Source organism: Salarias fasciatus, chromosome 15, assembly GCF_902148845.1.
Source record: "Salarias fasciatus chromosome 15, fSalaFa1.1, whole genome shotgun sequence".
Lineage (NCBI taxonomy): Eukaryota > Metazoa > Chordata > Actinopteri > Blenniiformes > Blenniidae > Salarias > Salarias fasciatus.
In genome coordinates, this window is record NC_043759.1 from 3,295,998 (window position 1) to 3,368,086 (window position 72,089).

Sequence of the window (72,089 nt, forward strand, 5' to 3'; positions counted from 1 at the left end):
TATACAAATAAAATTTGATTGATCAATTGATTGAACTGACTGGCTTACAATCTATTTGACTGGCCAACACACCAACCAGCCAAACAGACTTATGAGTTAATATGCCAGCCTCACTGTCATTTACCTTAAATGTGTCTTTGTTGTCCTTGTTTTTCCGGAGACTCTGCTTTCTGTCCAGAAGAAATAAATTTCCAGACTCTATCATTCCAAGGACAAAACAAAACTGAAGGAAATGTAATGAAATGGCCGTAAACATGGCATCACTCTGCATTCGGCCCAAAACTTTGTGTTTACCTTGGAATTCAAATTGTACTTTCAAGCCAACCTTTCCTTTTTCTTCTTCAGAGTGTTGTTCTTCACTGGCACCACCTCCAAGAGGAAATGGTCAATTCATCATTGCACCAGCATTAAAAAAAAAGGTTTTTAAGATGCTCACAGATTGCTCATGCGTGGGATCTACAGGGACGTGCAGCTGTGGCCTTTATTAGTCGGCATCTCATTTCTTTCAGGTTCCTTTCAGGCTCATTTTCTTGTTTAACGTTTTTGCTTTTTCCAGCAGTACACAGAACCAATTTAAAACAAACACTGTAATTCTGCCTGAGTGAGGGTTAAATTTCAAGGTTAGAGCAGATTAAATGGACACTATGCTGAGTAATATCCCCAATAACTTTCCAGTTACATGTTGTTGTTTTTCAGATGTGATTGAAGCCTAGAGGCAAAAAACCCCAAACAATTTAAGCTCCTTTCTTTCACACGACCAGATTACCATTGAGAAATTGAGTACAGCCCATCTTAAAACTCATTGAATTCCAATCCACAAAGGCGGTGGTTTGACCTCTGCGTTCAGGCAAAATGTCAATTTGATCAAGTGAGTGTTTGGTTTGAGATTGAGGCCGTGAAAACAAATCTCCTGCTACGCCCCGTGTTCCCTGTTTTTTCCTCACGGAGGATCTGAGCCGGGGAAATAACATTTTTGGCTGATGGAATAACTCAACACCGACACCACAGAGTGCAACGCCTCAGTTCACGCTCGGGTTGCAGAGTCATACAGTTCAGTCCCACACCAGAGAAGACAAATCGCTAAAGGCCGTGTGTTTTATCCAGATCGGCCAAAATAACACGATCACCGTTATGTTGTAGGTCAAACTGTAGTTGTTGGAACAGGCCTGATGCTGGTCTGAAGGTGTGTGGTGGTGTCTGCGGCAGATCCTTTAAATCTGAGAAGTTGTGGGACAGAACCGTTGTTGATCACAGTTGTAAGTCTAGAACATTCTACAGACGCTCCGCTGGACAGTTCATTCAGAAGTGCTCTGAGCCAAGTAGAAGCGTTTGCATGTGCTATCTGAACGCCAATTTTTCTTTTGGTTGCTTTTGCCTTTTGGGAAGCCTGAGAATGAAAGGGTCGGGAGCTTATTAGTCTCTAAGAACAAAAGGTGGCCAAAGAGCCAAGATCAAACCATCTCAGGACCAAAACAAGAACAAGATTTTAAGATCCCGAGACTGAATCAAGACCAAGACTGGAGCATCACAAGACCAAGGCATTAAGGGACAAAAACCAAGTCAAAACCAAGACCAGAGTGTCTCAAGACCATGGCAAAACCGAGGCGTTACAGGACCAAGACCGCGACAAGACGAAAACTGGAGCAAAAAAAAAGACTAAGGAAAAACCAGGACTAAAGGGACCAAGACTGTGTCTAGACCAAAGTCAGAGCATCTTAAGACCAAGACATTAAGGGACCAAGACGGACTAACGACCAAGACCAGAACATCCAAAGACCATTGCAAAGCCAGGGCTTAAGGGACCAAGACCGTGTCTAGACCAAGACCAGACTATCTCAAGATCAAAACTTTCAGAGTCAAGACTGATTAAAGATCAACACCAAGATCCTGAGACTGTCTGGAGATCCAGGCCACTCTCAAACATGGATCTCCATCTGTATTCATGGAGAATGTGTGGTTGTTTTTCTCTGCTTGGCTTTATTGATGTATTTTATTTTTCCCACATGGTGAAAATAACCATACATCAACATGAAGAAACAAACAAAAATAGTGAGAAATGACTTGAAACTGCCACAGAGAGACACGGAACAACTACAAAAGGATAAAAAGAGACATAAATCATGTAAAGAAACCACAAACTGATGAGGCTGAACTTAAGGAGACATCAAAAGGATATAAACCACCCGACGTGCGAGACGTGTTCCTCATCTCCTCTCCCTTCAGCGCTCTCCACACTCATTATTCCTCCAGTCGGTGTGTGATCACATGACAGCTGCTCTTACCGGATCATAATTACATCTCGCCACCTTCAGACGGTTCACATGTAGCGACCGACGGCGTCCCGCTGCTGCTCCACGTCCCGCCGCAGGAGAGCCGTCTGCTCCGGCGGCGGCTTTTCTTTAGCATAAAATATGCATCGCTGAAGAATCACCGTTCGGGTGTCGACCACCGGGTTTGGATTTATACGTCTAATTTCACTGGAGCGGAGGATTTTGTCTGTGGTCCTCAGAGTCACGTTTTAATTCAGGAGCTACAAACGGCCCATTTGAATTGTGACGGGGAAAGACGGGGACCACGGAACAATGTACATGCCTTGTTTTTAAAGGTTTTCTTTGTTATGCTATCAAGTGTACATGATAAAATCTTTTTTTTTTTCCCAAAAAGCAAATTATGTTATTGATAATGACAACAATCACAACAATAAAATCAGTTTTAATCAAACCTTCTGGAGCAAAACACAGTGAAAGGCTGAAAAAAAAAAAATATATATAATTTTGCATGTTGCTAACTCCCTCTGACAGCACGGCTCTGAGGCTAATGCTAGTTAGCTAGCTGTCATGGAAGAGTCACTGAGTTCTCAGCGTTGTGTCATCTGCTCCTCTAAAGACGTTTGTTACTTTTTCTTTGAAATTTTAATTGTAATAATAACAAATCTTGGTAGTTTGGTTGGACTGAAGCATCTTGCGGGCTACTTTTGGCCCACAGGCCTTATTTTTGACATCTCTGTTTTCTTTTAAGCCATTAAAAGAAACAAGTATGTATGGATAAAGTTGCGTGAACAGCAGATCTGCCATCCATGGACGAGGATCTGCTCTTCCTGGTGTCCTCAGGTGGGACAGTGAAGCATTACCCAGCAGACTGGATCCTGTCTGATCCACGGTTTCATCTTCCTCCCACGAGAGTTTTCTACGTCTCTAATCCTCCAGAGTGCTGTGATTTTGGGAAAGTGTGGGTTTTCTTTGTATTTTTTTTTTTCAGATTCAGATTTAGTTGCTGTGATATGTTTGATAACTTTCTCCACAGCTGCAGATTCTGACTCCACATCCCTGAGCAAGACACTGAAGCCCAGAGTGCTTCTACTGGATACGATTTACCGTCATCAATCAGCACAACAGCAGTTCGATGCAGGGTTTGAAAGACACATTTAGTTTGGAATGAGATGAGCTCTGGATGTTATTCTTTGGCTCAATACTTTGGGAGTGATCCAGATTAAATCATGGATTCTGGATCGATTTAAAAACTTTTTAATATTACAGTAAATGTGAAGTGAAATTTCACTCAGCTGGCTGACAGCTGTCAGATCCTCATGCAGTAGCACTGTTAGCCAGTTTTTAGAATTTGATCCAGATCCTGACAGAACTGTGGATGATATGTGCTTTTTTTTAGTTATCTCTGTCATATTTTGGTGTTTCCTGTCTGCTCTGCGGTTTGTTGTGTTGAAAAGCACTTTAAACATCTGTGAAACAGGAACTCGATCCGATCCGGGACAGTGCGAACGTGTCGACCATGTCTGTGAAAAAACCCTCAAAACAACACCAACATGGGCTCCGGAGCTAATAAGTCACAGAGCAAGGTGGACTTTCTGAGCAGCAGCAGCAGCAGCGTTCAGCTTTGTTATCGTAGCCACGCATTAATTACCGATGACTCTCAGAAGATCAGTGCTCAGGATGGAGGCCGCCGCCGCCACCGCCGCCGAGCTCGCCATTCCATTCAGACTCTGACCAGGCAGCAGATGTGGAGGAATGTTGGACGCAGTGCCAGGCCTCATTACACACACCTCTCTCTCTTCTGTCTGCTTCCTCAGCAGACCTGCTGCCTGGAGAACACACCTGGACATACCCGAGTCTCTGCAGCAGACAGCTTCCTGGTTTTTAGTGGACGGTCAGGTTCAGGTTCTTTAATGCTCTTCTCTGGATATAATGAGAGGAAAAAAACAATTATAAACATTTTAATGAAGAATTCAAGTAATGGAAGTTTGATGGTAGAAATGGTCAAAATCTGGATCAAGAACAAAAAGAAACAAATATTGTGTTTAATATATAAGTATAGATATACAGATATGATATTTATCACTTTTTTACAGAACGTCTGCTCAGAGAATTAATGGGGAAATGAGCCATTTGCTGTATTCTCCTGACGTTTTCAGAGACCTCAGACCTTCTTCTCTCTCATGCTTTGTCGTCTCTCTTTAGTGGCACATTAACACTTTTTTTTCCTTACATAAGGAATCTGCAGAGGCTTATTTTACAGAATTTAGTGAATAAAATCCCGCAGACCTCCTGCTTCAGACGAGTCTGGATGAAAGGCCACTCGTCTCTCTGCGCTCCGCACTTCAGCTTGCCGGATTTATTTATTTTATTTTTTATTTTAAGAGCAGCTCAGAGCGGGAACTCCGGACGAACCTTCAGTTTTATTTTAAATCCTCCTGAACTGAACTGACTCTTTCCGTTCCTCCATCGGCAGCGTTTTCACCACCAGATGAAGCAACAGTGACCCACTGAAAAAACCCCAAACAGCAGGAAAGGCTGATTTCTGGCAAAACTTTCACTGTTTCGAAGCTCATTTTACGCGACAGCAGTGCTCAGAGAAACTGATGCAGCAAGTTTTTGAAAGCGAGTTCTGAAGCAGAACTTTGTTGAAAATGCTACGACACCATCTCCATGGAAACGGAGGAAAACGCTACTTTTCTGAAACAATCTGACTTCGTCTCCATGGAAACGGGGAAAAATCAAACTTCCTGAAACGCCCCGATTCCATCTCGGTGGAAACAATTAAAGCACTGACTTTCGGAGCATCAGCAGCCTCTAGTGGCCGGACAGGCTAACTGCAGCGCTCTGTGTTGCTGCTGAGTTTCTGTGTAAACGGACTAAGTTTTATTTGTTTTTTTATTCTATGTCTTTATTTTGAGCATATTGCACATCCATAAAAAAACAAAAAAATATATAACTGATGCTTGAAAAGCAGAGGGTAGAAAATGAAAATGTTTTTAAAACATTGCTGTGAGAAAGTGAAACTTTTCTGAAATGAAAATTAAAAAATGAGGCATTTTGAATTGAATGTTTTTCCCAATTTTTTGATTTTACCTTGAAAAACAGATTAGAGATTAATATCTGTTTTATAGAGGTGAAGCTGAAAAAGTGGGTTTCGACAGCTCAGGCGTGTCGCACCATTGGCGCATGGCGTTCTCGCTCGCCGCACGGCCGACAGCACGGCCGACAGCACGGCCATAAAATCCACAACACTGCGTTGCTTGTTTGGCAACACCAGGAACTCACATCTGATTGGCTCTGGAACCAGGAAGTAGTGGTGGCCTAGCCCCACCCACCGGTTATTCCGTCCCAGAACTTTTATTTTGGAAGAAAAGAACTTTACTAAGACGCTGATGGAGATGACAGATTGTTTAAAGGGAATGTTTCTTCACTGACCGGTGAAAGATGGAAATGATTTTAATTATATTACTTTAAATAAATTTCTTGCTCGTTGAACCTTTAAAATACAATAATTATAAAGCAATACTAGTTTTCCTCCAGTCACTGCTGCTGCGAGTGAATTTTAACCCAGTTGGACATAATTTCCCCAGAGATCCTGTGATCCTAGTCTGAGGAGATAATTTAGCGTCGTTTAAACTTCACTTCATCCTCGTCTTGGTTCATGTTTGTGGCGAAGAGCTTGTTTTTTCCTCTCTTCCTAACCCTGACAGCAACACACACGTAGCCCTGCTGGAGGCGGCCATGTTGAAATACACAGAAAAGCAGATGGTGCCAATCCCGTCACAATAAATAATCAATAAAACCCCGTCCAGAAAAACCCTGAGTGTGGAGATATGCTAATTTTTTCTGCATTAACGTCTCGCTCCTCCAACATCTAATCAAAAAAAGCATCCTTTCCCGTGAAGAGCTCGGTGGAAGCAGCGGTCCAGGAAGGCTTGGAAAACAAATGCAGTAATGAGAAAAAGGAAAATGTCATCTATAAAAGCGGTGACAGCTGCAGAGACTCCAGCTCTGTCTCTGTAGCGCAGTGAGCTTCATCCAGCAGGTTTACGGCTGAACTGTTTATTCTGCAGACGAGGCTGGAGGCTCTGAACAGAGATACAGACAGCTGCAGGCGCTCCACCTGCAAACGCCCCTTCAAATTAAAACATCCAAACGCACAACAGACACTCGATACATGATCTTTTCATGTGTCTCAACGGAAATTTTTTAAAGAGGAAATAAAATTCAGGAAAATATGAATTGTATAGATATCTTCCAGCCGAGGCTCTTTTTCCATGAGGTTTTCAAAAAGTTGTGCTATCCTCTATAGTCATAAGGACAGAGTCGTTTTCAAAATATTGCATTCTCAGTTGCACTGAGCACCGTCGTCATGGAAACAGACCCCAAAGCAACATGAATGTTTCCGCTTTTCACCTGAAAACATTGCTGCGTAAACACTGCTGTTGGGAGCCGGACGGCTCTGTAGCTCCGACTAGTGGCAGAACGCGGCATGACAACGGCTTCTCAACCCAACTCAACTTTACTTATACACTTTAAAAACAAATACAGCTGAAACAAAGCGCTGCACAAAAATAGACTAAAAAATATAAAACGAATAGAAACATATAAAATGGGAGCAGAGCCTCAAGCTGGGTTAAAAGCCAAGGGATAACATGGAGTTTAAATATGTGATTAATCTCATAACTGCTGCAGTTAATTGTGCTGAATCACATTTTGAATTGCATGTTTAAAATTGTGTTATTTTGGATTTTTCAGGCAGTTTCTGAGCCCCAGAGAGTCTAAATTGACAACCAAATGAACACAGTTCTTTCAAAATAAAGTTCCTTGTAGACCAACTGGTCTGTTTCAGAAATCCATTAAAAAAAAAAAAAAATCCTGGCGATGAAACTAGGACTGAGAGGAGGTAAAACTTCAAGTATTAAGAGGAGTAAGTAACATAGTTCTACCGTGAGAGACTCGATATATCAGGTCAATACTGAAATCAATAATAGCAACATTAGCAAAACATTCCTGCTAATCTGACCTTCGATAACAGCATCAGGTGATCTGTAATGCTGGAGAGATTTAAAGCGCCTGTATCATGCTTTTTTAGCTAGTCTAAAACCTAGAAATGGCATTAACATGGTAATAGTTTATTTTTGGCGCTAAGGAAAAGTCATTTTGTGTGAAATTAAAGATTTTCTGGGGCTAATTCTGAAACCCGGAAGAGAAAACGCTCTGTTTCACTGAAAATCCCGCCTCTCCCCCTGTGGACTTTGACTGACAGCTACTTCAACCAATCAGCGCTTCAAAACAAATACGCTGGCTAGCTTTAGCTCTTTAGCTCTAGCTTCTCGACACGCAAAGACACGCGAAAACGTCTTTTCCTGTTAGAAACTCACCAAGCGCAGACCCTTCAGACCCTCCAGACCCTTCAGACCCTTCAGACCCTTCAGACCCTCCAGACCCTTCAGACCCTCCAGACCCTCCAGACCCTTCAGACCCTTCAGACCCTCCAGACCCTTCAGACCCTTCAGACCCTTCAGACCCTTCAGACCCTTCATTCTCTTGCTCTTGCTTGACTGTTGCTTTCAGACGATGGTTAAAGTTTATCTCCGTAATCAGAGTTAGAAAAAAGCAGCAACGCTGATTGCCGAGGGCCTGCGGGGGGGGGGGGGGGGGGGGGGGGGGGGGGGGGCTCAGGGGAGCCATCTTCACCGTGTGACGTGAACGTGGGAAAACAGAGCGTTTTCACGGTGCGGGAGGGGCTGCCTCTCTGAGCAGCTGAAACAAGAGGAAAGCTCAAACACGCAGACACGAAGGAAAACAAATGCTTTGGGGGTGTTTTTGGTGAGTACATAACTATATAACAAGGTTAAAATATACAAAAAGTGAATTTTAGATGATACAGCCCCTTTAAACTTTATGGCAAACAGAACGGTTAAGAGCAGAGACGCCACAGGAGGAGATTTATAACATTTTCAGTCTTGAAATGAAAAATTGAATCCTCATAATTCAGCTGAAAAGCACAACAACGCATTAGACATGAGATTCAGAACCGCTTGAGTTCTTTGAGCCAGTTGCTAACCCGAACCTGAACCATAATTCTAGAAAACAGTTATGTTTTAGCAGCCCTACATCAACTGATTGCTGCCAATTGTGATTAACGCTGCTCGGCACCTCCAGCTGATCAGCTGACCCGAGCCTCCGTCCGGACCCGGGTACCTCCAGGTCTCCAGTGGCGGGAGGCCAGGGCGGGTTTGGTGTCGGGCCGTCACTCGCTGTCGCTCTGACGTTTCCATGGACGCCTTGTTGACGTGAGGAGGAGATGCTCGGTCTCTCGAAGCCGCTCCTCCTCCCTCCGTCCTCCTCGCTCGCCGTCAGCTCCGGCCTCGGTGAGGAACGATGGCGGCTCCCCTGACGGACGCTAATGAAGAGGACGGGTCATGATGTTGATGTGTGACCTCTGAGGCGGGGGTCGGGAAACACGCCGCCGCCTGCACTCACATGGTAATTGCTTTTTTTTTTCGGTTTAATGAAATTCAGCCGCTCACCTTGAGAGGCGTCCTTGCATGTTTTCCAAAGTTTCCTCCTTCTGTGAAGAGAATAACTTTGCTGCTGTTTTTCCTCTCTGTCCTTCTTGGGGGGAAGTCTCTGGACTGGTCCAGCGACCGGCGGAAAGAAATCCTTTTTCACCTCAAACGCTCCGCGTGAAGATTGATCCACTAACATGATGGCGGCTCAGAGCCCGGTTTGCTGTAAGCGGATTAATACCGACTCCCATTCCGTAATACCCGCCGTCGTTCACAGAGAAAGGCGCCGAGAGCGGCGGCGTGTCGCTCGGTGCGACCGGTCACTTTGTGTTGTGTTTAAAACTCTGGAGCTCCAGTTCTCCATCAGGGCCCGACCAACCTGCACAATAATGTACGAGGGTGGACCCAAAAGTTCCCGGACTGTAGTTATAACTTTTTATTTTTTAATCTTCGCAATTATTTGAAACTGCCACCTTCAAAATACTCTCCTTTGGCTTGAATGCAATGCTGCACCCGAGATTTTCACTGTTCAGAAAAGTCGCCATGACCGCGCGTAACTGTGCCGGAAAGATAGAACTTCGATTTTCCCTCCCCCGCCTGTATGCCTGTCTTACCTTTCCGCTGCCGCTCCAGTTTCACCTTTGACAACAAAAAGCAGTCGCCTGGGGCCAGATCAGGGGAATATGGCGGTGGGGAGGCTGGCTGGTCGCGGTTTTAGTCCAAAAATATGCTTTACGCACAACATTTGGTGATATTTCTGTGCGTAACGGGGCGTCCTGTGGTCTGCTGTCTGCTATGATGCGGCCATTTCCGGGTGCCTTCGTCTCCCTGCTTCTAATAACCGCCTGAGGATGATCTGTCTGGATCTCTACAATACTCCCATCAGTTCTGCAATGCCATCAAAAGTCCTGCGTGGATCTACCAGGACGTCTTCTTCAGTTTTTGTGACGTTTTCCTCTGTTCTGGAAGTGGATTGTTGTCCTCTGCGTGCCTGGTCTTCGTGATGTAATCTGATCCTTCTTAAAGAATCCTTCTTAAAGAATGTCTGCAACATGGTGAGTGTTTCTGCCGCTGTTTTCCCAATAAAAAACAAAATGTTTTGACAGAGCGCATATCAGTGGATATCCGCCATCTTGAAAAATCGAAGAGCGGGCTGTCACTCTGTCAACACAAACAGTGACTGTCAGCTGACCGCATCACGGGGGAAGACCAAACCTGGCACAGTTATGCATGAGGCTATCCTGTAGCGACATCTAGCGGCCAAAGTCAGAAATTCATTGTATTTTTTTATTAATAGAATCAGTCCGGAAACTTTTGGGTCCCCCCTCGTATTTATTAAAACATCCTTGATTTCACGGCATGTGACCGACGGCGCTGCCGTCTCATTGGACGACCACTCCAGTGATGGTATAAACAAACGTACGTTAATTTCTCAAAACCCGTTCCTCAGTTGAGGTATTTCAGTGTATTTTGGGCAACACGACGTCAGCTGAACACGCAGCATGTGACAGTGTTGTCAGGTGCTGTGATGACAGATGTGACGTCCGACGGTCCGCAGGGCGATGTCTACTGTCATGGCTGCTTCCACTGGTCATGAAGCCTCCACGCTTCTCTGCTGCAGTGAAGAAATCAAAAGAAAATGTTTTCCGGTTCCACAGGGTGATCTTCTTACAGGAGTTATCAGGCAGCTATCAACAACTGAAAACCTAACTTTCAGGCTTCAGCTGCGGTAAGAGAACTGTGAAGCCTCCGTCCACGCATACGCCGACACGCCAAACCCGTCACTGGACAGCAGTCCGCTCCTAGAACCGTCCACACGTCTCTCAGAGGAACGTTCCACTAAACGTCGCCATATAGGTCTGATCTGGACAATCTGAAGTAAATAAAACTTTTCTCAACTTAACTTATAACAAAAACATTCTCAATACCCTCTGCAGTAAACAAACATTAATCCAAATAACAAAATAACAACATTCTGATCTTAAACCTGTAAATACAGACTCTGATTGTTAGAAACTCATCTTTAATAAGATAAATCAATAAATGTCCATTGAAAGTCTCATCTCCCATGTTTTGGCTCCTATTTATTATATGTCTTGGAGATACCAGTGCTCTTTCTCTTGCCTCCAATTAGCCTTGGAGGCATGGAGGTAAAGGGACATTGGATCTAGATGGCCGAGTTCGGGGAAAAGACTCAAAGACGTCCATGTACTGACTGGAAGGGACAACTGGTCAGGCATTAACTGAAATAAATTTAAATGAGTTAAAATACAAATCAGTTTACACACAAGCATAAGAACCACATGCAGGGAGAGAACATGGAAACTAAACAGAAAGGTTCTCGAGTCTTGAAGTAGAACGCTGACCGGTTCTCCGCTGTGCAGGAGCCGAACTGAGGACGGTACCTCGATAAATCCCCAGACCGGTGAACGCTTTGTCCTCCCTGGAAACCAGGAGTTTGTTCAGTTGCTCTTGTTAGTGGTGATATAAAGGAGAGAAAACCAAGACGCCGTTTGGAGGAGTGGAGCTAAGAAGCCCTTCATTATTCATGCTAATGTTCTGCTGCGGCGGCGGCGGATCGGCTCGGTACGGCGGCGGCCTCGCCCTGTGAAATCCACCCGGGGGGGGTCAGTGAGGAGTCGCCCCCCAGCCTCCAGTCCACTAATAAAGGAAATGTTCCACACAGGCCGACATAAATCTGCCAGAACGCTCAGTCTGACCAGCAGCGGTGACGGATGCAGACTGAGAGCCGTAAAGCGTCGCTCGCTGCTTTTTCTTTCCTCAGTCTGGACAGGACGCCGCTTCTCGCGCTTCCTTTCCTCTAGTTTCTTCAGTTCTGATCTGTATTCTGAGGAGAGGAACAACCCGCCGTCGCCTCCGGGCGTTTTATCATCTGCACTGAAGCTCAACGTGTGAGAGTTTGGGTCTTTGTTTCGTGTCTCCCAGATAACGGCCATTCGAGAGCCGTGCTGTAGAGAGAGGAGTGAAACATGAGCTCCATCATGAGAGAGTTTCCAGAGGCCGCAGAGCGCCGGGTGAACCGCTGAGAGGGAACGCTTCCGTCTGACCGCTGCAGCAGGGGAACGTCAGAGGATCATAAACAAACACACCAACACTGGAGGCAGCTTCAGGGGCAGGAAACAGACAGAAGAGCAGAAGAGGTAGTGAACGATTGACAGGTTGAAGATCTTAGTTCTGAGTTTAACAAACAACATCAACAACCATCACCTGGACAGAAGGACGTCTGTCCAGCCGGACGTCCAGATGCTTGTCCTGGTTGTTCATGTGTTCATCCATCTATACGATCATCTGATGCTCCATCTGTCGTATCATTCATCCATCTATAGGTCCATCCATCCCTCCATCACTCCGTCCATCAGAGTCACATGACAGCGGTCTTAACTTCTCCGATATCCTCTGAAGTCTTTCTCTCTGTGGTGGACTGATGACCCGCCAGGGTTGGTTTTCCTTCTTCCTCCTCTCAGCTGGCGTTGACTCGGGTTCCTCGCGACCGTGAGTTGGATGAAGACGGATCAGTGGGCGGCCGGACGCTGATCGCCTGGTGATCGAGGACGTTTGAACCCTGAGCTGCTGTGAAACGGCGACACCTGAACCGCCTCCCGCTGCCTCTTCATTTACGTCCGTGCTCTCAGATCGGCGCCGCCGGGGAAACGCAGGTGTGCGTTTGATTAATCGCTCTGCCTGCGCCTGCTCCGGAGCGCGGCACGGCAGCGTCCCGCCTCCCGTCCGCCGGGAGCGCGGCGAGGAAAGCCTAACGGGGGCTGACAGTCATTGCAACCGCCATCTAATTAGATTATTCAAAGACTATATTAATTCAGCGGCAATTCGCTGCACTTGCTGAGCGCGGGGCTGTCAGGCTCTGTTGTGGAAAGGCCGATTAGCATAATCAGGTTTTAAGTGCCCTCAGATCTCCAAATTGCATTAACCAAAGTCAAGGAAACAATGCCGGCCAAGTGTGGTGTCAGAGGGCCGAGCGGGGCCGGACCGGGAATCCCAATGAGGTGGCGGATCCTGCAGTGACAGGACGCTGCCCTGGAGCCGCCGAGCAAGGCGCTGACCACTGTAACCCATTATCCACACTGTTTCAAGTGGGAAAAAAAGCATCGCTTTGTGTTTTTTTTTTAATTGATGATGGAAGGACTGAACAGGGAAGGGTTTTTTTTCTTCGATTGAGAGTGAGAGGCGTGACGCTCCTGTCTGCCCGACACCGTCCTCAAACCTTCTTATTGTGAGTCACTGATTTATTGCAGAGTGTAATTTCTCCAAAGTGTTCTTCTTGTAAACAGGGAAATGGAAACTTTTCAGAAACGTGCTGCAGCAACTCTGATAATTATTAAACGTTACTACCTGAACTCTGAAGGGAGAATTCCGTCAGATCAGGTTGACTCTGTTGAAAGTAATCAGAATACCGTGCCAGTGTCTATGAACCAAGATTTTTCCCCATTTCGGGGATCAATCCCATAATGCTTTGCACTGTGACGTCTGCGGTTTGTAACCAGAGCGCAGAATCAAACATCGACTTAACCTTTACAATTATGGTTCTTCTTTATTCATGATTTTTTAAACTGAAACATCAAAGAAACCTTCTCCTGGTGAAAAACCCGATCAGCAGGAGACTGAAGGAAATAATCTGAGTTGTTTACCTGGACAACACCTCCTCCTACGATCCCATCAAAGTCGAATCAGGCTGAGGTTTTTATATGGTGCGACTCTGATCAAGTCAGAACTTAATCAGATTGATTTTGGTCCAAATATCCACATCTGTTGCTGTTACTGTCCGTCTAACAGCTCTGCTGTCAACGTGAGGACCAAGCCGGAGCGTTTTCAAAAAGTCCCATTTTTGGCATTTTCCCTTGAGATGTGTCGAAGTGTTTTTGTAAATTTCCAGTCTGGCAACTGTTTTGGCTTCAGAATGCTGATGTGTAAATATGAAACTTTTCTGAACCAAAATCACAAAGTGGTGGAAGCGGGACCCGGCCTCGGATCCATAGAAGTGATTCCACAGCGGTCCGATCGTAGCGTGTGGTGCAGCGAGCTCCAGGCTCGGGACAGACCTCCTCATCAGACCCTCAGACTCTCTGAGCTTTGTTTGTTTTCAGGCTTGCAGCTGAAATAGCGGAGTGTCGGCGTCACGACTCGTTAGCGGAGCCCAGAGGTCGGCGACCCGCAGCTCCAGAGCCACATGGGGCTCCAGAGGCCCTCTGGAGGGCAGCGCTGCCAAAAACAGAGAAAAGAAAAAAAAAAAAAGAAGCTTTTTCACCAGAAGAGAAAAGAATAGAAATCAAATGTTAAAATCGCTAAAGAAAAAAAACCCACAAAGCTTGATTATTGAAAGTAATTGAAAAGCAAAACAGTTTAAAAAAGTTTTTAGAAATGATTGAAATTGGTTGAAACCAATCATAAAGTGCTGAAATGTTTAATATATCTGCATTTTCTGAATAATATAGATATAAAAGCTTTGATTGATTAGAATAGCTGCAAATGGATAATTCTGTTAAAAAAGGTTTAGAAAAGTTGCTTCCATTGAAAACCATTCGCTGTTGGGCTGGTTGACCTGACAACATATCAAACTTTTTTTTGTTATTGTGTTTGAACTTGGAACCATTTTTTGAATTGGCCTGTGGAGCTCACATGGCAGCGGGATTTTTTTTTTTCATTTGAACTTTAAAATGTCATTTCCTATTGCAGCGATGAGGCTGAATTCAGTGTTTCAAAGCTACGATAACAGCAGTAACGCGACATTTAACAGCCATTTTTTAAAGACTGATTAAAGGTGAAAAGACCAAAACCTGAACATCTTTGGAGGGACAAGTTTTAGTTTTTAACATTTAGAACCCTGCAGAACCAGGGTGAGCGGAGGGATTCAAACCGTGGTTCTGGTTGGAGGTACTGGGTCTCATGTTGTTTTCAAGTGAAAACGTAAACTTATTTTTGCATTTTGGGTTCGGCTGTCACAAGATAATTTTTGTAATGACAGTTAATCGCAGGGTTTAAATAGTTAATCCTGATGAATCGTACTTTGGATTGCATGCTTAAAGTTCTCTTGTTTTAGGCAGTTTTAATCCCATAATTAAGGCTTTTTAAAGATTCATTTTCTTAATTGTGAGTGATGCATTCTTACCAGAGTCTGAATTAAGACTCAAATGAACTCAAAGAATTTCCTTTTTGACATTTTTGGACATTTCTCTACCAGAAGGCGGAACTGAAAAGAGCAGCAGCACAGCAGACGACAGCGATGGCGTAAAACAGCAGCAGCAGCGACTGATTATCAGCTGGAACCTCCCTGGAGTCTGCTTTGAAAACTGGTTTCCATTCATCAAAACAGGCATAAAATAGTCACCAGGGTTGGGAAGTAACAACGTCATGTAATTAGGATACAAAATAAAGTACCTGTACTCTGTTACAGTACATAAGAAACTGGATCTGTGAAGGTTTCCCTCTCATTTATCTGCGATTCAGTAATTATTCACGGGTTTCATGGTTCAACATCTTCAGCAGCTCCATGTTTTCGTTCAACACTTCTGTGTTTACTGGTGATTTTCTGTCTCGTTGGGTTTGTTTTCAGGTTTTCTGTGTTTCTCTTGTAAACTCTCACGTCGCTGCTGTTCTGAGTCTGTTCCGAGCGTCGACCCGTCGGCTCGACCTCTACCTCCCACCGACCGCTCGACTTCCCCGTCTCTTTGACCTTCCCTCCTCTCCGATTGGCTCGCGAGTCCGGGGAACCGGACCGGGGTTCATTACGGATGCGGCGCGGGGCGTCCGCCGCCGCCTTGATGTTTCAGCCGCTCCGCTCAAGGTTGTTGGAGGGCGAAGCGATCAGGCGGTGGAGGAACATCCCGGCGGCTCCGCGCTTTAAAGCCAGAGAGCTGCACGGTTCGGGGAATTCACCGGTTTAGCGTGGGATGTTTCCAGAGCCCCGGGTTCACCTTCTCAACGCTCGATTGAGGAAAAAGACAGAGAAAGACGCTTGGAAGAGGAACCGAGGCAGTCAGAGAACCGAACGCAGAGTTGAAGGAGAGTCCGGAAACGGAGGAGGAGCGATTAATGAGGTTTGCTGAAGAATAGAAGTGATGAGGAGTGTTTGCGTCTCCCTCCAGGAGTTCATCGCCTGGTCAGTCCTCTGCGAAACAGGATCATTATTCAAGGATCAATGAAATTCTCTCCCCTCTCGTACACTGAATGTGAAGATATGCACATTTTACACAAGAATACAAAACCAGACAATAAAGACTCGTGTCAGTCTGACAGAATCACGTTTCAGGTCTGCTTCATCACTTTTCATGGAAATAGGCGTGTTTCTGATCAGAAAGCAACAATCTCAGGTGGAAAACACAACAGAACTCAGAGAAAGGCAACTTTTTGAAAAGGGCTCCCAAGGTGGAGGTTTTTGAAAACGCTCAGTCTCCATCTCTGTGTGGACGGCGTGAAGCGCTTCGACTGCGCGTCACGGCGGCGCTTAAAGCCTCTGAAAATGCAGATGTTTGAAAAGAAAACGATTTTTTTGTGAATAGTGATGTGTTTTCACTTAAAACAGCTGGGAGCGTGTGAGCCCCCCCCCCCCCCCGCTCTCACCTGAGCGCCTGACTCGCTCACTCTGGGCTCAAGGTCGTCCTGTAAAGCTGGCACAGAGAAGCCAGCTGAGGTTTGATTTATACACTCTTCCAAAGCTGCCAGAGTCCCGGACTCGCCGGGTTCCGGCGGGTCGCGTCTCGCCGGACTCAAATCACTTCATTTTGGGGCCGTGCGGTGTGAAATGCTGAGCTTTCAGAAGCACTTCCTGTACAGCGCGCCGCTCCGACAGGACCTGTGGGGAACTCTTGATGACTGAATAATGATGCCGGGATTATCATCCCTTTCACAGCCATTCAGCGGTTTCCTCCCTCTCTGGTAAATACCGCTGCAGGAAGGAGCTCAGCTATTCGTTTGTCGACAGTTTCCGACAGCATAGCAATGAGAGTGCAGGCGGCGGCGGCGGCGGCGGCGGCGGCGGCGGCGCTGAATCACGTATTAATTTCAGGTAAATGAAAGCGAGTGAGTCCCGTCAGGTGAGTGGTTTAAGATCTGGGTGTTTGAAGAGTCACATCAGGACAGAGCTGGGCGAAGGAATGAGAGCCGCTGGATGGAGGACTGATATCTGAGGGAAAAGGCCCAGGACGGGCCGGCGGGGCGGGATCAACCCGCCGGACCCGGTCCGTCTCCAGTCAGTCTCCGGTCAGTCTCCAGTCAGTCTCCGGTCAGTCTCTGGTCTGTCTCCAGTCAGTCTCCGGTCTGTCTCCGGTCTGTCTTCGATCAGTCTCCGGTCTGTCTCTGGTCAGTCTCCAGTCAGTCTCCGGTCTGTCTTCGATCAGTCTCCGGTCTGTCTCTGGTCAGCAGTGGGACCAGGCAGCGGTGGACTGCAGCCCGCTGTGAAGAACATGCAGGCGGCGGTGAGGAGCTTCGATTCCACCTCAGCTGGGATTCAGATGGTCATCCTGTCTGAGAGTCAGTCCATCCATCTGGGAGTCTATCCATCCATCCATCCATCCATCCATCCATCCATCCATCCATCCATCCATCCATCCATCCATCCATCCATCCATCCATCCATCCATCCATCCATCCATCCATCCATCCATCGTCTCTCCATCCTTCCATCAGTAAAGCAGGTGTCCATCTCCCTCTGAAGGTCTGTTACTGATATCTGATGGTGTGATTCTCTCAGGCCTCATTCGGTGTGTTCTGTGACTCTGCTCCACCAAGCTGCCCTCTGACTTTAAGAAAAGTTTTTCAGTGAAGTGACAAAACTGGGGACTTTAAAGATGTCACTTCATATATGGTGTATATATGGTGGAGTTGCAAGGGTTTCTTTTTTTTTTTTGTATACCTGCTATTTCTATGTGTTCAAACTCTTCAGATTACAGGAAGACATGAAGGGGTTTGAACCTCTCTGGTTCTTGGTGGCATATTAAAGCCAGTGGAGAATCAAGAGATGGACGACTTCAAAGTCCAGTTTTTATCAAAGCGAGAGGCCAAGAAGTTTCCTGACGTGGAGCACGGCGCCGGATCTTTAATGTGAAGGAGAGTCTGGCGGACGCACCGCCGCTTCAGCCACGAACAGCACGGCCGTGGTGAACAGTGATCTGCACATGCTCAGAGGAAGGGCGCTGTGTTCCTCCAGGGTCAGATCCCAGTCCAGATCCTCCATCTCTGAGGTGTGTGCTCATGTTTCTAAGGTGTGTGCTCATGTTTCTAAGGTGTGTGTTGATGTTGCGTCCTCCTCAGCGTGGGGCTTTGACAGGGTCTGATGTGTGTTCACCTTGAGCCGTGGGATGAGCTCTTATTGGACGCTGTGATCAGCTGATGTACGGCACCTGGACACCCCCCCCCCCCATTACCCCCACCCCCAGTCAGCCCTGATCTATGAGGCAATTATGGTGAAAACGTCTGTCTAAGCATTCCTGGGGTTGAAAGGACTGCCCGGGATATTAAACAGATTACATTATATACAAAGTGAAATGTGATGGCAGCCGACCAAGAGCCCAGGCTTTTGTGTCGCTTTCACACACACACACACACACACACACACACACACACACACGGGGTAAGAGTTGTGGCTGGCGACTGGCCAAGCTTTGGAGTCATGTTATCACGTGAAGCGTTTGAGGTGCTCCTGACATGAGTTGGTGTGTGTGTGTGTGTGTGTGTGTGTGTGTGTGTGTGTGTGTGTGTGTGTGTGTGTGTGTGTGTGTGTGCACTCTGATAGATTGCAGATTGCCGGCAGCCCTCTCTGTCCTGACTGAACGTCCACTTGACTGACTTCCGCCCCGTCAGAGCGTCACACAGGGAGGAATTCAGAATTCAGAATGCTTCGTATTGTAGTGAATTCTGATTTTACTTATTTATCCTCTTCGTTGTTTTCTTTTTTCGTTTTTTTTACAGTGAGTGAAATAAAAGTAATTTGAGGGTTTGCATGTTCTCCTTGAGCTCTCTGAACCTTCTGAAGGAAGGAAGGAATAGAGGGAGGGAGGGAGGGAGGAATACAGGAAGGCTCCAAGGGAAAAGAATGGAAGAGAAGAGATGGAAGGGGGGAAAAAGAGTGGTAAAGGAACACAGGAGGAGGTGGAAGAAGGAAAAGTGACGAAAGCAGGAAGGAAAGAAAATGGAAGGATGGAAGGAAAAGATAAAAAGAGAAAACAGGATTAATGTATGGAACAAAGGAAGGAGGGAAGAAAAGGAGAGAGAATGAAGGGAAGAGAAGGACAATGGAGAAAGGAAGAAACAAGTGAGTGAAGCACCGAGAGAAGAAAAGAACAAAGGAAGGAAGAAAAGTAGGACAAGTGACAGAAACATTAAAGGATGCAAGGAAGGATACGGAGGAACGAAAGAAAGAAAAGAACGAGTGGAAAAAGATAAGGAAGAAAAGAAGAAAAAGAGGAATGATGGAAGATGAAACTGCAAAATAGAGCAGAGAAGGAATGATGGAGTGAGGTGTGAAGGAAGGATGAAGCAAAAAGGAATAAATCTGATGAAAAAAACAAAACTTCCTTCCGTCCTGATGACAATTAAAGTTAAAAAAAACATCATGGCTGTGAACATATGGCTGCATGAATATTACATGTAAACCTGTTTTCTCCTCATGTTGCTCCATTTTTAAACACTTCTCCTCTAATGAGGTTTTCTTTTCCAGCCGTGTATTTTTACTGGAACGCATCTGTGTGAATCAAAACCCTGCAAGCCGCGTTTGACGGAACATGTTCAGCTTCTCCAACCGAAACCCGAAGAGTTCAGCTGTTCTCTGGTGTCTGGTTCCACAGGGTGCTCCTCCTCTGGCTCTGCAGGTCATTTCCTCTCAAAAACGAGTTTTTTCCCGTCTCCTCTACTTGCTCATGCGGACTTACCGGTGTTGAAATGTCTGTTTTGTTTAATGCTTTAAAATAAGACTGAATCGATTTGAACTCCTTCTTCATGGCGAGAACTCAGTGGATTTTCATGGTGAAGATCTGCTGAAGTGCAGGGGTCTGGCCAGGGGTCAGAGGTCAAATGGGCAAACTGGCTCCAACCAATAAGATCGTCTCTGGACTTTTGTGAGAGGTGAAGGTTGGAGCTGACTGAACCAGGAAACCCAGAAACTGAGTCTACAGCTCACAGGTATGAACCAGACCCTCAGAGGAATCGAAGAAGGGGGTGTTTAATGGAGTTCTGAAGGCAGAAGTAAATCCATCCAGTGCTGTTAATATGTACCTAATAAAACCAATGATGAATTGATTTTTTTTTTTTTTTTCAGTTGAAGCCAGATCTGGCTCATCACCATCCTGGGAGTGTTTTTTTCTTTCTGAACCAACAGAAACATGGAAACGATGCTGTCAGAAATGTCTTTCTGGATTCCATCTGTGTTTACGACTCTCAATCGATTCACCACCTTCACGTTATGAATAATTCACGGTTTGCACTTGGTGTAAATCTGATCTGCAGACTCAAAGCGTGGACCAGCATATGGTCTGGGAGGTGAGCTGGAAGAGACGCGGTAAAACCACCGATACCAGAAGGAAATCCATCGGAAAAGCACAACTCCTCTTCTGACACGTCTCTCTTTTCTCGGCACTTAATCCCTTCGAAGCAAAACCTCCTCCGTCACATGGAGTCTGGAGTTGTGGGTTCCGGGTTTTTGAAGTGTGTGTGTGCAGGAAATGTGAGCTGAGGGCAGCAGAACACTTGGCCTCATGACGTTTGAGTGATTGGAGACGGATGTGATGGATCTCACACATCCATCGCCTCCGTCACCCCCAAACGCCGCCGACGTCCTTGCGGCCCTGCTTGCCATTCAGACGTAGTCCTGCGCCGGTCGGACTGCCTCGGGCCATTACTTTACCCTCAGAGCCGTTTGAAACACTCGGGGGCGTTACAAATCACGCCGGCACGCCATCCCCGCCTCCACCAACACTACCTGGAAAGTGAACAATTCCATCTTCATTAATTTCACATGAAGAAGTGAGCACTTCCAGTGCATGCTGGGAAATGTGAGTTTGAAGCGTATGGGAATCGCGTGAAACTAGAAACACAAAGACTGAAAAAAAAAAAAACTCCCTGATGTGTCTGCAGAGTGAACACTTCTGACTTTGGAAAGAACAATATTCAGAAGTACTGAGGAGCATAATAAAAATAATGTTTTCTGATAAGTCAGAGAATATGCAGATGATGTGAAGGTGTTGGTGCCTTGAGATTTAGTTCTTTCCAATTAGGTATTTCTCTTGTAAATTTGGCTTCTGTCCTGTGGTCACCAGGTATGACATAAAGTAATGAAACTAGGGCTGTCAGGGCTTTCTACGATTAAAAATTTTAAATTGTGATTAATCTCAGAATTAGAGTTAGGGTCAACAACTGGCTCAAAGAAAAGAAAGAGGAGGGAAAACTTATTTCCCTGTCACCGTATCCATCCCTGTTCAGTCCAGGTTAATTATGAGGATTAGATGCTTCATTTGATGCTTACAAACATCCTCCTGTGGCATTGATGTTGTGGACTTTTTAACACCGAAAGCAAAAAATGGGACTGGCCTTCCCTCGAGCAGCCCAAGTTTAACATGCTGGATGGTTCAAGTTTAGCTATTAATTAGTTACAGTTATTTAATTGATTGACACCACTAAATGAAACACAATCAGTTTGCAACAAAAGATGGTGAATGATGATGTGTTGGGGGCCACACGTCCAAGTGCCCTTCAGCAAGACGCTGAACCCCAAACCAGATTCACCATGACTGACTTCCAATGTCTTTCATGTGGTAACTTCCTGTCTGGAAGTCTCAACAGTCAAATAAAAGCTCAAATCAATAAACTCCAGATTTAAGGAAAATGGCAAAAATACAAAAGTAACGCCAACAAATAGCCTGATGTTTTTAAATTAAATGATGCAAAATGTGAAGGGTACCTCAGGCTTACTAAGTCCAAAAGCTCCATCCACAAAACTCTGATTTTACAGAATGAACATGAACGCAGTGCAGTTTTATTGTTTGGTCTGTCCATATGAATGTCCGTCTTCTCCCATTGTTAATGTTTAGAGTGTACTGTTCTGTGTGTGAGTGTGTGTGGTTTCATTCCAACAATCAAACAACAGCCCCCTCGACTCAAACACCATCTCATCTTCCAACACTTTGAAGATGGTTTAGCTGGGTCGATGTCAAACACCGTTAAATCACGCGGCGGATCCTGAAAACAGCAGGCAGTAACGCCGGCGGTTCTCCTGACGGTTCATCCACCTGCGAACGTGCCTGACATTTAGCCGCCGCTGCCTCGGCCCGGCTTCGCTGCCGGGAAGCAACGGAAGATTAGCTTCAATCATGTGGGATCATTACAAAGTATCGGAGTGTGCGGAGAGTCATCTCTCATCGTCTCCACTCGTAACTCAGAGAAAATCACGGCGCTGCCCGAATCTTTCATCCTGAAAACCTCAATGATTAATAAGTGCCCTCAGCACTCCTCTCCAGCAGACTGCTCGGCTCATACGTGGCTATTACTGATGATTAGACCTTAAAAAGGAAAGTGCTGCAGCTGAGAATGCGCCGCTCTTCCCTGCGAGCGGATGATTTAGCTTCAGTTTTTGGGGAGCGATGCGTTCAAGCGCGCTCGCCTGAAACAGCGGCGAAGTCCCGAGACGCGACCTGAGGACTGCGATAATGAATGAAGATCTCTGCATCCGTCTGAAATGGCGCTGGAGAGAAGAGAGGAGAGGAAGAGAGGGGAGGCGAGGCGGGAACCTCGTCTGCTCTGACGCTGATGGAAATGAACCAACGAGCAGCCGTTTAACCGGGTCGCTGGTTCTACTCCGTCCTGCCCCACGATCAAACATCAGCTCACATCTTGAGTTCTTGGATTAATATGTTGCACAGGAAATCTATGAATGAATTTTTGGTGTGGATCTTCTGCCTCAGGACTCCACAACCACCAAGACCAAAAGAGATGTTTTTGTACTTTTATTTGAATCAGATTTACCTGGGACCTTTATAATGAGGCTGGCAAACATTTATAACATTTCATTTACAGCTTTCATACATAAACTGCATCATGTGTTGCGTTTATGAACTTTCAGTTGTGGTTTCAGATGGATTCAGAACATTTTCACTTGACTGTAGAGACTTCACAGCATTCTGTCAGTATTCTTGAGACAATTGTTAATGTTTGATAGATTTTAGCTCTTTTTCAGGCAGTTTCACCACATTTTTAAGGTTTTTCATTTATTTAGCTCTTTTTTAGTTGCGTTTAAAAAAAAGGCAATGGCAAAACGGGAAAAAAATAAGCCCTTTATATCCAATGCTAATATTCCTTTTAAAAAGGCCTCTTCTGTAGATAAGATAAGTTAAAATATGTATGGATGTGTATTGTAGTTCAAGCTTCAGCGAGTTGCTGAAGAAGGGCTGCAGAACCAGACGTGGCTTCAGACCGACAGGTTGCAGAAATTTTCTATCCTCACTGGATCAAAGTCAAAGTTTGTCCAAGTTAAATTGATCTGACCGTGAAAATAAATTAACATGGAATAACCGTACACAGCAATCATGATAATCAGATCTTCAGAATTGCACTACTTGAAAAACCCCTGGTTTGCATGCTTAACTGATTGATTTCACGATACACATGGACGTAAAAGAAATGCTAACAATTAATCAAAGATTTGGTAGTTTGTGAAAAAAATACATCCTCTTTATTCATCAAATCTATTGTGTTCCAACAGCTGTAATAATAATGTATTTTCAGAGGCTGTTATTTCAATAATCCACCAACAGAGGGTGTCATCTCGTTATTTTGTGACAAAAATGGGAGGCGGCCATCTTGGAACTTGCGAACTTGAAGGAAGCAGACTCCATTTTTTTTAAATGATGAATTGATCAATAATGTTATCAATGACTGAGAAAGGAGAGCGCTTGAAATTTGAATCCCTCATTAGTAATGACATAAAACTCAAACTTCCTGTAAGTTTCCCATCATTCTCCATCTTATATCCTGTTTGTTGTCCTTTGTGACTACGTTACCCTCATCTTCTCTTATTTTGCATGTAAATGTGCAAAATATTAGAATAAAAGCACAGAGGCATCACTGAGTAAATTAATCTGATTCCTCAAAGACATTTTTTGGAATATTTTGTCAACAAGATCACTCAAATCATCGGATGGCTTCAGAAATCTGATTTACAGTCTGGATGCAAATGGCTCAAGATCTTGACCTTGAATTTTAGCCAGTCCTGATGATATCTGGCACAGCGAGACGGTTGTGGGACGTCTGAATCTGACTTTCAGCTAAAACCTACAGCTCCTCTCTAAAATCCAGCAGGCTGTGATACAACGATCCATCAGTCTGACAGATTGTAAAACAGCTGAAATGCAACATAAAATGTTTGTGGGTTTCCGAGAAAATAAGCCTTGTCGAGCTGGAGCGGCAGAAGCCTTGTCTACACGTTGTCTTTCATCTCAAAGACGACAATGTTGAAGTCCTACAGCGTCACTGTCCTTGTGTATCGGCCAACGCTGCAGCTGTGAGGTCAGTGGCGTGCCGTCTGGGTTCGTGGAGGTAGGCTAGTTGTTGTAACCAGATTCATGAAATCCATGTATGAAGTAATGAACCTTCAGGAATGATGAACTTGTGTCAGTTTCTAGAAGTTTTGAAGGACGAGTCGCTGTTCGGGCTGTTGAGTCGTGTCTGGACAGTCAGATTCAGATATACAGTAAGTATGACTCATTCAAAGAAGGTGTTAGTCTTTGTACATTCCATCCATCCATCCGACCGACCATCATCCGTCTGTCCATCCTTCCATCCAACCATCCGCCTATCTACCCGTTCGTCCATCCATCCATCCAATCATCCATCCGTTCCTCCATCCCTCCAGGTCTCTGTCTTCTACAGATGGCAGGGTCAGGTCAGCTGCTAGACAACGGATTGCTGCCTGCAACACTGTGTGTTCAGCTGCTTCTGTGACGACCACGGCTAATTGAGATGCCAACTCCAGAGGCAGAAGCCTCATTTAACGTCCATCAGGTAGGCTAGGCGTCTAGCTTAATGAAGCTCATGTCAGCTAGCGTTATGTGATTAATAGCATTTGACTTGATTCCTGAGATGATAGATTTCCTCGGCTCGGAACGAATTAGAGAAATTAAACCCATTACTTATCCTTTCGAGATCCCTCATACCGCTGTTACATGAGTCCCAGGTACATTTTTTGACCAGTTTTTAATCTTAAATGACTTAAGTAGTCCAGAAAACAACAAAGGTGTGGCCATATGTGATGGTTTCACACTCAGAATGCCCGGTTTGTTTGCGTTCGGGGGCGGGGCTTAGCCAAAGTTTTAAAAGATGGTATGTGCCCTGCAGGCCAGAAGGGACTTTCCACACGTTGAGGTGACGGGTCGACAGGAGGACCGAAGAAGAGAAGAGAAGAGAATGACCTTCCCCTTCCAGTGTTTACCGCTCACCACGGGGAGTTTCCTGAGCCAACATGGAGATCTCCTGGAGCCACACCAATTACACCGACAAATGAGCCATCGCCGGCGCTGCGAGACTCCCAGTGCACATCTGGAATTGCCAGCTGCATGCACAGATAGAGGGAGAGTTCAAAAGGTGCGCACACGCCTGCATTACATGTGTGCACATGTGTAATTACCAGTTGTGAGGGGCTGCCGCCTCCTCTCAGAGGCGCATTGTGCTCGCGTTCGGGCGCTCCCATATTTGCACGCACGGAGTCGAGCCTGCGAACGCCGCCCTAAATAATTCATCGGCTGTAGGCATTGCTGCTCGGCTTTGAAGAAACATCCTCTCCTCTCCTGCAGTGTGACAGGATCTACACGAGGAACAAGGGAACGCCGTTCGCCGCTTCGCCTGACGGAGCGACGCGTCACCCCGACAGAAAGACGTCGGTCCAAATGACGGATGACAAACAGGAGGCCCGCCTTTATTGCGTCTGATCCTGTCGGAGGAAAGCGTTGCTCTGCAGAAATCTAATTTCTGCAGGATCTCCCCGCGGGGGGGTCGAGGCCTTCCTCTGTGTTTGCGGCTTATTTAATCATGAAATTGAACGTGCTGCTTCAGAAATGATCTGGATTGGAAAGTCACTCCGCTTCGCCGGCTCTCTTTGAATCAGTGATGATGGAGAAGGCAGCAGGCGGAGGAGGGTGGACAGAGGAAGACTGACGTTTCTTTGTCTACCGAGTCATTTTTGAGAAAGTCAACTCAGAAAGTCACAGGATTCACTGGTTCTGTAAACTAATTCCTCCAGTCATACGAGTCAATACAACCAGACAGAACAGCAGAGAATTAAAGCTATGAATTCACATTAACACCACCAGACAGGCTGGAGGAGGATGGATGGAGGGATGGATTGATAGAGGGATGATTCATTCATTCATAATCACCCCACATCCATTCATCAGGGGTTCCTATCTCTGCCATATCAACCTGGATTATGCATAATAAAAATAAGAATAATATTGATAATAATAATACAAATACTGATTTCTTATGTATCTGCCAAATGTGTGTGTCTGTTCATCACTCAGTTCTCTTTGTGCGTGGCATACTCTTATTTTTTTGTTTCATTCAAATCTTTGTTTCTCATTCTGATGAATAAAAACATTGAGGTGGGTGAGCCTCAGCATCATGATCTGCTTTTCTGTGCTTCCTGCTGTAATGAACCAACACATCCTCAACACCGGTGTCCTCTATAAGCAGAAGAGTCATTTATTAAAACATGTAAAACAGCTGCTGCAAGGACAGAGGGAAGGTGACGGAGGACCTGAAGGAAGACAGGAGACAGCTGTGAGCAGTCTGGAAGTGACGGGACGAACTCGGCGTTTGGATTTAGAACTTTAAGCATCAACAAAGGATCTTCTTTAAAATGCAAATATGTGTTATGAATCCATAGCGGTATTTAGTATCGCGTATCGCGTATCGTGTATCGTGTATCGTGTATCGCGTATCGGGTATCGGGTATCGTGTATCGGGTATTGGATATGGGGTATCGGGTCCGACACAGGTCTTGTTGAAAGTGTCAGCTGCTTTACTTTTCTTTTCCATACGGTAGATGTCACACTCCAACCTCTTGAGTTCCTCTGTTTCTTTTTTTTCCCAGCAGTCCTTGCACTCGGCTCTCAGACAGCTTTTCATTCGGCCATGGGCGAGCGGCTGGGGATTGAGAGCGAGGGAGGATCGCCTTTTATCCAGCGCCTCTCTCTAAAACACCTTTCATTTTCCATTTTCCGGATGACCGACCCTCGCTGTTTTACCTGCCGCTGCACTATCTCCACCCGGAGAGCCGCCGCCGCTCCCGAGCCTCCACCGGTCCTCCTGACCGCTCCACCCTCGCCGCGTCTCTCCTATATTTATTCATGCGAGCGAGGTGTTGGGCCCGGGTGGATGTTTCTGCTCCACCTCCGCCTCTCGGCGTTCTGTTACTCTGCACTAAATCCACTCCTGCCATTAAGCTGCTCCACGGCGGGTAAACACGCCGCCTCCACTCCGCTCTGCTTGTCCAAACACGCTGAAATTTTCCCATTAAATTTCAATTCTGGGATTTCACAGCCCAGTCTATTCTGCGCCCGACTCTTTTTTTCTTTCCTGAGATATTCATTTGTCAGTTGAATAGTCGGCCGGTTGCTATCGAGAGCGCGGCGGAAATAATAGACACAATATCTCACGAGAGCCAAACGGTAAATACACAAACGTCTGTCTGCATTCATTGGCCCGGTGGAGACGTATTCCCACGGCCGGCTGCCGTGGAAAAACAGGGTCGCCATTTAAAAACAGCTGCCGGTTCCAGGCTGAGCCTCATATTTTCTGTGGGTTACAGGCTTTAAACGCTCAGGAGGGGTTGAGGACGCCACTGGTATGCAAAATGCAAAAGTTTCATTGTGTTTTTGGTGTCCGTTTCTATGACAATGATGCTCAGAGATGCAGGAAATGGACATTTTTTTAGTGCTGAATACTCTGTGGAAATGCTCAAACTTCATCCTGAGTGGACGGTTGAAATGCTGCTGCTGCCCATGAGCAGTGCACTCACAGGAAACCCTTCTGCACATGCTCAGTAGACGGAGAGAGAGACTCCCGGTCCAGATTCTCCTCAGGCTCCCACTCCGTCTCCATGGAAAAGGAAACAGAAAACAAACACTTCTTGAAAAATGTCCAACTCTGTGGAATCGGCTTCAGAATTTTTTGAAAAGAGCTTAATTGGGAAAAAGATACATTTTCAATAACGCTCCATTTTCAGGTGAACAGAGAAAATGCAACTTGTTGAAAATTCTCTGATTCAGTCTCCATAGATACCGATTACAAAAGGTTTTTGAAAAACGTGAGATTGGGGGATCACAACTTTTACTTGTTCTTGTGATTTTCCTGAACAAACACCTACAAACCAAAACGACTTCAGTCGTAATTTTCTGGAAAATCTCCTGCAAGATCAAGAATTTTCAGCCGCAATAATCACAAAGTGTTGAAATCCTGGGATACTGAACGATGCGTGATTCTGATCATGTCAAAAAACAAACAAACATCATTTTGGTTTATCGGTCGAGGACTTGGTTTAATGGAGTTGAGAATAAAATGTTTTCATGTTCTAATTTGTTAATTATCGATTAACTCCTGAACGACAAGCCACGAGCTGCTTTATTGATTTGACCTTTGCCTTCCGATTCAGCCCCTCCTGTCTGGAGACGACTTTCTCTCCTCAAGCGCAGAATCCCATCAGTGTGCTGGACTGATGGGACAGTTTCTACATGAGAATGCGCGGCGTGGCGGCGGTGATGAGGCGCCGGCGCCGCCTGTCATCGCCCTCGTCCCGGCGCTCCATCATCTGCGTCCCATCATCACAGATCATCCCGTCCGCCTCTGTCCTTACCTGCCACACAGCTGTACACCTGGGACCCGCCGCTGCGCCCTCCATTCATCATCCTCTCACCTCACTTCATAATTCCCTCTCGGTCCTGTTGCTCGCCGCGCCGCTGCTCTCTGATTCATGGCGGCGCTTCAGCATGCAGGGGCTCACGCTCCGACGAGCACGAGCGTGGATGGACGGTTTGAAACGGCTTCAGGGCGCCGCGGGGACGGACGCGGAAAGCTGGTTTCTCTACATCGTCTCCAGAAATGGACGAACTGAAACAGATGATCTGGATATTTATAAAAAGATAATATTCCGGCTACTCAGTTCCGCTGTATGAATTACTGCTGAAGTTCGGCAGATTTTAAATGCTTCATCTCGTCAATCCAGCAGATTAAATAATGAAAACTACGTCAGCTCGAGTCAATTATTGCAATTCTAAGATGCTCTTTAATCTGGATGTGAATTGAAGTGTGTGTTTTCATGATAAAAGCTGTCAGCAGCACCCACTAGTGGTGAACATAAAAGCTACGCTCTACCGTTTCCATAGAAACGGACATCATTTCACTATAAGCTATCTAAACTATCAACGATGTTTTTTCGCTTGAAGTGTTGTCGGACAGACAGATGGAACAGCTCTGGATGGATACGTGGTGTGAAACACACACACACACACACACACACACACACGCACACACACACACACACACACACACACACACACTGACAGGCTGTCAGAGGATTCAGCATCTTGTTTGTCCTTGTCAGAGTGACCGGACACGTCGGCTGCAGAAAACAAGCAAAGTGATGATGTGTTCAATGTAAAAGAGGAGAGGGAGAAACAGAGGAGGAGGAGGAGGAGGAGGGGGAAGAGGAGGAGGGGGAGGAAGAGGAGGAAGAGGAGGAAGAGACGTGACCGAACACAGGAAGTGTTCGGTCTCGTCTGAAGCTGCAGACTCCTGAGGTTCGGTAGCAGGAAGCCTCGGTGGGTAAACGAGGCTCCAGCTCAGCCGGCAGAGGCTGAGAGGAAACCGTCAGAAAGCTAATGAAGAGAGGAGCGGCGACCCGGCCAGCTCGCTGCCCCTGACCGTCTGAGCCCCGCCAAATAATTCACGAGCAAGGCATCAAAGCGAGGCGTGGAACTGCTCTGTGTGAAAGAAAGCTTTGTTTGGAGACTCAGAGACAGTGTTTCAGGCTCTGATCGGAATGCCATGACTTCTGGAGGAAACCTGTGTTCTGAGTTCATCAGCTGACTCTCGGCAGGGAGGGGGCCTGCAGGACCGGCCTGGACCCGGAGCCGCGGTCCAGCTGCATGCTGGAGGGGGGCCAGGCCGACAGCGGAGAGCCAGGAGACGGACTGAAACGACCCCGACCCAAAAACCTCCTCAAACTTCAGTCACACGGCAGAATATAGACGACGAGATCAAACTGAGACGAACAGCAAACGTCTGAAAGTTTACGAGAAGTTTAAGGTTTCTGGACTTTAACAAAGCAAAACTGAGCCGTCTGAACCGCTGAGGAACGTTAAGACCACGTTCTCACATGGAAAACTTTCATCAGGTTTTGGGTTCAGCTGACATGACAACGGAGTTCAGCATCACTAGAAATGCAGCTTTTTGAAAGTAGCTCCCGAGACGGAACTTTTAGAAACTGGCCCAACTGTGGAAATAAAAGAAAGCATTAAAAAAAACAAACAACAAACAGTGTCTCCATGAACAGGAAAAAACAACTCTGCCTCAGTGGAAATGGCTGAAGCACAAGTTTTTGAAAATGCTCTAACTCTGTCTCCGTGGAAACAGGCAGAAATGCTCTGACCCGTGGAGATGAGAGAAATCCAGCCCCTCCAGGAAAACATGATGCTGAAATGCTCAGCAATTTAAATCCAGCCAAGCTCTGTGAATGTTGTCTAATCTTGCAATTTTATCAAGTTGCAGTGATCAGATTTTCCCGGAGGGACTGGAAAACCACTTTTTGAAAATGCTCTGACTCTGTCTCCGTGGAAACAGGAGAAGAGCTTCTTTTCCGAAATGTCGCTGCTGCTTGGATCGCTGTCAGAAACATCAGGATCGGCGCTGGACCTGGACCTGGACCTGGACCTGGACCTGGACCTGGACTCTGGCTGAACCAGAACTGATCACTGTAATCCTGTAAATCTGCTGGAACCCTCTGCAGCAGAGGAAAACCAGGCAGGTAATGATCTTTAATTAATTGTCCACAGCTCCTCTTCTTTTCATCTTCTGCTTTGATGCTTTTCTTTCATGTTTTTTTTTTCTTCTTCTTTTCCCTTTTGTGGTGTTTCTTGTTAACTGTGGATTTCTGGAGTGAGAGTTGTGAGCAGTGTTTTCATTTATCCACCAAATTCACCTGGAACCTGGGCGGGGGGCGGGGGTGGGGGGGGGTGGGTGGGGGGGGCGTACAGCAAGCAAACAAACATTTATTCAGTCGATCTCACGGTTCAGACTGTATAAAACTCATGTTGGAAAAACTAGTTGCGCTTGCTTCCTCCTCGTGTTATGCGGCGGAGATCATTTCTGGATGTGACGGTGATCGCTTGAGCGGAGGCCGTGTGCCGGCAGCCCTGACCTCCAGCGGATCCTGCACCTCCAGCATATGCGTGCTGCCGGATCCGGGCGGCCGCCGCTCCGCGGCTCGTTGGGAAATGTCATTGTTCATTTGGGCGCCTGGAGCAAGGTTGTCACACACTGTACAGATCTCTGTTTGTTTGGCTTGTCCTGACAGGACCCATTCATCACCGCCGGCCGTGTGGGCGTCGCCCTCAGCTCCGCCGCCGCCGCCCGGCCGGAACGCCAACTCCGCCTGCCGTCTCCGGCTCGCCGCCGCTTTGCTCTATTCATCCCTCCACTGACGGGCTTCTCTTTGTTTATCCTTTAACACTCCTCATATTTTCCCCTCCAGTGATCATTTGAAGCATCTGACTGCACTGTTTGTGTTAACGCCCGCTGGAGGTGGTAATCTGATTGACTGTAATCTGATTACATTGTGTGTCATGATTTAATAGCTGTTATTTCTGAGGCCACTGAAGCCAAACCAGCGAAATGCGTGAAAATCAGAATCATCTTTCAGACACAAAATGTTTCTCAGTGTTTCTCCAACGTCAGTCAAATGGAACGTTTCCAAAAGTTCCACCGTTATTTACTTTTATTTCTGTTTTTATAGAACAACTCTAATGTTCTGCTGCTCAGGTTGTGCTGCAGTCACATGATTTTTTAAGGGTGTTTCATAATCCTCATCCTCCCATCACAATTGTGTGTGTGTGTGTGTGTGTGTGTGTGTGTGTGTGTGTGTGTGCTGTTTTCACATGAGGAACACTTTGGTGAAACTGGTTCTAAACTTGATCCTGCAACAAGGCCGTTTCTAAAATACTTGAACATTAAAAATCATCTGTAACAGGAAGTTTTCACGGAAAGACATTTGGGTTCCTGTTTACACGACAACGATGCTCAAAGACACTTAAAATGCAACTTTTTGAAAACAGCTCCCAAAGTGGGAGTTTTCGAAAAGCGTCCAACTCCGTGGAAAAGGAGGGAAAATCCAACTTTTTGTAAATGCTCCCAGTCTGTAGAAATGGAGGAAAACACAGCTTTTAGAAAATGGTCCAGCATGTGCAAAAGGAGGACACTGCAGCTTTTTGAAAATGGCAGAACGGAGGAAGGCATAACTTTTTGAAAATGCTCCAGCTCCGCCTCCCTGGAAAATGGGTGAAAATACAGTTTATCGTAAACTCCTCCCTGTGTAAAACTTCTTGAAAATGCTCTGACTCTGGGGGAAAACGCAGCTTTCTAAAAAGACTCCGCTTCTGTCTCCATGGAAACGGAGGGGAAACTTTTTAAAAAAACGCTACTACAGCACAATCGCAGCACGGCTGCAGTGAACACTTCCTCTGTAGAACTGTCTGAAAAATGTTATTGTTGTAAAAATCATCCAATCGAAAGATGGAGTTGTTGGACCGTTTGAAGAGTTTTTCCTTGAATCAAGTGATGAGGTGAAGGTTTATTCCAGAGGAGGAGGAAGAGGAGGAGGAGGAGGAGGCGGCGTTTTGGCCTCGGGCTTCGCTCGCCATGCCGCCGTGTTGTCTCGCACAGGTCAGCCCTTTTAAAAACCGCAGGTAGCAAGTGGAGCAATTAGCAGCCAGGTGGTCGTGGCAGGCAGACTGACACCGATAGCAACAGCACGGCGGAGCTTCGCCGCGCTGCAACGCCGCCGTGGGGATTGGGTTTGGCGATTCACAGAAGAATCTATCAGGAGGGAGATGAATACACGCAAATATGATGCTGCCTTCATCCAGTTAGGTTTTATATAAGATAAATACCAAGAAGGACGGTGAAATTGCCTGAAAAAGATAAACTAAAGACGTAACAGTCTGAGGTTGGTGACTTTCTACAGCAGGGGTGTCAAACATAAGGACGTGGGCCAGAACTGGGTCGCAAGAGGCTCCAAACGGGCCAGACCACTGAGGAAATTACAAAACATTGATTTACAAAAAAAAATCTTAAAAGAGAAACAGACACAACAACAACTCAACAGTGAGACCTGAGCTGAGATGTCAGTGATGCTGCCATGGAAGCTAGCTAGCTAGCTAGCGTTAGCCTCAAAGCCATGCTGTCAGTGGGAGTTTGTAAAAACACCCATAATGCCCCCATTGGGTCAAACTCATTGAAATGTCACCTTTTTCTTGCTACTTGTAAACGGGGCATGAGTTAGGGTGAGCAGTGCTGGTGAAGCGGTTAGAGAAGTGTGTTTGTGACGGGAGGTTCACCGGTTTGATTCCCACTGAGTGACCCCCCCTCTCGCTCATACAGCTCGTTATGTGAGAATAAAACAGAATTCAGCCTCTTTCTCATCTCATTCTTCACAGATTTGCTGGATGGAGTGAAATAAAAAGCCCTGCAGGCTTCCTCTCACTTTATAAAGTTCTTGTTTCAGTTTTCTGTTTTTCTCTGAGATTCTGGAAGCTATCTGCTCCCATCTGGCTCCGTCTCGAGGAAAGATTGCCTGCGTGTCTCGGATCGCCGCGGATCAGGTGATGCGGCGGGCGGCGGGCTCTGATTGCCAGCGCTCTGGTTTGTTATGGAGCCGGGATGAAGCCGGTCGCCGCCGTGCGCGGCTCTCCGGAATGATTACCAGATACTCGCTGCGCAGATTGGGCTTTGCTTTCCCCGCGTCGCACGCCGTCCTCCGAACTGTCAGATTGTCCCGCTGCTCCCCCGGTGAGCAAACCCAGCAGAGACTGTTTTTATTTTAAAAAGAAGAGTGACTCGGCTAAAAGCCTGGAATAACAAGAGAAGAGTGAAGCTGAAGCACAGCAGCGCCGTGAGTCAGTCGTGTGACGACGGGCCAGCTGCTGCATCATCGCCCGTTTTGGGCGATTTCTGATTTAATAACTGAGCCGTCTCCATGGAAACGGAGGAAAACGCAACTTTTAGAATAAGATCAGCAGAAACGATGTTGACTGTGGTGGTAAACAGTGGAACAGGAGAACATGTCAGCTGATTGAACCGAGACGAAAACGTCAAGGCGGAACCGTCTCCATTCATCCGACGGAAATACGAAAACGCGTCGTCTTTAAATCACAGTCTCCATGTCGGACTTTCTGTTTGGTTCTTATGAAGTTTTCCTCTTTGAAAAAGGTTCGTTGATGAATAATTTTCATCATCGTCTTTGTCCACGGAATTAAAGGGGAAATAAATATCTCACAGTGACACCTAGTGTTTTAAATTGGAACTGCAGTCTGAAGAGAGAGAGCTGACAGGTACCTGGTCCTGGTTCCAGTCCAGATTCTCCTGGTCCTGGTCCCAGTCTAGATACTCCTGGTCCTGGTCCTGGTCCCAGTCTAGATACTCCTGGTCCTGGTTCTGGTCCCAGTCTAGATTCTCCTGGTCCTGGTGAAGTGTTGTGGTCTAAAGGAAACGCTGTGGTCTAAACGGGGTCTTGGTGTTTCAGCTGTTTTGATGCGATGGAGGCAGATCTCCACCCGAAGGGATTTGGGGGACGAAGTCCAGACGGACGGAGGAGAGCAGGCAGACACCAGCCGATGAAAACAAACAGTTCACCCCCTGGTGCCACGGGTCGGTTGGGGGGAGGGGGGAGGAGGGGGGGGGGGGGGGGGGTGTCCTGGAGAAATGTCACGCTAAGCATACATCAAGCGCGGCGAGGCGGGGCTGTCAGGGAGCATTAATGCAACGCGCCTGATGTTTTAGTAATGAGGACAACGCCGTACGACGGCGGCAGAGACGCGGGACGCAAAGCAAGTGGCGGCGAGGCACGGGGCCGTCGACCGGAGAGCCGGGCTCACAGAGGGAATCAGAAACAAACAGACAGGATGACTGGGAGGGGGAGCAAACAAACAAAGAGCGAGACAAACAGCGGCCGACTTCCTGCTCCGGAGGATCCGTGAAACTCATCTGATATGATGCAGTTTTACTCTGAGCAGCCGACTCAACGCTTCCTCTTTGACCTTGTTCAGATCTAAAGGTCAGCTGTCACTTTACGGGCCACAACACGCTCTCATTTTCTGTCTTTGTCTTTTCTTTTTTTTCCCATAACAGCCTGCAGAGACGGTTTGCTGAGCTGCAGTGACTGTTGGTCTGTCTCTGAGAAGAGAGCGAACTCCAGAGAGGCTCCGTTCACACCACCATGTTTTCAAGACAAAATACAAAACTTTATCTACATTTTTGAAGCAACGTTTAATGACAGAGGCGCTCTGAATCACTGGAAACGCAACTTTTTGAAAACGCTGCGACTCTGTCTCCATGGAAACAGGGAAAATGAACAGTGCTTTTTGGGGCGCTGCAGACACACACCGGAGTGGTGGTAACCAGTTGATCGGCAGGCGATCAGTGGACAGACACCGGCTGTGTTTACATGGTTGCTGTTTAATCAATCAGACTGAATTCTTTCTGATGAGAGGATCAGATTGACATGAATACTGATTAAAGTAATCAGAATAATGTGTCTGCTTGTATGAACCAAGATATGATCCGATTGATTGTTATTGAGTGTATTGTTCTCTGTGTTCTCTGTGGTTTCATGACTAAAACAACTCGTAGTTTCGATGTTTTTTCATGTAAACAGGTTTTCTCTCTGGTTCCGGGCTCCTCTTCCCTCCTCCTGTCCGCCTGTTGCTCTGATTGTTCCAGCTGTGTCTGATTGTCTTCACCTGCTGGCCGTGGTTTATATTGTGCCTCTTCTGTGTTTTCTGCTTGTTTGTTTCTGGGTTCCTGTCCCTCTTTCTGTGTTCTTTCCCGTGTTCAGCCACAGCTTCCTCTGAGCACCAGGTTTTAGTTGATGTGTTTTTTTGCTGGTTTATTCGAGCTTCAGCTGGTGCCTGGAGTCCTTTGAGCCAAACATTTCAGTTTCCCCTGCAGAGCAGAGCGCCGTTCACAGACCTTCCTCGCCTTCATGTTTAGTGTTCAAACCTCCAGCTCTGCTGTTCTGTCTGTTCCTCGCTTTCCGATATGTTGATGCAGAAATTAGACTAAAGTCGACGTTTTTCTTGTCCTTCGGCGCCGTGTTCCTTCACTCGCACTGCTTTCTGTTTCCGCTCTGCGCAGCTGATATTAGAAACAACAGCGACCAGCCAGAGTCTGCCGTGTGAGCGAGAAACTCCTGAGGCGGTGGACGGCTGTGGAATCTGAACACCGCGGGTTCCATCAATTAGAAGTTAGATAAAATGATCAGGAACGTCTGGAGTGACAGCTGCCAGTGTGTGGATGAATCAAGCCTCACTCGTCTGTCAGATCCGTTCAGAAAATCTTCTTTATCCCACAAGCGGCGATTGATTAGCAGCCTGCCAGTGTGGCCCCTCGATCAACCAATAAATAATCAATGGAATCAGTCACTGATCCACCTGTCAAGAAAACAATTTACTGGGCAGAGATAGATTCCTGAACGGCAAGATAAAACCAGATCCAGTAAAAGACAAGACATGTGAAGTATAAAACAATTAAAAACAGTAAATAAGTCAAGAACCACAGTGTGCATCAATAAAATCCCCTCCAGGTCATTTAAAATGTTCTGCTCTGTGATCAGAAGCCTGACAGCAGCAGGAATGAAGGACTTTAGAGACAGTTTATTTTTTCTTTAGGGATCAACGACCTGCACGACTTCCACAAGATTTAATATTCCAAATCAAAGGTTCTTTTTCACACACCGGTGTGTGTGTTTGTTTACCTTACTGATGGTTTCGACAGCTGTCAGCCATCTTCCTCAGAGTGTTGTCACTGAAATAAAACAAACAAACACACCGGTCTGTGAAAAAGAACCTTCGGTTTGGATTATACTTGGAAGACCATATGAACCTTTTTGGAATAAGATTTGACATTAATATTTACAAAGAATAATAGTCCTAATAATGGAAACACAAACAGGTTCTGAGCATTTTGCTCTTTTTCTACTTCATCTGGAATCTGCTTCACATTTATTAAGTTTTTAAAGTTTCTTCTCCCATTAAAAAAGAAAATAAAGGAACATTTGTGCTGTAAACTTTTGGACATATTTTTATATTTATCCTGAATATGAGGGTGATTTTTAAACCCAAATGCATCAATTCCGCCTCAGAGAAACAGCCCATTCATTGACTTGATTGTTTTGGGGAAGTTTCTGCAGAAATGAGTTTGTTTCTCCCAGAACAGGAAGTCATTGACGGAGAGACAAAACCCCGGAGACCAGTGTTTCTGGTCTTATCTCTGGCCGTGCAGACCTGAGCTGCATTTCACTCTGCCGCTCTTCCACAAGTGTTTTCAAAAACTGCCTGACATCTTCCTGATGGCTCTGCCACACTGGGGGGAAAAAAAACAAAAACTCTGAACAATATGTTGAGAAAATGAGATGTAGAGGAATAAAAAGTGCTTCCTGTGTTCATTCAATCTGTTCATTGTCGGCAGCCACGACTCCTCCGGTTGTCCCAACTTCAGCTCCACTCCTCCACCCAGACCTCCTCACAACTCAGTCAACTCCTCCACACCTTTATTGATCTAACCTTCATTAAACCAGGAAAAGACTTAATGAGATGAAGATTTCTTTCAGGAGTGTGACCTGGACGTCACAGCATGTATTTAACAGTAACAGTTAAAAAATATTACATGCGGATCACTATAGACAATGTTAAAGGATATATACAGATTATGTAAGGAAGGAAGTGCAGCAGTGAGGTGTTAAAGTGAACCAGTTTTCTGTGAAACACGTTTTAAAAACCGAGTACCAACCTTCAGCTACTTCAACGATATGGAGCACTGATACAAGGACTGTTTAAGTTCCATTTAGCCTAATTCAGACTCCATTTGTGTGTGTTGCTGTGAGCCACCTCCACGAACCTCCATCAGCCTCAGTCTACACTTAGCATAGCGCCGTCTGTAGCGTCTATCTATATACTGAGCGTTGAGTATAGCAGACCGAGGCTCCGAGCTGTTAATGAGTCACACTATAATCATGGTTAGCATCTAGCATCACCGGTGTGTGAGCCCTGAAACTCTTTAGCATGGAGCATGTAGCATGGCTCAGGGCAGTTAAACTACATCGTTCTAACTCTGCTGATTAAGTTTCTGGAGTCGAACCATCCATCGATCCATCTTTCTCCTCCTCTTGACATTTCGTTAGAGCTGAATTTACAGCCTGTCTGATTTCTGTCATTCTCACTGACATTAAAGAATCTCCAAACCGCGGACGCCGCTCGCTCCCTCGCCGGGTTCTATCGGGGGTTTTTTTTCTCCAGTATGAGTCCAGCGGTGTCAGACTCCAGGCTGGTATCCGGATTACATCCCGACTCTACAGGAACTTCTGCATCAGTGATCAGGAGCGGATATGAGTCACACAGTGAGACCCTGAAACGTCCCATGTATCAGATTACATAAGCAGTGTGAGGCCAGTGGTGCTGCTGCAGCACCAAACCGTCCGTCAGACCACGCTTCAGCAAACACACCGGTTCGACCAGGACTGGGACACAGTTCAAGAAATACATCCAACCTGTCACAGAAAATCTGCAAAAACAAGGAACGACTTTAGAGAACTCGTCACTCTGCAAGCTGACTGCGTCCATTTCAGACTTTCTGTCATTGTAGTGTAAATGAGTGCTCCAGAACAGACGGTGCCTCCAACCTCTGATGTTTTTATTTCTAGGATTTATTATTGGGAACTGAGTCCAAAATAAAAGCTCAAAACTACTTCAAAATAAAACTCCCTGTTTATTGATAATGACAGGTTAACCCTTCAAAATGGATATTCTATTGATATCTAAATGGATCAGAAGCCGTGACTCTCAGCTGTAACGCAAACTTGGGGGCGTGGTCACGGCCACGCTCGCCATGAAACAGGAAGTCAACCGTCAACTGCCTGAAAATGGTCCAACCGGGCTCGGATTTCACCCGTCACCTCCGAGTCTGGATCCGGACATTGACTGTCAGCTACAGCGCCACCTGCTGGAAACAGGAGGTGTGGTCTACGAAGCCTCTACTTGCTCCGATCGGCCCCAGATTTGAGACGAAAGCCGTACGATAACTGACGGTCTCAGTCTCAGTCCCGCCGGTCACGAGGTCCTGACCAAGGCTGCCGGCAGCTTTAATTTTTTAATGCATTTTGTGTATCTTGTTGAATCTTAAACTGCCTGAGAGGATATCTAAGTCTTCGCAGGCTGGCCGGCGCGCCGGCCGACTGATCGGGAGAATTCAAAAGTCTGCCCTTGGCGAGGAGTCAGAGGACGAAGTGTGCACCTTCCTCCTCCCGAACTCCATTAAATAAACATTGAATGTGAGACACTCGGCCTCAGCAGCTGCAGCTGACGGCGACACGGTGTCGCTTTCAGAGGGCACGCCGGGCTCTCCAGCTGAAGCTGTGCACCGGGACGGCGAGATGGAGCTGACAAAGCACTTCTCTGTGGGAACACTGAACCCGAGTGTCTCATTCAGGAGGAAGAGAGCGCTGTGTGTGTGTGTGTGTGTGTGTGTGTGTGTGTGTGTGTGTGTGTGTGTGTGTGTGAAGCGCCTGTTTAATTAACCTGGGAAACTCACTGAAAGTGACTTGACATTTGCAGAATTCTTCATTTTCCTCCTGAACTCAGGAACCAAAGAGGAAACTGAAACCTGCATGTTGGTTTGAATGTTTGCATCGCGTTCAGTGATCTTATACATGCTATCATGTTAAAAAGTAGCTCTGATTACACCTCTGCTCATCTAAATCTGAGCTCGGTTTGGAAAATAAAACACTTCTCACCTTGTGGTGTAAAGTGGGAACAAAATCTTCCTGCATTCATTAAGAAAATAAATCTAACTTTTTGACCAGATTAATGTGAGACTGTCTGAGGAGGGCATTTTTAAACTTAATCATAAGGTTCTTCATTCATTCAGTTATTGATTGGTACAATCATTGATTGAGGCTGGCCGGTTGGTGGTTTACTCATTGGTTAGTGAGGTGCTGGTTGTTCTGATCATTTTTTCTTTGTTCATTTGATGGTTGGTTGGTTTTCGCTGGTTATTTACAGTGTGCTAAACAACCAGTCAAAACCATTGGTAGGCTGGTTTGCTCATTGGTTAGTTGGTTGGTTGGTTTTATCAATGAATGGTTAGTTGGTTGGTTGTTTTACTAATTGGATAGTTTTCTGTTTGGTTGATTTGCTCATTGGTTAGTTTTCTCCTTGGTTAGTTGGTTGAATAGTTGGTTTTCTGATTGGTTGGTTGATTTGCTCATTAGTTGGTTTTCTCCTTGGTTAGTTGGTTAGTTGCTTTATTCATTTGCTGTTTGTTCTGGTCATTGGCTGTTAGGTTGTTAGGTTGGATGCAGGCCGTTCAGTCCATTCTTCATAAGTCTATTATTGTCTGGTTGGTTGCTTGATTTATTGGTCTGATGCCTACTGGACTGTTGATTAGCTGGTTGATGTTAGCTGGTCAGTTAATTGTGGTTGGTTTCCTGGTTGGTTCATTCTTCGGTTTGTTTCTTGGTATGCTGATGGGTTGGTTGGTTAATGTGTAATTCAGCAGCTTTAACTCCTTACAACTTAATACTTGCATATAAATCCGACTCGGCCACAAAACCCAACCCCGTATGTTTGTTTCTCCTGCTACAAACCAAACCCGGACGCCATGCTGCAGCATTGTTCATATTTCTTTGCGTAATGTTGTTTTTCTCAGCTTGGCTGTGTTTGGCAGCACACCCAAACAATTCGCCACCTGCTTGTGGGAGCACCTGTTAAAAAGCATCCGTGCTGGATATCATGTCTCATCGCAACATCTGGTTAGTTGCATTTGGTGTTTTGTGTCACCTGCTGAGGAAACGCTCTCAACGGGTCACACGGGTTGAAATTCAGAACCGTTTTTTTTCTTGATTTTAGGAGGAAAATGAAAGCATAGAGCAGGAAATGTCAGCTCCGTCAGTTCACTGTGGCGTGCAGATTTTCCAGGAAAAGACATATTCTGGTTGTGAGTCTGGTTGTCGTGTTGTAGCGGCTGCAGGTGGAAGCAGAGGAAGCAGGTACAGATGCCTGAAACAAGCCCACAAATACAGGGTTAACCAGGCACTTCCTGTCTGGGTGGCTGAAGTCCGACTCCTTTAGCATAAACCGGACGAGTCACATGGTGGACAAAAGTGACGGGAAGTGAATCTGAGGGCTCTCAGTGAAACGCTGATTGATGTTTGATTTGTGTATGATTTAAATATATATGGCGCTGGCCCCTCCCCTTCCCTGGACTTCAAATATGGACAAAGTTCTACAGCATATTTCAAAGTTACTAACATAAAAACAATTTCTTTTTTTTGTATTTAGAAAGCACGATCAATTCTGACATTGAACCAAAAAGACATATCTGCTACACCATGTGTGATCTTGTAGCCCTGCTCCACCCTTCACTCTCTCATAAGCTCTGGGCTAATAGCTTCTATTTCCACAGGCCTAAGAGAATGCAAACTGCATTTTCTGGATTATTTAGCATCTGCATATGTAATTCTGGCACAAAAATATCACATTCAGAGCATATTCAGTCAGTTTAATTTGGTTTCTGACCCTCACCTCTGGTGGTAATGAGCGCAGGAATGAGATGGGGAGCGTCTGAGAGGAGATTTGTGGGTTTGTGAAGGGTGAAGAGTTCAGTCATGTGAGAGGGAGAGTGGAGAGCTGACTCTTTCTGCTCATCTTCCATTTGTGTCGAAGGTCTCGTTTACATGGCAACGTTCTCCAATGAAGACACAAACTTTGCGTTTTGAGTAGGGATGGGTGCTGTTTCACATTTGAACCGGTATACGGTAACCTACCGGTGGTCCCGGTACCTGGGAATCGGTACCGGTACTCAGGGTTACCAGTTTTTGCTACTTTTGTGTGTGTTTATATAGTAGTAAATGTTCATTTATTGCTGACTGCAGACGACGTGTCGCTAAAAGGGTGTTAGCATGCTAATGGATGCTAGCATACTAATGGTGTTGAATGCAAGAGCTGTACCTGTAGATCTGAGACCGGCTAGTTTTACCGTGGTGATGATGTGCTGTTGCAATCGTAATTTCTCCTCAGCCTTGAGAAACATCTTGTTCTTCACCAGGAGCTTCCAGATTAGAGGTTTTCCCGCCTCAGCGAGCGTAGTCTGCCTCATATTTTGAAAAGCGGAGACGTACTTTTGAGTGCTTTCCAGTCACGCTTGCTTTGTTGACATGATAACTACTTTCCTTCTTGTGTGTGCAATGCTGCATTCAGGTCCGGCATAGAAAATTCCCTACTCTTCCACTCCCTCACAGTCACAAGGATGCGTTCAGGTACTGAAACATGGTAGTGTTTGATTTTAAAAATCTGTACTCTTTAGTACCAGTGGAATTCGGTCAATATCTATAAAAGTACCAAATTCAGTGCCCATCCCTTGTTTTGTGTGTCCATGTGCAGTGTGATAGCGCTCACAGTCACTGGAAACACAACTTTTTGAAAACACTAAGACTTTTTCTCCATGGAAAGAGACGGCAGCAAAATCTAGTTCACCAAAGCAACAAGCATTTTTTTTATGCTTTCAGATTAGTAAAAACAACACAACACGGACACCTGAGCAGAGACATTTCCATGAACACTAGCTAATTAGCATTAGCCTCAAATAATGCTGTCAGGATGGGTTTTTCTAAGCATTTTCTGAAGTAATATTTTGGTTTTTGTGAAACAGTCGACATTTTCATCATCGACACTGCGGCACAACAAAGAAAAACTTCAAAGTTGAGAATTAAAGGTTATTATGGCTCGGTTTTTATGTTTCCCCTGAACTACAATGAGTTTGACGTCCCTACACCAGATGATTATTTCTTCATTAAATCCCATCCAGGACTTACAGGGACGTGCAGTCAGTCTTTTTTGTTTCTGCACGGCGGGGCAGCCTCGCCGCCGTGTCCTCAGATGAAAGCAGAAGACTTGAGCTCCGTCTCGTAATTAGAGAATCACATCAGAGACGCCAACTTCCCTCGGCAGACGAGAAAAGTTTGAGCGGCCTCACGGCCGTGACACACTTTCTGCAGAGCGAGTGGCTCGACTGTCCTCCTTCGCGGCGCCGCTCAGGAAGACGACAGCCGAGGAGGGAAAGTGTCACACCCGGTGTCCCGGAGGATTATCCTCCAACCCTCCTGCCATCTGTTCCACTGTCCAACAGGAGAGAGAGAGAGAAAAAAACCCTCAAAGGTGTGGGCAGCGCTCCTTTACCCTGCCAGCTCGGATTAAACACACTGGCTCAGACCCACGTCGACCCCGAGGCCTGTCCAGAACCAGGACCTGACATTTCGCTGCAGCACGGCGCAGTGCAGCGGTTCTTTTATCTGGAGTTGTGCTGACATTTTGCGTATCTCTGAATGAGGCATTAAAGCAAATATGAAGCATCGATCGGAGTTCAGGGGACAATTTTCTCCCAGAGGAGGTGGTTTGGATCTGATTCATCAACTGTCTGGCGGTCTTCTGAACAGAGGTCGGAGGGGAGCATGCAAGCGAGGGAGGGTCCAACAAGGGGTGGGGGGGGGGGGGGGGGGGGGATAGCTGAAAAGATGGTATGTCTAGGTCAGTTTGGGAATGACTCAGAGTCCGAGATGTCTGGACTTCATTACCCTCTAAATTGCCATAGCAACGGAATGAATAGAGAATCCCTTCCCTCCAAACCAGGGTTTGAATCTGGACCTGAACCAGGGTTTGAATCCCTATCCTCAATCTGTCTGTCCTATCCTTTTCTCTCTTTCTAATCCCAACCGGAACAGCATGAAGTCTCCTCCTCTGAGTTTCCTACTGCAGAGAGTCTCCACCTCTTTCCACAACTTTTTGAAAATGGCTCCCAAAGTGTAACCCTTTGAAAAACACTCCGTCTCTGAGTACATAGAGGAAAATGCAACTTTTTGAAAAAGCTGCTAGTGCACATGCTCAGTAGATAGACAAACCTTTCGTGCAGATTCTCCTGAACTCGGTAGTTTTAGAGTTGACAGTCACCGTAATAACAATCCGACCTGGTGTTCTGTCCATACGAATGTCTGTATTGTTCTCCGTGTTCTCCAGTGTTAATGTTTAGAGTGTATTGTTCGCTGCAGCGAGTGTGTGTGTGTTTCATTACAAAAACAAACCACATCAACAAGAAATGCAAAAATAATGCGTAATTGGACTGAAGTAGTCTTGTGAATTCTATGTTCTGGAAAAGCCAATTTTGGGCATTTTAGTAGAACAATGTTCCTCCAGAAGACTTGTTATGAAACCCATGGCTTTAAGGAAATAAAAGTACATAAATGTTGTAAACGGTCAACACAGGATGCAATGTCTTAATGTAGAATTGGCACAACACCTTAGCAACAAGCCTTTTGAAAGCAATGAGTAGAAACTGCTGAATGCCTTCCTGCACCTGGGATCCAGTCCAGACGTCTGCTGAGGTGGTCTGTGCCAGATGGAGGGTGGAAGGTGAGTCCCGCCCCCTCTCCGTCCCGCTCTGCCCGACTCATGGGTCTTTTTATCAGACTGAGGTTTGAGTGAGTTACAGCGTATCCTGAGATCTGTGTTTCTGGCCGTGCGGTATCAATGCATCATACGGTATTGATCCTCCTTCGCTCCTCCACATTCAATCACGACACTCACTCTTTAGGATGTGTGTTTAACAAGCTGTGTTCGGATCTCTCCAAGCAGGCTGGACGACTGTTATTTATTGGTTTAACCTCTGCGAGGCCAGCAGGGGAGTCCATCAGTACAGCACAGCAGGGTGCAGAGGAGCTCTGATGGAGAGAAAAATCACATGAATTGATTTCCAATAGTTGCCAGAGCACTATGGCGAGGAATATAAAGCATGTTAGAATATCAAGAGATGGACGGACTAGCAGGAAACGTGGCCGAGGGAACGGAAAACACAGGTTTCCTCCAACATCTCCGAGATACAACAACTCCACACAATCGCTGGAGCGGAGGGTGAGAGGTCAGGGTCGATCACAAGAAGATTATACACCGATTATACAGTGTTCTGTTTTGTTTCCACTTTCACAGAGTTTTCACGACTCTGGATAGCTAGCTTCAGCAGCTAGCAGGACCGGCAAAACGTACTGGAATATCTGGGGTTTGACTCGTCTTGTAAATGAGTCCTTAGGGCTGGGAAGGCTGTCATTTCGCATTGCATTGTGGGCCGCAGCCTCCATTTTTATGGGCGTTGGCTTTTGTTTACATGTCGCAGGTACACACACTGTACTACCAGAGACCAACATCATGGAGAAATGGATCACACTAAAGAAGAAACAAGTTGTTTCGCTGTTCTGAAGGCTCCAAAACATTCCTGAAATTGGTGGAATAAAACCACATGACGATATTTATAGGACCTTGTATTTAATCCACACATTTTTTCCTCACTTTGCTGCAGTTTTATCTGTTTGTACAAATTATCTAAATTGGTTGCAGTTTGCACGTCTTACCTGTTTCATTTTATTCAATCAACAGAATAGACATGAGAAGTGGCCACTTATTATTATTGCCTGAGTAAATTGATAAGTATCGACTGAACTGATCAATGATCGTTAAATATAAACGATTAAAAAAACCAGCAGAGGAAGCTAACTGCCACTCCGTCATCTGTCGATGTTATCTGCAAAAAAAAAAAAAAAAACCCCCCCCCCCCCCCCCCCCCATCACTTTTTTCCTGAACTGGTCATGTGAACAATTCAGTATCTTAAAAAAATGAATTTACAAAACTCTATTTCGACTGTAATCCAAAGCAATCTGCAGGTTTTGAAGGTCCTCTGGCGCGGCTGGTGGGCCACGGTCTCGATCCCCCGGTTCTCGGTTCGATCCCCGTTCCAGCTGTATTGAGGTGTGGGAGTGTGGTCGGGTGAGAGTCTGAATCCCCGGTGGTTCCCGCTGCCGGCGGAGCGCCTTGCTTTCGTGTGTGATAACCATGAGCATCCTGATGGCTCACCCTGTTAATATCGGCGTCTGGGTGACACTCCACTTCCCCACACGGCGGCGGCCGGAGGGAAGCTGACAGATCTCCTCAGGCTGCTGCAGATTTGTCACATTTCTGTTGGTCCCTTGTCTTTTCTCATTTTCCTTCCTCACATCGTTTCCTGCTTCCTCTCCCTCTTCGTCTCGGCTCCTCTCCTCCTCCTCGACTCGCCCGTCCTCCTTCTCCAAACCTTCCTCGGACACAAATAAATCAAACGTCCGCCCTCAGAAAAACGAGGGAGCGAGAACAAGAGCGTCCCCCTCTTTCTTCTGCTCTGTGCGGAGGTCAATTATGGTCGGCCATCAATTTCACGCACACTTGAGCGGAGTGGCGGTCCGGGTCATAAAACACTCTCCATCTGCTACGTACATCCGTCATCTTTATATCTGCCGCTCGCCTCCCGTGTCCCTCCGCCTCCGGGCCGCGGTTTGTCCAGCCGGCCGCGGAGGACAGGACGCGCGGCGCTCCTTCCTTTACCACTCCGAGAATTATTTACCATCCAATGTTTTTCATTCAAATATTAACATAATGGCTCCTGCTCCCTCCCGGCTCTCACTCCTTTGTTCATTCAGTCGTTCTGTGGTGACTCACTTATTCAAGCAAGTCCCTGTTGGCATTTCCATTGTACGGAGCCGAGGAGTTTGGTGTTGGAACAGATTAAAGGCGCTTCCTCCTGTTCCTGGACTCCGTCTTCTCTCTGCGCTGCAGCTTCCCGGGGAAATAAAGAGTCACGCTTTGAAACGATCTGCAGTCCGTACAACCTTGAGAAGAAACGGCGGCGTCCCAGTCATCCGTTGCATAATTACCGAGGCAGAGGGAGGGAGCGGCGGAGATGCTATCTGCTGCTTTCTCTGTGTACTTTGCTTGAACTTAAAATCTTATTCTAATTGTGTTTTTTTGAAAAGGTTATTTGTAATTACTGCCGAGCTCCCGCTGAGCTGTTTTCCATTGTGATAAAGTACAAGATGCTAAAAAGGAGACATTTGAATTTACACTCCTTCCTCGGTTCAGTGCTCTAAAACAGGATCTGGGAAGAGAAATCATGACGCCATGTGGGTCCAGGAAGAGGCCGAGGTGAGGATCGGTCAGCGGAGCAGTGGAAAGTCAAACTCCGCACAGGTTTTGATCCAACGCCGACCTTTCTGGATGTTTCTGGAGACTTTCAGGCTGCTTTTACAGCGTTTAACTCGTTTAACTCTTCCATTTTAGCAAAATTTCACGTTCACATGTCAGCATTTTGAAAACAGCAGAAACACTGAAAATTTGCAGCCTTCAACCGTGGTGCTCATCCATCGTAGCACCATTAATTCCCCCGTTTCCACAGAGTGTTCAGAAAGATCCAGCGTGATAGCTGTTTTAAAGGGGCTGTATCATGCTTTTTTCAGCTAGTCCAAACCCTAGAAATGGCATTAACATGGTAATAGTTTATTTTTGGCGCTAAGGAAAAGTCATTTTGTGTGAAAAAAAAGATTTTCTGGGGCTAATTCTGAAACCCGGAAGAGAAAACGCTCTGTTTCACTGAAAATCCCGCTTCTCCCCCTGTGGACTTTGACTGACAGTGAACTTCAACCAATCAGCGCTTCGTTAGCGTCTCTAAGGGCTAGCTTTAGCTCTTTAGCTCTAGCTTCTCTACATGGAAATACACGCGAAAACATCTTTTCCTGTTAGAAACTCACCAAGCGCAGACCCTCCAGACCCTCCAGACCCTCCAGACCCTTCAGACCCTTCAGACCCTCCAGACCCTTCAGACTCTTGCTCTTGCTTGACTGTTGCTTTCAGACGATGGTTAAAGTTTATCTCCCTAATCAGAGTTAGAAAAAAGCATCAACGCTGATTGCCGAGGGCCTGAGGGAGGGGGGCTCAGGGGAGCCATCTTCTCCGTGTGACGTGAACGTGGGAAAACAGAGCGTTTTCCCGGGTGGGGGAGGGGCTGCCTCTCTGAGCAGCACAAACAGGAGGAAAGCTCAAACACACAGGCACGGAGGAAAAAAACGCTTTGGGGGAGTTTTTGGTGAGTACATAACTATATAACAAGGTTAAAACATACAAAAAGTGAATTTTGCATGATACAGCCCCTTTAAAAAAGTGGTGTTCTTGAGACTCGTGTAAAAAGACTTGCAAAACGCAGTGAAAGTTTCCCGTCGTCACTCAAAGACATCGTGTGAACGGGGCCGCAGAGACGGAGGCAGAGCATTTTCAAAAAGTTGCGTGGTCGCCCGTTTCCACGGAGACGGAGTCGGAATGTTTTTGAAAATTTGCACCTTGGGAGCAATTTTCAAAAAGTTGTGTTTTCAGGATCACCGTGTTATCCGCACACCTGAAGCCGTTGCCGTGGGAACGGGGCGTCACTTCCAAGGACAGATTCCATAACTGGAGCATCGTCTCGGCGCCGAAGAGGCAGTTTGTTTGACATTGACGGTGTTTATTAGCGGGACGCGCGGCAGAGGGAAGTCGGCATTAATTAGGCAGCTTAACGACTCAAACGGGCATAAAGGAGAACGAGGAGGTTTTAAAGATGGAAGCTCGCCGGTCTCAAACCCCCAGACGGGTTTCAGCCGGCAAATAAAAGGCATGTTGGAGTGAAGGTAAGAGATGAAAGATTTAGCAGGGAGGAAACCGCAGTTCAATAATTCAGAGCTGAAAGAACTATTAGAGGGTAACGGCTTTGATGTAAAGCTCAAAAAGACGCCGTGAGTGATGTTTATTGACAAAAGACGATCTGCACGGTCACCGCCGAAATCCGAGGAGATGAAGGCTTCAGCTTTATTCACTGGTTCCTGGGATTATTACCCAGCAGGCCTCAGGAAACCTGTCTCAACCATTTGATTCTGCATCAGGCCGTGTCTGTTTTCTCATTCTCGTCTCGATCGGGGTTTTTTTGATCGTCTGGCTCGACTTGAGGATCAGATCCAGGATGTAGATCTGGAACGACGATTTCAACTTTCTGAAGAGAAATCATAGTGAATGAAATACCTTTTAGAACTGAATGAAGACTAACTGCTATTATGAAATAAGTTCTCTTTTAAAACCATAAGTTCAACAGGTCCACACAACTCTGATCTTTTATGTGTCACAACGGCGTCTTTGAGAAAATTACATGACGAAAATATGAAGTTATGAATGTCTGAGTCCTGAGTGTATGGCTCTCTGTGTTCTCCATTGGTTTTATTTGTTTTTAAATTCTCTTTAAATTTCCTCTCGCCTCTTAGAGTGTCACTGCACAACAAACATACGTAGTTAAACCTTCATCCTCATATTCACGTCTTCATTGTCCAGTGGCCATGGTGGCGTCGTCGTCTTGTCTTCTTATCATCAGTCCATTTTTCACATCTACCCTCATCCTGTGTCTCTTATAATCTCGGTTTATGAGTAATTTTCTCCACTGATCCTCAATAGGCCAGCCTACTTTATACCAAAATCTCCTCGTTGTTGATTTATTCTCTGGTTTTTAGCAACACTTTGACCATTTTTCATAAACGCCTCCATACAGACGCGTCACTAGCGTGACGCATGGCACGCAGTTGCATGGGGGCACATGACGTCGAGGGGCACTCCCACGTCGCGAAAGAAAGAGAAATAATAAAAAGAAAAAGAGGGAGGAAAAAAAAGTGCGAACTGGCCTTTAATGTGTGGTTAACCAAGGTTGATTTTATGTCACAACATAATACTTTAAATTTTCTGTGATCAATTATCCTGTGCTACTTTTATGGGAGGGGCGGTGGGAGCAGGTGCCTCCCGGTGTGCCCTGAGTGGGCAAGGATACAGGGAGAAAGACAGGTCAAAGGTCAAATGGTAAACAAAACAATGGAGAAGCAGAGACAGAAAAGTGGATTTCAGAAGCGAAAAATAAGTGAAGCCTAAAAAGAAAAAAGAGCAAAGCTCCCCAAAATAACTGGTTTCTTTATAAAGAAAGACGCTAACAGTTTCAACGTGGCTGAGGGGGCCGCGGGGGTGCAAGAAGATGAGGAGAGATGCCGATCACCGCCAGCAGCAGCTCAGCCTCATGCCGCATTGAGAATGGCCGTGCACGCCAGCTGCACACCAAGGACCTGACAGACGAGTTTGCAGAGAGAAAAGCCAGGAAGGTGCAGCTGTACGGTCAGCAGGGACAGGCAGAGCCGTTGTGTATTTAAATGATCAAGAGCTTTTAATCTGTCGTTCCGGTGCGCCGTCACCACATTGTGTTAGGAAGCTGCGCTGTATTGCTCATCCTCTTTTCTTTTTTCTTCTCTTTTTTTCACACGAGCATTTCTAATGACTGACAGATATTTGACTTTTATGGGTGTTTTTTTTTTTTTTACTTTCATCTAAGAGTGTTTTTTTTTTGTCTGAAAAATGTAACATTTCTGGCATTGGGGGTCCAAATCAGAATTCTGCATGAGGGCCCAGTGCTCGGTGAATACGCCACTGCCTCCATGTCCTGTACCCCGATTATTTAGAGAGAGCCGACAAGCGAACGACACCGTTTTCAGAGTTTCTGTCATTTATGTGTAAACAGGGATTGTCAGCAGCAGTCTTTCAACCCCGCCCACTGCGTGACTTAAGACCGCAGACTTTTAGGCCAAGAGATGGAAGACTTTGCCGCCATCTTTCACCCAATTAAAACCCCGGCGTGGCTAACTCGCCGCACCTCAGATAAAGCCGGATGGATGCCGATGATTGAAGACTGGAGCTGCGTCGAGCGGTATTAGCTCGCTTTATGGAGGAGCACTGGAGGATCGGCGGGATTTAAACGGACTTCGCTGCGATATTGAATTCTCTCTTTATTGGTCTCAAAGTTCTTTACGCTGCCTGGCTCTCTCTCTCACACACACACACACACACACACACACACACACACACACACACACACACACACACACACACACACACACACACACACACACACACACACGCATGCAGCGTCGGATGTCTTCAGGCCGTGGACGAGGTGGATTCAGGGATCAAACGCTGGAATTAAAAGACGATCTGGTCTCGGCCCTCATCGAGCCTCATCCTCCATGCCTGCCGACTTTATTGGAAAAATATTATCCTCAATATAGATGAGCGTCAAAATGTAGGAGGAAGCACAAAATCTGATATGTTGTAACAGAAAGAAACATAAATGAAACAAGCGGTTTGTGGGACTTGCAAAAATCGATTTGTTTACATTCGATTTTTCTATTTTATATATTAAAAATAAAAAAAAAATCTACTGGGAGTTAAAGTGACTTGGAGCAGCGTTGAGTAAGTTTGCGCTTCCTTGGAAAACACCGTCGCGTTGCGTTCGCCTCCTCGGAAACTGGCGAGTTAAAGAGAAAAAGGGCAGGAAGTCCTTGTGAAGGACACCGAGTGGAAACATCAGAGGAGTTAATGGTGCACAAAAAGCTGATTTCCACAAGCTTATCTCCAAGAAACACTGTGACTCTGGGTGTTTACTTCCTCTTACTTATGCAAATTTTAACCATTTTCTCACTGCCGCACTGGTGTCACCTTCCAGAAAACAGCAGCAGATATCTTCCCTGGGATTTTCTGTCTGGATGCCAGGTAACAGGATTGAGAGTTGATGGAGGTTTTAAAGCCGGCTCCACCTGGATGTGGGGGGAAATCGTCTCTTCCATCTGTTTTGCAGCTCTTTGCGAGACACTCGGTTCGGTCGGGACGTGTTTGGTTTTCACACCTTGGCTTCGTGACCAAACGCGCTTCTTACGGGTACATTTACTGAAGAATTATCTGTCACGCCAGGAGTTTTTAAGAGGATTGATACCGCGATCGTCCCAGATGAGGGTGCAGCCAGCAGACTCCGCTCACGCTCAGCTCTCAGTATTTGGTTGTGATTTTCGTCTGTTTTGCTCGATGGCGGTATTGACGCATGAAAGCAGAGAACCAGACGTGTCCTCTGGGTTTTATCATGATCCTTCTACTGCAATGAGTCAGTGCCAGATGCAGACGTCCATCTGTCTCTTACGACCTCTTTAACTCAAATAAACCAACCACAGAGCAACTCACATAAGACCAAAACATCAGAGTGTAAAATTTAAAGACCCGTGCTTGATTCGTTTAAAACAGATCGTTGTAAAATCCATAGCAACAAAAACAGACCCTGGAACTACTGAATAATGGTGTCTGTGAACGCTCCTTCAGCATTCACTGATTTACAATATTAAGGATCTGAATCACTGTACAGCACTGGAAATTCATAAAACACAAGCCAATTTGATCAGGATCTTTGGAAAAGTAACCAGGAAATGTTTCTAGTCCCAAGTGAACTCCACCCATCCAAATGTGAGTGGTTGCTCGTAGTTTTAATAATGAATCAAGGGTTAAACATTTTATGTTGCTTCAGGTTAAGGAATCATGGGAGATTCATGAGTCGTCCAAAATGGTGAATCCTGGATACTTGTTTTCGGTTTTATCTGAGATTTCTGTTTTTTTGTTAGCCCTGCTGCTGTAGTTGTGGTCCTTATTCTCCCGGTAGTCTCTCTTCAGCTTCTTTAGTTTCTCTCGGCGCTGGTTCGAGGTCCGGTGGTAGCCGTGCACCGACATGGCCTCAGCCAGCTCCTGAAAAATGTTTTCATTCCGGGTGGCGCCATCAAGCTCTCGCTGGATCCGCTCTTCCCCGACCAGGGGAATGAAGGTCTGGACTTCAGCTACCGACCACGGGACAACGGACCGCTTTGCGGACATGGTGATATGTTCTCTAGTGTTTACCGTCTTCCAGCGTCTGTAGCACTCTGGAGCAATGGCGGCAGATCAGGTTTCACTCGAGCCACTGCGTCTCGCTGATTGGTCAGTGATTGACCAATCAGCGACCAGTATGTGCTGACGTCACATTTGCAGCCCGATTCGGCCCGGTTAGACCCTGCTGCGGAACAAGGCCGAAAAACCAGCCCGGGTTGCGGTAAAGCGGGCTGATGGAAACGCCCACAAGCGGCGTAGAGCCGAGTCGAGCCGAGTAGAGTAGGGGAGGTGGAAACGCGCCATTAGACACTGTTCATTCAGATCTATGGTTTGGGGCCAGTAATGGCGGCTTTTAGCTCGTCCAGCGGGAATCTGACTCGGACGAGTGTGAATTTCAAGAGCTGCTATGAGAGACCGTCTTCTGCATCACATCATGAGCCTCATGGTTCGAACTCCGCTGCTCCAGATGTTTCTGCTGATGAAGCTTCTGCTGTTCTGTCTTCCTCCTCCTCTCGACAGTTTGACAGAACATAGTCTTCAATTCAATTCTGCTTTATTTATGAAGTGCCAATTACAGCCTAGTCATTTCTAGATACTTTTACAGAGAAAACCCAACAGATCCTCATGAGCAAGCATAAGAGACTGTGGAAAGGAAAAACTCCCTTTTAACAGGAAGAGCCCTGCAGAACCAGGCTCAGAGGTGGCGGTTTCTGCTATTCCGGTCGGGCTGAGGGGACAGAAAGAGAAAGAAACAGAACAGACAGGTTCAGGTATTTCTTGTATGAACAGAGAGTTCACAGACTACCAGAGAAACAATGCTCATCGACTCGTAGTTATTAAACATTACATAAAAGAAATGGGAGAAGTGAAGCAGCCGGTCCCACATGGTAGGAGCCCGGGGTTGAGGAACCTCCTGCACCCACTGGGTCCAGGTTATCTCAGTCAACCAGTGGATCATCTGTTTTGTTCGATGCCCAGTTAGAAACTGTTCTGTACTGCACCCATTGAGTCCAGGTTGTCTCATTAGATCAATGGATCAGTCGCAACTGATTTTCTGTTTGCAATCCCTCGATCACGGCTTTCCAGCTTCCAGTCCATCTTATTTCTTATGACTATTAAAGAGCCTCCGAACTGCGGATGTTGCTCCTGACCTCTCGTCGATGTTGCTGCTGACGGATATCGTCATGTCAACCTCCCCGGGCAGCCTGGGAGATCTCCTCTGGGTTTTCTCAGACCCGATTCCTGACTCTGGTCTTGGTATCTGTGCACCCTGACTGTCCTTCATTGTTTTTTATAAAGCGTCCCTGAACTCCTGAGACGAGGCGTCTTGGAGGTCGTGTGAGGCCTCCGGGCCGCAGGAGCTGGAACCCCCGAACCAGCCGGAGCGGCAGGTCCTCCTCGTCTCCGTTGTTCCCCTGGTACTCCGGATACTGGTGTAAGAGCAGACACTGAATGATTCATGTCGTGTGATTGACTCTTCTGGCCGCTGAGGGAAACACGCTGGAAGAGAGATCTTTCTCATCCTGGCTCTTTTCTCTGGCCGTTGCTCTCAAACTAAATTTAGTCGTCTTTAGAGTTGTTTGGACACAGAACATCGGATATTTCTGGGGGAACACAGCTGCCTGTGTTTATTGATAGAACTGAGAATAAGTCAAACCATTCGAGCCACTCGTGTTGACTGGAGTGTAAAAAAAAAGACTGCAGTGTGTGGAATGTAAAGATGGAGGCTTTATGGAGGGAAGGACGATGGTTCTGCTGGATGTGTGAGAAGATGAAAATGTGTCGGAGGTCTGGAACGCTTCACAGTTCTAGAATATTAGAGTTCTGAAACGTTTGAGAGTTTCAGAATATCACAGTTCTTTAGTGTTTGATGCTTTTATTAGTTCTGGAGTGTGTGAGAACGCTCAGATGTGACACGGAGGGGAGGGTTCAGACTATGTGGAGCTTTTAGAAAGTGTGAGAATATTTTAATGTTCTCTTGTGTCAGAGGTCAATGATTTTTAAGTCTTCGTGTGTGTAAGAGTTTAAGAACGCATCCGACTTCTAGAATGCTTAAGAGTTTTACAAAGTGTGAGAGTTTTAGAATGTGTCAGACTTATAGAACGTTCTGGTGTTTTAAAAAGTGAGAGAACGCAGAAATCTGTTTTTAAATGTTGAAGAGTTTTAGAATCAGTGAGAGTTTTCGAATGTTTGACAACATTGAAATGTTTTAGAAATGCAGAATGTTTTCCAAATGAAACATGAAACTTTTCTTTTACAATTTCACTTGAAATGTGGCGTAAAGGAAGCCTGGAGGAACAAATTGTACTTCTCTTAGTCTTTTTTTAATTAGATGTTTTGAATATTTTTAAATATATGATCGTGTTTTTGGTGACACTGAACGAAAGTGTCGGTGTTTCCTTTCAGTCACATCATTTCTGGTTTGATTTCCCATTTCGCTCCTTCTGTTCTGAAGACTCCTGAAGACAGTAAAACCCAGACGGCCTCTGCTGGACGTTCAGCTGCTCACCAGGTAAAGTGAAGGGGTGAACTGACAGTTCATGCTGTGAACGTCTTGCTGGAGTCTGGGGTTTGAATGGTTCCACCGGCAGCTCTCTGATCTTTCACCTTCTGGGCTAAGGACAGACCGATATATCGGCTGATATTTGAGTTTTTTACTTGCATCGGCTGATAAGCACTTGGATTCACGGATTTATTTTTCCCTGGCATGATTTACAGACAGGCATCCTCGGGCAGCTCTATAAGTATAAGTATATGCAATTCTTCAGTTGTTTTAATGATGTCTAAATATTTGTTTTATTTTATTTTATAGGCATTATTTGAATAATTGAAAGCACCAAACACTTTTTGTTCATTTTAAAATATGTTACGTGAAGTTGTACAAAGCTGTTATGATTTTTTACTGTTCAATAAATATTTCTTATTTTAAGCCTGAGACCTGTAATATTTTTTATCATTGTGTCATTTTTTGATGTAAATTGAGGGAGCAAACGCAGTATCGGCGCCAAATATCGGCTCAAGAAAATCGGCGGTCCATATTCGGCCATCGGCCCAGGGTGATGGAAAGAAATCGGTGTCGGTCCTAAAAAATCCTTATCGGTCCCTATTCTGGACTGAGCTGGTCCCGGACGCTGACACTGGCCGTCGCTCACAGCTGGACACAGCTGGATGTCTGACTCACTGGTGAGTGTTTTCCCTGGAACCTGTTGGCCTGTTGAGGTCAAACAGCTCAGTTTCTGGTTGAAACACAGCCGCCTCCTTCACCAGCATGATGATCATTAATCTCCTTCGTTTCCCTTTGAGCCTGACGATGGTTTGGAAGCAAACCGTCCAGTTCATCGTCAGTTAAAACCTCCTCCAGCAGACTTGCTCTCACGCTCTCAGTCACCTCCAATTAATGTGGAAGCTTCCGGAACCTCCGGCCCTCCGGCTCAGCATCAGCGGCCCCTCCCCGCCGCCGGGTTTAAACATCTGGAATGTTCCAGAAAGCCCTGCTCATCTGTTAACAAATCAGTTTAGAGAGACATAAAGCAACATGGCAGGCAGCCGGAGAGCGACGGCGGCGGCGGCGGCGGCGCTTCAGGGGAGCAGAGAGCGGCGGCGGAAGCCCCACGCTCCTGAAATGAACTCTAAGTGCCGGACGGCTCACCGTGCCGCCGCAGAGCCGCTCGCACCGCTCTGTCACTTCCCCTTACCTGCTGGAGCCTTTCCTTCCTCGCTGCTGCCGGGGTGGACGTCTGACCTCTGACCTCCATCAGTTCCAGCCACTGGCTGGAGTTTCAGGGTGATTTTCTCTCAGGCGGACCAACAAGGGAGCAAGTCGACAGCCGCTGCCGAGGCGTGTTTTACACACACACACACACACACACACGCACACACACACACACACAGGTCAGCTGCAAAGAAGAACACAGTGAACACACTTCCAGTAGGGAGATTTGTAGCGTTAGATCCAGTTTACACCAACATGTTTACAGTGAACACACACTGTTTTTACGTTCCTTTTAATTTGTTTCTTATTTACACAGCGACATTCTCAAAAGGATGCAGTTTTCATGTTGCACCACTAGTTGGCGCTGTTGTTTTTAAAGTGAACTCGGCCGAATTATCAGAAAAATCACAAGGAAAATGCTGGTATGAGGCACAAACTGAAATAAGGAGCGCAAATATGAAGAAAATGAAACTTAAATCGCGTGTTTTGTCGGTGCAGCATTTCGGCCAGCTGGGCGTTTTTCAGGCGCTGAAAACACACAAAATAAAGTACATTTCCCTTCAACACACAATCTGGTATAATAAAGGTCAGTATGAGGCAAAATTCAGCGTGACTGAATTTAGGCTGTCTTGGAGATAGAATGAAGCTTGAGGAAGTGAGCGCTCATAAGAAACGTCTATTTTTCATCTGCTCTGTTAATGGTGGTGGTGTGTGTGTGTGTGTGTGTGTGTGTGTGTGTGTGTGTGTGTGTGTGTGTGTGTGTGTGTGTGTGTGTGTGTGTGTTGGGGGGCAATCTTGGTAAAGACTTGGTATTTTAAGCTATTATGAATCATATTTGAAGAATTGTAAAATTATTTATGTAACACACACATTTTGAATGGAATCGGCAGACTTCAAATGAGCAATTTTTAATCGCGATTAATCGCGATTAACTCCAGGATTGGGGTGCGATTAATCGCGATTAAAAAATTTAATCGTTACCCAGCTCTATAAATTTTCCTACTTGTCTACTTAAAAACACAATTAGGCAACTTTTTTATGGAATTTGAGTTGTTCGTTCCTTTTTTAACATGAATTTTTGACTTAAATATTATATTTATTTGTGTAAAGATACTAATTTGAAATTGTTTGTTGTTGATTTAATTAAGTTTAGTTTATTTCTCCTCTGAGTGATTTTTCTCAGTTTGGGAAAAACACAGACATTCACATGGAGAGACGATCCAGTTGGAACCAGAACCAGGAGAATCTGGACCGGGAGTCATGGAGCCCTGGAGGATTGTCCTTGTTGTCCGTCTACTGAACGTGTGCAGAACAGTACTTCCTGTGGCCATGGCGTGCTTCACCAGCAGTAGCAGCTGCAGTGTTTCAGAAAAGTTGCGTCTTCCTTGTGCTTCCAGTGACTCTGAACGTTGCGTTTTCTCGTCCGCGGCTCCCGGCTTTTGCTCCCCGGCCGAGGCGGCCTCCATCCTCTCTGCTCCGCTGAAGAAACGATCCTCCGCCTCCCTCAAGAGGCTCCTCCGTCTCTTTAACTGTCGCGCCGCGGCAGCGCTTGATGAGGAACGACCTGCTTGAGGAGGTGTTAAATTACGAGCTGGCGAACGTTTATGGTGCAACCTTTCCTTATTTGAAGCAATCTGACTTGATCTCGTTACGAGCTTCCCAAAGCTTCACCCTCTCTCTTCCAGGAAACTGTAAATATTTTGTAGTTCTTAAAAACTGGAGACAATAACGTCCTTGAAAGCAGAGCTGGATTTAAAGCAGCGTGGTTGTTTCTGTTTGGTCTCCCGGGAACTAAGCCCTGACTTTGACTGGTCGGACTGCCGCACTGGGACGAGTGTTGTTGATGAAAGCGAGCAACAGACTGAGTCTGGGAGATTTTGGCAGCCACATTGAAAATTGACCAAAATCTTAAAATGAAAAAAAAAGAGAAAAAAAAAAAAGACAGAGATAAACTATAAAGGAGAAAGTGAGTAAAGACATGATTTATTCAACCGCGGGCTTGTCTGTAATCAGTTTACATGTGTTCCGTCCCTGGGAAGCCAAGCTAACGTATACAAAGCTCGGCCTTCAGACGTATTTGGCAGCTTTTGTTAAAACAAGGTAGACTTTCCTTTTTTTGGGTAAATCCACTGTGTACATGAAACGCAGCCAGAGAAAAACAGAAAGACACAGCTGGAAGCGTGAAAGCGTGGAGACAAGAGCTCATTACTAAAGTAAACACCCGTCTTGTGTCTCTGCGCCGGCGCTTTGTTCTCTCCGTCGCTGGCGTGTCGCGTGGCAGATTAAAGTTAGGAGGACGGCGCTCCGCTCCCGAGGCGACCCTCCAAAGCGTTTCTCCAGCAGCCTCACTTAGCGGCGCTAAAAGGCGACAACAGAAGACACCGACTGCAATCTGCAGCTGCTGAAGAGGTGGGGAGCGGAGCGGAGGGAGGGGGAATCAAACCATCAAACGTCACGATTGATACTCTGAAGCGGCCGCGTTGCTTTCCGAGATCAGAGCTTCTCATCGCACAGCGTCTGGCTGCCAATAAGACATGTTGGATGATAATTTCATGTCCAGTAATGAGGCCGTTTATGTAACTGCAGCCAATAACTTATCGATGACCGATAGAATAACAATTTGAGCCATTTCAACTGGAATGAAGCCAGTGATGGGATCATTTGTTGCCGTCTTACATCTATTCAAGCCAATAATGTGAAGCATTTTGGGCCATTTTAAATGGAACAAGGCCAATAACGTAATAAAGCCTATAATGTAATAATAACCAATAATGCCAACAATCTGGCCAATAGTGCCATAATTTGAGCCATTTAAAATGTGATAGAAATGTTTATGTAACTGAAGCCAATAATCGCTTCAATGACCAGTAATGTACCAAATCGGTAGGCTGGCTAACGCCGCCTGAATCACAAGTGAGATTCAGGCTGGGAACCACTTGTTTACTTTCTCGTAGGGGAGGAGCGGCTTAAAATGCTCCGCAGCTGCTGATTGGGCGCTGCGCATGTCTGTCAGTCTGGGGCTGTTGAAACCCAGAGCCAATCGTGTCGCTTCTAGCCGCGGACGTAACTGCAGAGCGACAGCAAAACCAGGAAGAAGAAGAAGAAGCATTGCTGTGTTCACTTCTTTTGCAATGGCGCCGGACGATTATTGCCGTTTGTGTAAAATAATCATGAGGGAAAGTGGACCCCGCGTTTACGCACACTCCACAGATATGTTTGTGTGTGTGTGTGCACGCAGTCGTTCAGTGCGCGTCATCGTCTGACCGTCCCTCCCCGTCCTGTGATTGGGTCTCGGACTTCGGGACAAATTCTCCTCTTGGTCGCCAGACTGCCCTGCAAATCGAAATGAAATGAGGGCGCAGGCAGGATGGGAGTTCCCAGGCTGCCAAACTGGGTCATTCTAAATGGAAAAAAGCCACAGATTAAATCATTTTGGCCAATTTGGTCATTTATCGAATAAGGCCAATAACATAAAAAAAAAGTAATTTTGAATGGAGTACATCCAATGATGTGATCATTTTTAGTCATTTTTAATGTATTTGAGCCCTTTTGTCACAATTTTAGCCAACTTCGTAATGATTTTGGAACATATTTAATAGAACACAGCTAATAATATAATGTATTAATGATCAGTTCTGTAGAAATGCTGACCAACAATGCTAGAATTTAGACAATTTATAATGAATTGAAGCCAATTTCATAACTGTTCCCCATAATGTGTTCAATGATCAATAACAAACGAATAGCTGAAATAATTTGGGCCATTTCAAATATATTAAAGCCAATAATGTAATAAAGTCAGTAATGTAAACATTTGGGGAAGTTTAAATGGAATGAAGCCAAATGATGTGGTCATTTCAAATGTGTTTAAGCCAATAATAAAATGTGAGTGAATATTGTAACTAAGCCCATAATCTAATTATTACCAATTATGTAATTTTGGGCACTTCAAGTAGAATGAATCCAGTCGTCATTACTTCTGTTACAGTGTATTTTTAGGACTCATGCTTTAAAGTAATAAATTGTTATACTAGCACAATCTACCACATCTCATGCATATAAAAATATTTTATATATTCTTGAAACGGAGGCTCTCATATTTAAGCCGGCTGCATTCTCACATTGTAAGAGCATTGCTTTATGACACCGGCAGCAGAGCTTTCTTGTTTAAAAACTGCTGAGTCAGCGCATCAGGCAGCTGAACAGCAGAAGCATGACGAGGTATTGATTTTGTTTTGGAGCACGGTGATGGTTCGTGGCCCTGTATTATCCAGCATGGTAAACACATTGTGGGAGAGTGATGCAGAAAGTGTGGAAAACTTTTTTTTCCTCTGCTAAATGCATTCATTCTCATTCAGCACACAAACCTTTGGCCCATCAGATAAAACCTCTGTCTGCTGTTAGTTACCCTCACAATAATGGAGGTCAATTCCATCAGCAAGCTTGTTGAGTGACTGAGAAGGGGAAAAAGTTGGGGAGGAGGGTGATGCCTTTTCACGTTGGTATTTCTTTTTTCTCCTTTTAATCCTCGATAAGAAATCGTGAGAAAAACAAACGCATTAAGGGCCAAACTAAAAGTATGACAGTTTGTGTGTAAAATGTTACTATGATGCCTCACAACAAAAGGCATGCAGAGATACATCTATCCGTCCATCCATCATCCATCCACCCAACTATTCACCAATTCATCCATCAGGATGAAAGGCAGGAAGAGAGAGAGAGAGAGAGTGAGAGGAACAAAGGAAAAAAGAGAGGAGAGAAGAAAGACTGTAAAGATATAGCAAGGATCCTTCGGTTGGAACCGACACTCCAGATGAGCGGCTGTTACACCTGAACAGAGATATAACAGAGAACATCCTACAGAATTTTGTCAGGAAACAGATCTGGTAGCTATGTGGGACGTGCAAGCTGAGGATCCAGGTATCAAATTACAAAGCAGAGCAGCAGGAGAGACGTAGTGCAGATAGCCATTAGTCTAACAGACCACAAGACACCAAGGTGACTGAGTCCACATGGAGAATATGAAGAGGGATTAAAGATCAGCGTGATCATGCAAATGTGACTGTGATCATGTAAAACTGACCTCTGACAGGATCAGCAGCAGACCAGAGAGGCCCTCAGGATCCAGACGATCGACAGCCATCCCAGACCCCAGCCCCCACCAGGAAGACGTCCACACCCCGGCCCAGAAGGGGGCAGAGGAAGGCCCTGGCCCGGGACCCCGACTGGTCACTATTCTTTAAAGCTCGTGTCCGGAGTTTTGAAAGAATGACAGGTTTTTTTAATCCAACGTCTCAGGTTCCCCCTCCCTCTGCTTTCGTGAGCGACCAAGCCACGCCCCTTTAATTGTGCACGCGCATTACAAGTGGGTTTAAAATGAGAGCCTCCGAGTCCTACAGCATCCTCCATGTTTATCTGTTTACGGTGGATGTTCAGCAGACAGTGGATATATCCGAGGTAAGCGGGGCGGCTGCTGCGTAGCTAACTCTCCTCTGCTGGGCGAGCGGCCGTGCTCTCTGGCTGCTCCACACGTTGATTGACAGCATGACAAGACGGAAGCTCAAAATCTATTGGCTGAAGCTGACCTGCGCTTTTTCAGATGACACGGGGGTCTATGAGACGAAGGCGGGGCTCATAAATAAATTCTTATATTGCTTTATGCTAATATTACATTATAGTATCGAACCAGACGGACACGTTTAAGCTCTGTTAAAAAATGATACATACGTTGGAAACGAACGGAAACTCCGGACACGAGCTTTAATGTTTCATGACAGAAATCAGCTCAGTTCATTTTGATTGAATCCTCATGAAGTTTAACTTATTGAACAACTTTGACGATGTGTCACGGTGTCAGTCAAACTGAACTGGAAAAAAAAAAAACAATAAAAATGAAATGGTCTCAAAAAGGTTTTCCACCGGAGCCCATGTTCGCTATTTTCACACTTTGGTGTCTGTGTCTGTCATCCGGCTGAACGCCTCTCCGAGATCACACAGACTTGATTAAGAAAGCACCATCTTGCTGCTGATGAATTCTTAATGGGTTCCGAAGCCCTTTGGGGACCCGGCACATGTGTCTGCTGGCCTATAAACAGAAAGCAAGGGGAGCGGCTGGGGGGGAACACACACACACACACACACACACACACACACACACACACACACACACACACACACACACACACACACACATACATACGCACTACAGCCGCAGTACAGGCATGCGTCTAGAAAACTGCGCCTCTCTCTGAAATGGGTTGTAAAAGCAGATTACGAGCAGGGACGGCTTGATAAATGCGAGCGACGCAGCGGAGGTAAAGATGAAGACAGTGGATTGAGAAGCGCTGAAGTGGTGGGAGTGAAAGAGCCCTCCAGATATAATTATTGTGTCCGCCCAAGAGACTACATCATAAAGTCATGTGATATTCAATTAAGACACAGCCCGAGAGACTGCAGAGGAAAATCAATGCAATCATGGCGACTGGAAGGGATCATAAATCGATGGTAGAAGAACCGTGACGGTCCTGCAGGACCATAATGCATCTGTGTTGGAGGACAGAGTCTCCACAGAGACGGGCATTAACACACAGACCATTAAACACCAATTACAATCCAATTACTCCACAATGACATCATGGAAAGGTGCCTCCCCTCCCCGTCCGCCGGGCGGAGCGCATCCATCAGGAATGACTCAGCATCCGGGAGGGAGGCGAGCCGGACTCGTCCCACGGCAAGCTCAGCCGCCGAGCTGTCAAATGGACGTCAGGTGTTTTGGAATCCTGCAGGTCCAGAACTCGCCGAGCAGAAGAGGAGACGGCGTTCATCACTTCAAGGCAGCATTTTCAGCTGCAAACTGGTTATTACTGTTTATTTACATGATAATGCGATGTTTCTTTATTCAAAATGTATTATTCAGGATTACATTTATTCATTGAAACATCATTTTTCTGCTTCCCTCCATCCACTCTTTTTTCCTCTAATAAATAATCTTGGCCTGAGCCCAATGCTGGCGTCGGGCGGCCATCTTGGAATGTGTGTGAGAGGACAAGAGAGCGAGTGTGAGCAGAATGACGGGAGTTAGAGTGGAATGAAGGTTACAGTCAGCTTCAGGTCTGGTCCTGGAGGTCTGGTGTCCTGCAGGTTTTAGGTCTCTTTAGGTCACTACTGGCCTTTTTACAGTCCTGATGATGATCAGCTTCAGAGTGAGACATACAGACACACAGCTTAAAATCTGAATGTCCGGCCACTTACGTTGAACTAGAGTTTAATTCAGAATGGTCATTTTCATCGGGAATTAGGTGTTTAAAGGTAATTTTTAATCTTTTTTAAGAGGATTTAATTTTTATTCTGAATTGCAGAGGGATTAAAACTCTCATGTAAACACAGCCGTTGCTGTGTGAAAGTGGCAGGATGGAGGAGAAGCCAGTCGGTGAGCAGCAGGAGCGCTCAGGATGGCATCTGGGATTTTACAGCTGAAATTAGAGTTTGATCTAATTCAGGAGTCGGCCATCGTGTTACTCTGTGCATCAACGATAAAATATGACCAAAGAGAGAAGAAGAAATGTTGTTTTAACCTACATCGATTCACTTTCAGAAGGAAAACCAGATCAAATCAGATGAAGCCTCAGTTCGCTGTGAGCGACTGAAAATATTGCTGGTCAGTGTCGTCAGATGGATAAAGACCCTGAAGAAACACCTCCGGCAAACTTACACTGCGCTAACTTATGTGCATAAAATGCAGATTATGGTTGTGATTATTATGATGTAACATGGTGGATGGTGGAGGAGGGGAGGCTGCATTAGCAGAAAATAAATCAGTAAGCTTCTCAGCTTGGTTTAAGAAAGGATGTTTGTTATTATTTTCTTCTTATCCCCTTGGCTAACAAACCACCACCAACAGCAACGGGATAATGCTGTTACAAACTCACATCTATACATCCGTTCACCTGCATCGTCCGAAGGAGACGCACCGACCCGGACCAGGCAGTCCACTGAGGTACAGCAGAGCCGTCAAACATGGTTCAGTTCAGGGGCCACATGTGGTCCAGTTTGATCTTGAGAGGGTCCGACTGGTTAAATAGTGCCATAATAACCTTTAAAGTTAAAGTTCAAAAGTTTCGAAACTTGTAGATTTAACTTATTCTGGGCGTTACGGTAGTTGCTTTACAACAGCTAATACGTGCAGCATTTTACCGTATTTCCTAAACTATTAGTCACACTTTTTTTCAGTAGTTTAACTGTTCATGTGACTTTTATTGTTAACATATTACATATATAGCAAAACACAGCAGTGTATACCGTCTTGGACCAGTAGATGTCACTGTATGACAGGAGAATGCTGCTACAGGAAAACTCCCACGGTCGATTGTGAGCTGAAAGTTGAGAAACAAACAAGATTATCCATGCTGCAGCAACATCTGGAGAGGGATGAATCAATACATGTTAACCTCAATTACAACATCTGCTTTTTCTGTTAATGACACATTTATTAACAGATATGTGACTTATAGTCCAGAGAATACGGTAAATTCTGTCATCCCACAGTGTCTTGGCTGTGTGTGTGTGTGTGTGTGTGTGTGTGTGTGTGTGTTGGACGTGGCATTGGCATTGTTAATTCAGTGGGTTCAAGCCTTTCTAATTAGACACACGGCTCTAATTAATGACAGATGAACCACTTTGACCTGCTCCATGAACACACTCCAGTTCCTCTCTCTCACACACACACACACACACACTCACCACTCGCTCCTCTTCTCTCCACCTTCGTCCCCTTTACACTTTTCCCATCGTTTCCACAATGTTTCTCTTCATTTATTATTTATCCTCACATCTGACGAGAGGACAGAAGGTCTGGGGCTGATTTAGGCCCATAAATAAAAATGTGGAAAAAGCATGAAGTAAAGTAAATCCAATAAGGAGATAGCATTTATCTTAAGATTAAGATTCCTAATCACTTTCTTCAATGTATATTTTTTGTCTTTATGAAACTTTAACGCATTTCTTTGACTTCTCGGTAAACCACTGTGTGAATTCCCTTCTTTCCAAATTGTACAATAATATATATGGAACAAAATGTCAACTTTTCTGTATTCGTGGGTTGAACGTCTTTTTTGCGGGCTGCTCAATCAATCTCTGTCAATTCTGCAAGACCTTGCAATAATGTCAAGATGCAGCAAGTCGGCAAAATTGCAACAATTTGCATAAAACTAACAGATTAGTTTAATTTAAATTAATTGTTGAAATTTTGGCATTGCAGCTTCCTGGAGGGACTGAAGAATGTTTTACGTTATCGGTTTGAAACTGCACTGAAATGCAAAACAACTGGATTTTAAACATGGAATTTAACATTTTTATGGTTGTTGTGTTTTTAACCTTTGAAGCACTTTCTGCTCCATCTGGCATGAAGCTGCTCTATAGATACGATCCAATTTCATTTGAAAATGTGTTTAATTGGAAAATGTGATTATTTGGGAATAAGAAAATTATTCTTTTGGCAGTGTCAGCTAAAAGAAACAGGAAAACACTAGTTTTGCCCTTTAAACGTTGTTTTTGAGACCAAGGTGGTGAAACCTTTGATTTTCTGCAGTGTTTCATGTGGAATAATACATTCAGTCCTCGTCTCTCTGTCAGGATCTGGTCTCAGGCCGAACCGTGACGTCTCCGAATATGATAATGCCTCCAGACGTCATGAGTCCATTCACTGCTTCAGGTTTGGGGACAGTAGGGTTAACACTAACTCTAACCCTAAATACATATGTATATTGGAATGCTGCAGTTTTTTGGGGGAACATAATCTTTGGAAATAAAATCAATTTCCTGTTATTTCTTTACTTGATTCAACCGATACCTTAGAAAATGGTGATTTTTAACTATAAGAATGAGTTATTTCTTCACTAAACCATATCTTGGATCTGTCCAGGTCCAGAGGTGAGCAAATGTTCTTTCCACCCAGGAACAGAATGTGTGTTACATGGTGTGGCGCTCCAGAACGAATCTGCCGTTCCTGTGAAATGGAATTCGAAGCCATTCTCTGATCCGCCCGTCCGTCTTCTGCAGCTCTCAGGCTGTGTGGAGTCGAGGCGACAGACTGGAGAGCTGAGAAACCCCGATGTCTCTGTTCTCCACCACTTCCTCCAACTCCTCTGGGAGAAACCGAGACGCTATAAAGTTAATATTGGGACAGAACACCAAGTTGGATTGTTATTCTGGTGACTTTAATTCTAAAACTACCAAAATCCGGAGGATCTGGACTGGAAGTCATGACTATCTAGAGGAAAACATCGTTCTGATTATCCATCTGGTCCCACAGGAGCAGAGCGATTTACCGTGCTTCCACCATCTCCTCAGGACGGAGCTGGAAATTAAAAATTCACAGATGTCTCATCGCTGAAGGAAGCCGGGACGTACGGAGCTCGTGCGCTGTGCAGCAGCTTGTTGCTTAACGGCTGACGTGACGTTAATTAAAGGCTGCGCCGAGCATATTTTGAAGATCAAATGCAGAGTCGCTCGGTGTTTCATCCTCCTCTGCAGAGCCGCTGATCTCCGCCGCAGTCTGCAGGACCGGCGTTTAACACCACGGCCCGGGCGCCGCTGAAAGCAGGAGGAATTCACCTGCTTTCAGGAGGCCGTGGACGAAGCGACTTCTAACCTCCAGGTTGGTAAATGAATTGTTTCACTGAACACATGCTCTAGAAGCTGGCTGTTTCCTTTAGCTGCGTGCTCAACATTCATGTAACAGTCAGATCAGTCTGTCAGATTAGATCTGACACATTAGATCTGGAAAACACTTTTCGATGACTGAGTGACCACGGCTTGCACAGCATTGTAGATGCTTTATAATCTGGATGTTAGAGGAGGAAGATGCTCTGGAGGAAGATGCTCTATAATCTGGATTTTAAGACTTTAAATCAGTGATAACAGAGTCTTTCAGGATCCACCATGTGTGGGTCCAGAGTTTCGGGGGAGGGGCGGTGCGGTTGTAGCTCCTCCGTCAGGTGATACCTGCTGATGGACTGAAGCTGCAGCGAACATCTTTTGCCTTTTTTTTATTAAAAACCCACAGTGATCCGGGTTAATTTGTTCTTCAGTTCTTCTTTAATCCTTCATCGGGGATCTCCAGACAGAGGATTAATGCAGATGAGCGCTGATCTACCTGAGAGCTTCTTCTTCTTCTTCTTCTTCACCTGCAGCATCAACAGGCGCCGGCGGTTCGGCATCGTACATGAAGAGACGGCGTGGAGCGTCGGCTTTTCCTCTGAAAGACTCAGAATCTTCCTTTAGCTTCATGTGCAGCTGCAGTCAGACTGACAGGCTCTGTAAACAGCTGTCATCTGCACTGTGTGTGTGTGTGTGTGTGTGTGTGTGTGTGTGTGTGTGTGTGTGCGGGGGTTACGCCCCCCGCCCTCGGAGCAGATTGAACCGAGAGCTGATGTGATATGAGACACGCCAGGTTCCTGAACCCCGGCTGATTGGATGCTAACGGGCCCCGATGGCTCTTTCCTCTGCGGCCTCGTCCCGGAGCTTTATTAGGCTTCAGACGGTTACGATGCGGACGGGGCGGCGGCGGCGGCGGCGGCGGCGGCGGTTCAGCTCCATGCTGTCCCTGCTGCTCCGCAGGATTGGATCGGACTGAATGAAGAAAGCCGATTTGTTGTGGCAAAAAAAAAAAAGATGTTTCCAAGAACGTGTTGTCAGTTGTTGGCATCTTGTGCCTCGGCGGTGATTTCTAGATTCACATTCAGCATTAACGACCCAACCAGGAGTGTTAGACCCTGTTTACACGCGAACGTTTTGAGCAAAACTTTCTTCCTTCTCACTTTAGAAAAATGCATTTCTTAACTCTGACCCAGTGGGTGAGGAGTGTTAGTCCTCTATAGAAGCACCGAATGACTGATCCTGACATGTGGCTTTTCATTCTACTAGTGAACGTAGTCATGGGCCTGACGATTAATACGGTGTTTGTTGTGTCGTGGACGATCAATTCAGATGTTTTTAGACAAAGTGTTGTTCCAGGTTTACTCAAAAAAACTGAAGAAAGTTTGTGCTGCTGTCTTATTTCAAACCGTGCCATCGGTTCTACGTGTTGATTTTCCATCTTCTCGGGTGTTGCTCAGGAAGGAAGCCAGCAGCGGTGAAGGAGGATGACAGTGGAGATCCAGAGTTTTTCAAAGGCGAAGTGAAAAGAAAATACAATATTGGGCAAAACATTCCAGTTTCTACTGTGATAACGCTGGAACTACTCTGTTAGTTTACTGAAACAACTTCAATAATATTTAATTTGGCGTAATACGGACTCATTAAAGTTTATAGCGTCTTGTTCTCTGCAGTGTGTGTGTGTGTGTGTGTGTGTGTGTGTGTGTGTGTGTGTGTGTGTGTGTGTGTGTGTGTGTGTGTGTGTGTGTGTGTGTGTGTGTGTGTGTGAAGCGAGGTGGATCCACCTTTCCAGTTTGGAAAATACTCTCAGAATAGCAGCTTCTCAAAGTGAAATGATAAAACTGTTAATTTACTCTGGAACAGACTTCATTCAAAAGATTAATGATCCCAAATGTGTAAAACCGAAGTGAATCAGCAGCACTGACTCATTCCATCTCTGAGTTTTCCTGAGAAGATGATGTCATGTTTTTCACAATAAGAGTGGGACTCTCCCAACTGGAAGTTCTCTGATTTCCCAGCTTGCTTGAACGCACCATGATGAGATTATGCCTCCTGCAAAGCAAATCTGAATGGAGCTGTAATCAGAGCGGGATGGATATTTACAAATGGCTTCACAGAGATCTTTACTCTCCATTTCATGTCAGTGCGAGTGTGACTGAGGCGGGGCGAGCTCGGCCCCCCGGTGGTCCGCCGGCCATCAGAGCGCCACGCTCTCCTCTGAAATGCAGCAGGGATTTGCATGCAGGCCTCTTTGATGCCGTGTGTGTGTGTGTGTGTGTGTGTGTGTGTGTGAGAGTTTCACTGTGGGACGTTGCATCAGTGGCGAGTGGCCTGGAAGCACTGGATAAACGAAACGCCACAGATAGCGATACGTTTTACTCATACGGCCGGGAAGCGGCGCAGCGTTCGATCCTTCTCCCGCCTCTCGACGCCCTCCGGGGTTTTATTCTGAAGGCTTCGCCGCGAAGAGCGCCAGGCGGAGAGGAGGAGCTTCAAACGTCGTGATTCAGTCTCATCCAGAACTTTGAGCTCTTCTCACTCTGACGCTTCCACAGAAAACACGCAGAGCGGTGTCAAACATCCGGCCCGAGCACCAAAACGGGGCCGAACAACGCAAAACAACATGTATGTTTATATGATGACAGTTGCACCATTTTTTCAAGACTGCATGACAGTGAAAAACCCAATCGTGACCAAAATATTGGACTGTTGTCTCAAACAGGCGATCAAACACAGATATTAGTCTCTTTCAAATTTTGGTCATGTTCTTGGCGGTTTGGCCTGATTTGAGCCTCTTGTTTCTCGCGCCTCATGCTTGACTAACCCTGATCTAAAGCGTCCTCACGATTCCAATCTGAAGTCTAATTCGACCGATGCGTTGAAGGAATTGTGGAAAAGGGCTCAGGGGTCAATCTGGGGGCGTCACAGTGAGCAGACAGAATGGAGAGAATCAAAATATTGAAATATTCGACTTTATTATGCTCTGGATTTGACACCTATTTAACAAATGACCCAGGGAATGATAAATGTAATGAAGGAGATGAAAGAGAAGGGAAAGGAGGGCAGAGGGAGATAATATCCCGTCCCAGGAGGGAGCGAATCAGGAAATCTGGGTGTGAGTAATGTGCTCCACGCTTAAAGCAGCCGATGGTGAGGATCCTCTGAGTGTGTGTGTGTGTGTGTGTGTGTGTGTGTGTGAGGGATTCCTTCAAATCCCTCCTGCCCTCGTACAGCCCTGCAGGTGAGAAAATATCAAAGTCAGAGGAAAGAAGTGCAGAGAGGGTTGGTTTTATCGCGGGGAAACTGTGTCACGCCGCTAACATCTGTGCAGCTCGTAATAATCAACCAAAGGAGAACATTTCCTCTGAATAAGAACAGCAGCTGGTTCACAAGAGAGGCCTACGCACAGAACATCCCGCCGCATAATGCAAAACACTGTAAGAAAATAGATTCAGAGAAAAAAGAAGAAGTCTGGAGCACCTGAAGGGAAATAATTCAGCAAGAAGTAAAAATAGTCATTCTTGTCAGGACTCTTGGTTCCTGTTCCTGTTCCTGTGTGATCAACGGAATTAATTTGATCAATCTGAAGTACAGCAAATGAGCCACTGAATTCAAACTAAATGGAGAGAAGTGATGGAGGAGAGGCCATGTGATCACTTTTCACTTTTAATCACTTCTCACTTTTATTCAAAGCAAACCAGACACCTATCAATAAAGTCTGATACCCGTTACAAAAGGTTCAACTATTAATTATTTAATTATTCATCCAAATGAAGATTTACCAGAGTTTACAGTAAAGCCTGAAAAAAATTCAGAGTTCTTTCATATTTGTGAAACATCAGTAATGCAATGAGTGTCATTCCAATTCGATTTACTCACAAAACACACACCCTGTCAGTCTACCAATCAATCCATCAACTGACCCATCGATCTATCAGTCTACCCATCAATCTACCCATTAATCTAGAAATCTACCAATCAATCCATCGATGTCTCTCCTGGTGGTACCCCCCACCCCCACCCGCCACAGTCTCCATCTGGGTTAATTTTCAGGAAATTCTTATGAAGATTCCCCAGGTTTCTTCTCCTTCCTTGGCTCTCAGAGGATTCTGTTCTTTAAACTAAAGGTGATCTTACCCTCTCCTCTGCGTTCTCCATTCTCCACACCGTCTCAGAGGCTGAAACGTTCACCTGCGTCTCTGCGGTCGGTTCGGTTCGGTTCCTGCTCCCCGGTCATTCAGGCGGAGCTGCCGGCTCCTCTGGGACGTCTCTCTGAGATCTGTCACCGGAGGAGAGAGGAGGAGGCTGGCATCACATCGCACAGCTCCACCGGTTCTGCTTCTGTGATCACAGCCGGGAACAGGGAGCTTTCTGCAGTGTATACGGAATGTACACGTCTCTCTGGGTAGCAGCCATTATCAATCAGCACTTTAGAGTATACCTCAGTTTATTGATTTTATTTGTAACTCTCAGTTTTTCCTCTCTTGTTGCAGCCTTTTTCCTTGTCGTTGATTTAATCTGCGAGAATAAACCTATTGGACAGTGTGACAGAGCCACGTGAGAGTTTCTCCACTGGAAGCTCCATATTGGTCAACCTCACATTAATTCTCGTGGATTTCAGTCGATTCTCCTGCTGTTCCTCCGTTATAATAACAAGCCTGATTCCCTCCAAAAAAAGTTTTGTTAAACGTCAATAAAAACAGAATCTCATTATCAGCAAAGCTCATAAACCAGTATTCTGCTCCCTGCTGAGCACAAACAAGACTTCACAGTTAGATTCAGACATTTCTGAGAAAACACGAGCCCGGTTCAAATGTGAAGCAGAAAAGTTGGGCCTGAGCCAAAGCTGCCATCGTCTAAACTCCACCGACCGCATGACGGTCAGAACGTCTCACAACGCCTCACAACGCCGGAGGCAACTCATGGTCCCCATTCTAGTCAACGGCCGCAATGCTTTGCAAAAGCCTGTTGAGACGCAAGGAAATGGATAAAGACTGTCGTGATCTTGTGAACCCTGCTCGGCAG